The following is a 69,452-nucleotide window of genomic DNA, read 5'->3' on the forward strand; positions in this document are numbered from 1 at the left end:
GATCTTTATATATACAGAAATAAATATTTTTGCAAAAAAAGAAAAGAAAAACTAGGTCTGGTGCTGGCCAGTTTCTCTTCACAATACGTGTGGCACCAACCCCATGCCCAGTGCTCTGATCTCGGCACATATTTTGCTGCTGACAGCAAACGAAGCTCTCCGGAGGGCTGACTCTCCTCTACATGCGTGATGCTGGCATGCAGGGTGCAGGGAGCATGGTGTGTTTTCACATTTAAGGGATGAAGAATAGTTAGTGCCTGGGAGCTCAGGCAGGGCTGTTTCTGCAGGGAATGGTTGATGTCTGGCTTCCCTGCCCTTCACCTCTGGCACATTGCAGGGTTTCCTCTTCCCAGGTACATCAGGGGACATTGCCATGTTCTGTTTCTGCACAGCTGAGGAGGCTTCTGGCCCTGCTTGCACAGAGGATGCTGATCTCAGGAGGATGGACCTCTCCTCTGAGTCCTGAGCGGGATGTTGCCAGTGCTGGATGAAGATCAGCACTGCAGGAGTCGGAGATGGTGACGGGTGCAGGGGCAGACCCGGTGGGTCCAGGACGTGAGCGACTGGCATGTGGTGCAACTGGGGATAGCAGAGCAGATCCAGGTTTGATCTGGCCTCTGTATTCGCTGCAGTGGGGTTTGCATGACCAAAGCAGGATGAAAGCAATCTGGGAGACTCCCCTTCTGCATGGGGCTGAAGTCTTCTGAGCACCTGCCAAGGGCAGAGGCTGTGGCAACTGCATAGCAGGGGTGATGGTCACCCAGATGGGCTGGGCCAGCTTGGCTGGCCGCTCCCAGCTAGCAAAGAAAGAGAACCAGTCGACAGCACAGACAGCCGTTGCACCATCCCGGCTCTCCTGGGTATGGCAGACCATGCCATGATCCACTGTCCCACCCGCCTGGATTGTGGGGCCGCTCTGGAGTCCCAGAAGGAAAGCCGTTTGGGCTCTGCGCAGTGTAGTGGGCACTAGATGGATGGAGTGTGTAGCAGGAGGGGAGATAAATCCCAGGGCACGAGGGAAGGTGGTATTATGCAGAGCTGTTGAATTACTGAAAATTCAGATTCTTGCCGAGTTGGCCCCATTTATCACTCTGCAGCGTGTGGATAAGAATAAAGGCCCATAGGAAGCATTTGAGAAGCAAGATGTGCAAATTCTGCAGAGCCCTCCACCCCCTGCCGCTGCTGCTCACAAACTGCAGCCAAATTCACTTGACCATAATGAGCTCTCTCTGTCAAAGCAGAAGTTTTTGGAAGTGATTTCCCCCCACCCTTTATTTTTTTTTTCCCTGACAAAAGTAGTAAATCAGGATGAAACTCATCATTGCTCTGTGCTAGGCATCAATTACTGCTCCATGCAAGCAACTGAAGCCTGGGACTCGCGTGGTTTTGCTGCTCGTCTGGGTAGGCAGACATTTGCCTGGGCCCAAGATCTATAGGAGGCGGTTGGATGCCATTTTCACGCTAGAACAGCTAATCCTGTGTTTGCCTGCAATCAGTGCACTTCCAGCCTGATACAAACCTTTCTGCTTTGTAAACAATAATATACTGGAACTTTTTCTGCAGGGCTTTCTGCCCCAGGAGCGTCCCTGGACGCCTGCTCAGATCACAAGCAGAGCGTGCGTCGCACCAGAAGGCACCAGCCTGTCGCACCTCACTGAAGGCCGGGGGGAGAAGAGAAGGTTGCACTAAAATACCGGGGCAATCTGCGTTGTCGGAAATATCAGGTGGTCTCTTAGTATCCAACAGAGACGCCTTGGAAGAGCGGGAGGGGCCCACTGGACCGGTACCCTTCCTTAACACTGTTAAAATATAAATGCGCGGGATTGTTTTATTGCACAATGTCAGAACGTGGACAACAATCAGAGTTCGCCTGCAAGTAAGAGAGCGACACGAGGCTGCCCGTCTCTCCCGGCGTGAACCTGTCGCGACAGCGGGTGACACGGCGAGGCGCTGGGCGCGCCGTGAGTTTCTGCTTCTTGACCCAGCAGCTCTGGGAAGGTGAAGGGCCGGGGTTAGCGGGCGGGCCGCGTCCCTCGGCCCGGGGTTAGCGGGCAGGCCGCGTCCCTCGGCCGGTTTGGGGGTGAGCCTCCCCGTGCCGGTGCTTTATAAACCCAGAGCAAAGCTAGGAACGACCAGTCCCCGTCCCGCCGCGTGGGGATTAGACGGAGCTGGAGGCAGGGCAGGGCTCTCCGCCGGCGGGGGTCGCCGGGGGATAATACCGCGCCCGGGCAGGAAGGGGCAGGGCCCGGGGCGCGTTACCGCCGTGCAGCAGCGTCCTGGGGCTGTGGCCCCGCGGAGCCGCAGCAGGAAGCGGGGACCCGGCTGTCTCCGAGTTAAAAAAAGTAACAATAATCCTTAATTTTCGGTTTAAAAAAGGGACCTCCCAAACGCATGTTTTCCTATGATTTCAGTGAACCAGCGCTAATGTAGCTCCGCACGTCTCACCCGCATCGCGACACACGCACGTGTGTCCACAGCCCGCTCCTGAGCCCCCCCCCGCGCCGCTCCGGATTGGCGAGCCTCAGCCTCGCCCTGCGCGCCCATTGGCTGATCCCGTGACCTCCGCCCCTTCCGCCCTCCGGCTGCTTCCTGCCCCCTCCCCTCAGAGCCCCGCCCCTGCTCGGCCGCTATTGGCCGCGGGGTCGGACGGTGGCCGGGCGCGGCGGCGGGGCGTCGGTTGCCGTGGCGACCGCGGGCGTCGGTTGCCGTGGCGACCGCGGGGCGCGGCGCGGCCCGGCCATGCGGCGCGACGAGCGGCAGCTCCAGCGCTTCCTGCGCCGCGTGGATGACGTCAGTAAGCGCCCCCGGGCCCGATCCCGCCCCCCGGTGCCCCCGGCCCCGCGCGGTGCCCGTTTTGCTCCTCGGCCTGCTCCACGTTGGCCTGTTTGCGTTGCTGTTTTCAGCCCGTCTGGTGCAAGGCTTGAGCTCCGCAGACCCGGCCGCCTGGGAGGAGGCCGTTGCGGAGTCGGAGACACGACTCCAAGCCGAGGCGGTCGGAGACGAGGAGGAATGCGAGACGCGGTGGAACCGGACCGCGATCAGCGCCCGAGCCGCCGTAAGACCGCGCTCGCGAGCCGGGCGCCCCACACGTCCACGCCGGGGCTCTCGCGGACTTCGCCGTAGGAGCGTCACGCTGTGTGCCTGCATGCCGGAGCACGCTCCGGGTTCCTGATGCGCCCCCGCACCCTTACAAGTGGGAGCGCCGGTGGGATGGAGGGAGGTGGTGATCCCCCCTCGTCAGCCCCGGGGAGGCCGCATCTGGAGCCCGTGTCCCGCTGGGGGCCCCAGGACAGGAGGGACGTGAACACGCTGGAGAGAGGCCAGCTGAGGGCAGGCCGGTGAGGAGAGGCGGAGGGACCTGGGCTGACTGAGTCTGCCGAAGAGCGGCCGAGGGGGCTGGACAGCAGCCGTCACCTCCCCGCAGGGGGCTGCAGAGAGGACGGAGCCGGGGGGGCAGGTGATGAACAAGTTGCAATGGGCTCCAGCTGCAGCAAAGGGAGTTGAGGTTGGATATGAGGGAAAACTCTCACTAGGAGGGTGGTGAAGCACTGGGCCAGGCTCCCCAAAGAGGCAGGGGAGTCTCCATCCTTCAAGGTTTTTAAGGCCTGGCTCAAAAAAGCCTTGGTTGGATTGATGTTGTTGGGGCTGCCCCTGCTTTGGACTAGATGTGACCTCCGGAGGTCCCTTCCCACCCTCATTTTCTGTGATTCTATGTATAGACTCAGAGCAAATAAGCATAGCTAACATATAGCACAAACAAAGCCAAAGCCCATGTTTAATTTCCTTACATGGGAGCATATCTGAGAGTACCCCATGTCATGTTTTACATGGTGAGGCTTGTGGCTTTTCAAGCTACATGAGGTCAAAAGAAGGTGGCTTTGTGTTAATCATATAAGAAGTCAGGTGGAGGCATTGACATCCTGCAACACGTGGCTACTATAGTGCAAATTTTTCCACTGATCTCCGTAGGGTTTGATTCAGCCGTTAAGAGTGCAGTATTTCAGAGGTATTTGGGTACCTAAAAATGTAGGCAGATACTTAGTGGGAATGTCAAAGGGGTCCAAACGCTAGGCACCAATGGGAGAGAGGCACTTACCCTGTTTGGACACTTGAGAAAATTCCCACAAGGCATCTCTCTGTTTTTTTGGATGCATAAACATCTTTGCAAATCTGGTTGTAGATGCTGCTCCACCTGATCTCCTTAAATAAGTAAGCAATTATAATACAACTGCTATAATTAACAACGATCAATATTTAATGGCAATTAAACAATTAAAATGCATGTTTTGATTATGCAGTCTGCCTGAGTTCCTTGTTGTGGCAGTTGAAAGCATCAGGCTGCGGCAGTGAATTGGGGCATGTGAAGAGTCTGACAGAAATTCTTAGCCAAATTGATTTTTGAAAGAGGCGGCCTGAGCATTGACTTGTTTGTTTTCTCTGTTTCTGTGGTTTTAAATGTTCCTGATGGGATTAGCTCTGACAAGTTTAAAAATGCAGCTCGTGCTTTGAGAGACACATTGTCACAGAACTGCATTTTGATATACTTTCAGAAATATATGTGATCCACACTCCTGTACTTCAGAGTAATGTGGTTTCTTTCCAGTTCAAAACTTCCTTTGTTTTGTGCATGTGTTTGGGTGTGATTGTCACGCGTTCCTTGTTTTTCAGGACACCCACAATGTGAAGACAGAAAACCCAGGTAGGATGGCATTCTTCTCTTCAGTCATTAACCCGCTATGAGTTTTTTGTAGAGAGAAAACTAGAGCACATATTGCTGCTGTCTCATGCCAGGCCCAGCCCTACTCCCACAGAAGTCAGTAGGAATTTTTTTACTTAATGAAGGCTGGATCAAACCTGTAATTGCTTACATTAAAGAGTCCTATACGCTTGGCTGCATTTTGCATAGCAAGGAAGTTTTTCTAGGTGTTCCCCAGCTCTCACCGAAGAGCCTCATTATTCTGAATTAAAATACAGGCCCATCTCCTAGAGATGAGCTACTTAAAAAGCCAGGTATGCAAATCTTGAGCAGTACTACAGCCTTTATGTGTAATAGCTTATCACCTACGTTCCAATTAATATCAGAGTACTGAAATGTCCCCTTAAGATTTTCTTTGTGGAGAAATTGTAGCTCAGAAGTGACTTTTCTCTCATCCATGGTTTGCTTTTTTAATGAGGAAATCTCTCTCTCTTTTTTAACTGAAATGCCATCCTAACTTTTCTGCTCAAAGGTGATTTTTTGGCAGCCCTAGAGAAGGATGCAAGAGAGCGAGCTAGAAGAAGGAAGAAAAATGAAGGCTTAGCGAATGGTAATTGCTGAAGTTTTTAGATGTCTGATGTTGACTAAGCCCTGCCTAGAGGGAGCAGAGCTGAATTAAGAGGTAGCTGAGCCAGGCTGTTAACCACGCTTCTGTGCATGTTGATTTTGTTCATAGCACTGAGTGGAAGGGAACCCTGGCTGTTCACTTGAGTTGGTGCGGTCACTGGCTGTCCCCCGTCTGATAAGGATGCCCATGGCTGGGGGAGCAAGAGAAATTTGGGGGAAGGGGTGAGAAATTGGCCCTGAAGTGTAAATATAGAGAGCCTTCTTGATGCACATAGAGAGAAGCCTGTTACATGCCAGTGAAGACTGCTCCAACAGCGGAGAGGGAATGGGAGTTCTTAGCATAGGGGGCAGCAGAAGAACATGGCCTTTGTTTCCTGCGTTTACAGCTGGAAGAAATGACATTTAAAACCTGTGTCTCTTGTTGCTGCAGCCCTGAAAGAGAAGGGAAACCATGCGTTCAGTAAAGGAGACTATGGCACAGCTGTCCAGAGATACACGGAAGGGCTGGAGAAGCGGAAGGACATGCCAGAGCTGTACACGAACAGAGCTCAGGTCAGCTGCAGAGTGTTTGCTGCCATGTATTGCTTCAGGTGCAAAATAGCCCGCACTAACATGCTGATGGAACAAGGGATCACAGAGCTGGTGAACCCAAACCAGCTTTGGGGGGCCGGGTGTGTGGTAGATGTGCTGAAACAGGGATGAGGCACAGAAAATATGGTAGTTTGCCCTGGGCCTTCCTCTGTGTGTTGCCTTAGGTCTCCACATCACTCACAGGTGATGATCGGCTCCATCCTGCTGCTGTATTAGCCGGTGATGGGAATTTCAGCCAGGTGCTTATTCTTTCAGGCTTCATTTTATTATGAAAGATGAATAATGGTTTTCTTCATTGACTAAGGACCTGTCTCCTGTCTACCTCAGTTTGGCTCAGACCTGCGTGAATGTTGAGCTTGACTTGTTTTTAATTAATTTTGAAAAATGATGAACAGTTGCAGGGCGCCATCAGAAAGGTTAAGGAGTAGCGGTTAATTGCTTGCAAAAATCAATGTATCGGCACTCCCATGGGTTAAAACTTACTGCCTTAATTAATTAGTTCATGTTTATACACTGCTTTGAACATGGATAATGCTGTAGACATGCTAAGTATGTGACTTCTTGCTGATATGTCTGCTGTTTGTAACCTGTCCTGGTTTGGTTTCAGGCTTACATGAAGTTGCAGGAGTATGAGGAGGCCATTAATGACTGTGAATGGGCTTTAAAGGTAACTGTTTTGCAAGTTCGTCAGTCAGTTCCTAGGATGGAGACTGAAATGTGTCAGCGATGTGAGCTGCATGTCACTGGCAGCCAAAACCTGTTTACTGGCGGCATTTCAACAAAGTGCAATAAGCGCATTTACAGCAGAATTTGATTATAAGATTTTTCTCACGAATTGTGTGATCCTGCCATCAGCATCACTTCCATGGTGACAAGCTGTGGTGTTGTGGAGTGCTGCATCATTGCTGCCGATAGGATCTTTAACTCTTTTAAGTTGGCCACTCAGTTGTGAAGCTAGAGGTCCCCCTTGGCTTATATGTCCCCAGTTGATGCTTCCCCTGTAATGGGAGAGGCCCATGTCTAAGAATTCAGCACTTTGACATTGCAGCTAGTTACCCCAGAGGTGATTCTGATGACACCAGCAGACAGTCCTCAGGAATGACATTATAATCCAGCTTTACCCACAGCAAATGCACTTATTGTACAGAGGTGAAATTTATCACAGGTTAACAGGCTACAAAGGGCTACGAGCAATGCTCAAACCTTGCCAAGGTCTTTCCAAGTCTGCCCAAATCCTTGGAAGGGGGAGGAGGACGGTGCTTGTGTGCAGTGGTAGCTTCTTTGGAGATAAAATGATCCATCATCTCTCAGATTCCAGCAGTCCTTTAAGGGTTGAGATGAGCCACCGGTACTGAACTAACTTCTCGCCACAGGGTTATTGAACATGTTAAATGCTGTCTTGATGCAACAGATTTTTCAGGTTTAACACATGTAATTAAAAGTTTGAAATGATAAAGTACCTCCTAAGTGTTGGAAAAGAGGAGAAATCTAATGTATGTCAGCCAAAAGCAAAGGCAGTGGCTTTAAAACATTGATCCCTATAAAATTCCAGGTGACTTTGTCATATCATTAATACTATCAGCTCTGTCTTATGAGGAAATTAATATTCTTCTGCTAGACAGCTGATATGGAAAAGGCCAGCCAGTCCGTCAGCATTTGGAGTTGGCTGTTTGTTATCTGTGTAAGAAAATCATCAAAGCTAGAAACAATTAGAACTCATTTCATTTTTGGCAGGGCTACTCCAGAGAGATACGAAATTTTAAATTGCGAGTAATGCTAGTCTTATGTAATGCAACGTGCGGTTGGTGATTCTTAGAGCAAATTCAGGCAAGGGTGCTACAGAAATAGAGGATCATACACGTAATTCAGTAAGAGGACTTAGCCTTAGCTTACACAATAAAGACTGTCAGAAATGCATACCTGTACTAATTGCTCATGTAAATGGCTCTAGGAGCAGCAGTATTAAGTTCGTATTGAATTGGACCCATCTTTGTGCTTTTCAATTATTTGTTTTCCCTGTTGGCAAACAGGTAGTGAATGATTTTGGTTCAGGTTGTTCTCTAGCCAGCAGTTCTCAGGCTTCTGGTCTGATCATTTGAACATAAAGGCCAGTACCGCAAAGGTATTGAAGTTTTAAAAGTTTTTTTTCATCTTGTTTTTCTCCATCTCTCCTAATATTACCGTGCCAGTTGAGTCTAGAGCTCTCCTAATCATAGAGCAGGTGTCACACAGAAAATTACAACCCTTGCAGGAAGGCAGACGAGATTCAGTAGACAACAAGGGAAGATCTTGTCAGGTATAATTTAGTCTGTGCAGCAGAACAGTGTTTTAGATGCGTGTGCTGTGTCCTGATGTGAGGTATTTGTGAAATCTAACTTACTTACCCTGTTTATTTAACTCACAAATGCTAATGAATACATGGAAGTGAGCAGGTAGCGGAAAGCCATTGCAAACACTTTGTAGACAGTCCATCTAGATACACGCTATATATTCTAAAGTCCGAATTCCTGGACATTCATTGTCAGAAATGGGCCAGTCTTTTAGATCAAGCCAGCTCACGAGGCACGTACTGAGAAAGGACCGCGTGCCAGAAGTTGGTTTTGTCACAAAAGGAAGGCTGAGCATTACTCAAGGAAACAAAAGTCTGCCGGCCTCATGTGAAGTGCAGCCCATTCCATCTGAAGAGTTGGCTTGGTGTAGTTGCTATAATGTTACAAACCAGAGAGAGAGAAGTGTTTAATGATTCAACAGTGTAAAAGTTTTAATGAATAATTCTTTTTGACCCAGTGCAATGAAAAATGTATGAAAGCCTATTTCCACATGGGCAAAGCTCACCTGGCACTGAAGCACTACGGTGAGGTAAGTTGCATAGTCGTTGTAGGCACTAGGCCACAATCAGTTCTCAGTTACTTAGATGTAAACTCGGAGTAACCCTGTGTTTTAAGAAGTCAGTCCAGGTTTAACCTAATATATTAGCAAAATGCATGGCTGCCAGTTGGGTCTGGCACTAAAGGCACGCCAGACAAATTACTGGTCTTAATCTGACAAGCAGTAGCCCATCATGCTCATGCATATTGCCTTTGGCTTTGGTTTAGACATCATTGAGCTCTGCGATAAACCTTCCATCCCGTGTTAGTGTTACAGGCCATATGCATTACATATGTCTGCACAAAAACTTAGAGAACATGTCTACATGGTAATGACAACTTGTAATAGTTGTTTCTCTTTTAATAACTGCTCAGCTTTGTGTGGCTACAGATTGACAGAGTTCTCTGCACATTCCTAATTGCAGCGTGTGCTAAAAGCATGGATAGATTCCTGCCAAGGACATGCTGGTTACTGATAGGAGAAGGCATAGAATTTGCCTTGTAGTTAAAACAGCAAGTTGTACTGGGGCCCCAGTAGCTTTCCAAAGTTAAAGCAGCTCTCAGCTGTATTAATGTTTGGGAGACCTCTACGCAGTATATTGATAGAGATTCCAGAGGTGGCAACCTTTCCAATATGCTCCAACATTTCCAGTATTTTCCAATGCTCCAATATGTGGCGAGGAACGGACGCAGTGCTGCTGAAAGGGCTATAGCTCAGATGGGCTATAAAACTGTGGTATTTTCAATCCGCAGTAACTTTCCTAAGACAATAAGGTCCTTACCAGATTCCACCTCTGGCAGTTGCATTCTGCCAACGATATCTGTGTTTGCCCTGACCATGCTGTTGAACAAGAAAAGCTTTGCCTCTTTTTTGCCAAATGGCTTTCTGTGGCATGAGTTTTCTATTACAAAGCTGCCCTGTTTCACATGGGTGGCTGCATTTCATTTGTGTCTGAGGTGGTCCTTAACATATTTCAGGTTGAGAGATCTGTCAGAATGAAAAGTGCTCGTGAAGATCTCATTATTGTATTAGCATTAATCTTTCCAAGCCCCTAATGAAGTAAGCGTGGCATAAACCGTTTCATTCTGCTTTTCCTACCTATGGTGAACTTAATTGCTCGTAAAATGGTGCAACTTAATTACTCGTAAAATGTAATTTATTTAATTTTTCCCTGATCAGTAAAAATAAAGAGAAAGTTCTTAAATTGCTTGGAGTTTCATGCTAGCACTGGTAGAAAAATAATCTATAATGTTTAGTTGTCATGGCATGTGGAGCTGCGTTTTGCAGCTGTGCTTCTTTTAGTATTAACTTGAGGGCAAATATTGATTCATTTCTCACTGGGGATGCTCTGCCTCTTGTCTTTTGCTTATGGGCAGAGTTTTGGATAGCTGTCTCTAATTTTGAAGTAATAGCGATTCATGAGGGATTACATCCATCAGACATTTCATGCTAGATAATTTCAACAAGCATTGTTGCAGATGGATGTCACTCGCATCTTTATAAAACTTATTTTATAAGTTGCCTACTGCCCACTTTCCTACATTGCAAGTGTCAGTAGGAAGAGTCATCTGATTTTTTTTTCCCCCTCCCTCTGCTCAATTTTTAATGTGGAGATAGGGAAGAATTTTGGGGAGTAAAGATGGCAGCACTGTGGTCCAAACTCAAATGTTACTGAATTCCCCAGGACTCGTTCCATTAACTTCAGCAGTTTTAGATCAGGTCCTCTCATGTTAGTTGTCTGAGCTGCATGTTTCCCCTTCTTTTTTCAGCTCCCTTTAATGTCTTTTTATCCCCTTGTTAAGTCCAGGCAGTGCTATCAGAAGCTCTTAGAACTTGATCCCCAGAAGGAAAGCCTGTATAAAGGTAAGAAGACAAAACCCAGGTCCTTCCAGTACCTTTGTCCAACGCTAAAACTGGAATTTAAATTCTACCCCAGCTGCCACCTCTGCAAAGCACTCTGCAGAGGTTTCTCCCCAGCCTGCTGTTAGGGTGACTTCTTCCTTGTAACTAGTCTCCGCTCATCTGTCCACGTGGCTCATCTCAGTCAGGGTCATTTTCCTTCAACTACTCCACATGGAACACCAGACGCTTCCCAACCCACTAGGCCACACTCACTCCCCTTTGGTTGTAGCCTTGGGACATTTCCATCTAGCCCCCCAAGACTTTATGTGCTTTTCCCATATTTTCCTGGCCTTAGTCTGCTTCAAGAAATTGCCCTTTCACTGAATTCATTTTCAGCTTTTCTTTCTTTTGCTTCTCAAGGCTGCCTGAATGAAGTAGACTTACAGGAGAAGGCGGCAATGGAAGAAGAGAAAGCCTTGGAGGAATTTCAGTCTGGCAAGTTAACAGCTGTGTCTGTGAAAGAGTTGCTTCAGAAGCTCGACAGAGCTGACCAGAATGCCCTCTACTATGCAGGTGGCATTAGACTTTTGACTGAAGCAATAAGAGAGTGTGAGTACTTTATGCTATACCTGCTTGCATTGTATGGAAACATGAGGTGTGATCTCAGGCAGTGGAAGTCCTGAAGGGGAGTTGGGTCTGGTCCACGGGTCTGGTCTTCCTCTGTTAGAATAATTCACTGTTCCAAGGTTGGTGTTGTAGGCCAGTAAATGCTTGTGTAGAATATGCCAGTATTTCTTGGCACGTCAGTGGTGAGCACAGATGCTTGCCAACCAGGCACACACTGCTGAACAAAACGAAGGGCTTGCTTTGTCAACTTAACGTTGCAAGACAGCTCTCTCTTCCCTTGCAATACGTGAGCACAGGCCTCTCTTTAACGATGGTGAGAGTTATATGCTGCTTCATAGTAGAAGAGACCTCATTGCTTGTGTAATAAGGATAAGTGTTCAGTGGCTAAAGGCAGCTGGCAATTTTTTCTCATGATTTTATGTTTCCGTGTAAATCCATTTAGCACCCTCCAATCCTCCTTTCTTCTTAAACTAAGCACTGTAGTTCAGTCCTTGTCGCAGTGCAGTAATCCTTGGTAGTTTTATGCAAATGATCAGAGAAGACACCAGCATTTTGTATTTGGTAGCTAATACTGGGTTTGAAAAGCATTAGACAGACCCCGGCTGGAATGCTAGAGGCAAAGACACTCAGAATTTTGGGACATTCATCTCAGAGGTGAACATGACAACTTGAGCCCGTTGCTACTGAAATTTCAGAAAGTCCTGACATCAGGTGTTTTCTACTTCATTTGTTGGTAACATTGCTGAAATCTGCAGCCAAGAGGTTACATGGCTAAAATTGGCGGAGAATTACTGGCCATTGTGTCTGAAACTAAACCCAGAGCCCAGGCTTTAACAGATGAGTAAAGGAACAACCAACTCTTGCTGTTTAATTTGAGATGTATTGCCAGTTTTAGGTCACCTAAGCACAGCTGATGGCATATGAGGATCTGTTCTTACATGTATATTATTTTCTTTACGAGTTTTTGGTTAAGACTGTTCCAATATATGTTGAGTATGAGAGATCCTGTCTGAAGGCGCTTTTTTCTCCTGGGACAGGGGCCTGGACTCACTGAGCTAACTAGCCTTCTCCTTCTTTATCATCCTTCATCTCCTCTGGACTCCAGTATTGCTTTGATTCTTTAACAGTTGTTTAATTGATTTTAAAACACAGTTCACTATTAAAATCTGCTGGTTTGCAAGTCCTAGTCTGGCATTTCCATTTTGCTTGAAAACTCCTTTTAAATTAAAATCACAGTGTGCAGTTACAGATCCAAACAGAGTGCTGGCCCCTTAGCTTCACTGCTGTTTCTGCTCCAGATACTGTTTTGAGGATTGTTTTCATGTGGCGCAAACACTTCTTTTTCCCTTTTTGCCAAAGCTATTGCTTCTGTGACCTTGTCACTTAACGCTCCATGCCAGGAGAGCAAGAGTCTGCCTTCACGATGATACATCAGCCAGACGGATGGTGGGGCTGACTTGGTTATCTCTGAATTCATTCCAGGCACTGAACAAACTTTATTTAGAACAAACAATGGATTCAGTATCATCAATGACAACAAGGTCATAAGACGGTAAGGCCTCTCCGAAGGAGAACAGTGGAGTGTTACAGCATGAGGAAGTGAAAAGACATTTTGAAGAAACACAATCGCCTCTTATGAAATTCAGATGAAATGCTCAAGAGATAATGTGACAGAAAAGCTTAAGTATCCAAATGTGTTGACTTTGGTGCGACCTTTTGACAAACCATGCTTTTGGATGTGAGGGGAAAACCACTACAGTACATCAGGCCTGGTTTTTACTCTCCTTGGTACCCCTGTTGTATGTGGGGGGGAGAGGGGCTTTGTATTTTGTCAGCAAAGAAGGTGAGAGGGTTTGTAAAACTTGAGGTAAAAAAAACACAAATGCGTGAAGCCACGTCTTTTATATTCACCTGGCGTGAATTGGTGCAGGTCTGTTGCAGTCAGAGGTACACCTTTAGCTGTTGCCCTGTCGCTCTCTAACATGGCCTGTAAAACCATTTTCAGGTATTACTTTCAGCCCTGTAATCAAAAGAAAGAATCGTCCTTGAGGATTTGTACCTTCTGCTTCCTATAATTTGTTCTTCATAGCTGCCTATTACATTGTATGTTACTAATCGATCAGTGAATCTGGCAAACTTATTTGGCTTTAAGATCCCTCTGCTATCTGATCTTCCTCCTGGCTGGGAGGAGACACTTTCTGCAGGAGATCAAAAGACATTTTCTGAGTGTTGAGACCTGCTTTTTCCAAGTTGTTTTGGACAGAGACTTGCTTGAGGCATATTTAAGCAAGGCTGTGATTGGTATTGACAGTAAGAACAGAATGCTAGGCAGAAGGCATGGCGACCAGACATTTCTGCCAATTTGAGATGCTCCAGCATGGAAACAGTTGGTGTCCATAAGCTGAAGGGATGGGAGCAGTTCTTTGAATTTCTCCACAAGGCTGCCTTTTGGGGATTCCCTTAGCATCCATCAGTGTTACTTTCTGTGTTGCCCATAGGCAAGTAACACCTTCTCTGTTACCCAGACCCATCCCCAAAGAGCCCTGCATTTTCATCGTTTCTTTGCTGTTTTATAATTAATATTTCCATTTTAGGGGCTTCTGTGCAGAGAGGAAAAACACTGCTGAAGTGGATCTGTCTATTTCTCTACTTGTCCTCTGGCAAGCAGTCTGCACTGGGAATGGTAAAGCTGTGTAATCAACATTAATCATTGTTAATGTACTGCTAATATGGCACTTACTGTGTTTGAAATTATTGTTTTCAATGAACATCACTCCCCAGAGCACTTGGATGTAGACCTCACTGCACAGCAAAGATTTATAGGTCAAATGCAACTGCTGGAGGTATAGTTCTACCAGCAACCACAATTTTGGTTGTGTCCCCCAGGTAATGAAGTACCAATCTATTTCAGTGGATAGCTTAAAGAGATCGAGAGTAAACTCCTGCCCATCCTGGGATCATTGCTAGTTCCTGAGTTAATATTTTTAGCTTATGCTCTGCTGGGAACTGTATTGTCCTTTTGTTCCTTAACCAGGTAATATCGATGCAAGGCAGAACCCCCTATAAAGGCTGTTGGAGGATGAGAGGGTACACATCCTTTAACAACTGAGGAATCAGTATCCAGTGGGTTTTCAAGCAAGACCCCTCAGCATTTTGTTTTTTGTGGAGTTGTAGCTGTGGACTAATAGAATAGCAAGATTAAAAATGTTGAGAGGAAAACCCAGAGTATTTCGAAGTCCAGGGACCAAAATCTGCCTTGACGTGGATCATATATGACCTAGCCTATGTTCAAAGGACTGGGCTGTTGCTAATGCAGACTTTGGAGCATCACATGTATATGTTAAAGGCAACTGCCCTGTTCATTTTGGAATGTCTGAGTAGTTGCCTTGTGCTGCAGTAGTATCACATGGAAGAACCGATCAGTCACGTAATGAAAGAGCCTGTAAACGGGTGGAATGAAGGTGTTAAAAGCTGTGTAATGGTTTTCCTGCAGGTGCTGACTTTGTCAGTACAGAAGGGTTTGGATGACATAGTGTACCTCAATGAAACTTTTCTTTTTCAGAGGAGAATCAGCGAATGCTCTTAACCCACCCTGATGTGAATGTGCAGCTTCCCAAGCTTCTGTCCTCTGAGGTGCCTGAGATCCAGAAGGAGACACTGGCATTGCTATTTCTCTACTCTCAGACTGAAAACGGGAGGTGTCTGCTGCTCAGGCACCAGGACCTAACTCGGTAATGCAAGCCTTTCCCATCCAGAAAAAAGCAATGCCCTTACAGTCTTGCCACTGAATGAAAGATTGACAAGGAGCTCACACTTAACTTGCCGTGAGGAAGCGGAGACTTGCAGCTTGAGCCGTGCTCAACTTGCCGTGAGGAAGCGGAGACTTGCAACTTGAGCCGTGCTCAAATTGGATGAATTTCAGTCCTGGTTGGAATTTCTAACACTGTTCTCTATGGGCTACCCAGGTTCATATGGGTCCGCTGTAGTACCTGCTTCTAACTTAGGAGAGAAATACCAGAAGTTAAGTTCTCCTCCTTGCTCTTCTGTGGCTCCCTCTGCCATGTGATACTCATGCCCTTAATGGAAGAAATGCTAAATATGCAGTAGATCTCTGCACTGAGGGTTGGTGCGAATTTTATCCTGTAAATGAGGGAGAGCCTTTGGTAGGGCCGGCTGAGAGGTAAGAGCTTCTCTGGAATTGGAATCCAGGCCGGGCTGACGGTAGCTGAATGTCAGTGTCTGTTGGGTAGCTTATGTGAGATGACAGTGGCAGTCTTATTCCCTTCTCTGGTTTTTGGTACCCAAGACAGAAAACAGCACCACAGAGGGCAGAATTAGAGTCCAAGGACCAAATGAGTTATTTAGACTCCTCACACCACTCTTCTCTAAAGCTTGCTAGCAGTCAGGAGAGAAACACGGTATGGAAGTTCATGCTTTAGCTATCATGGGTGCCTTTATGATCCCCATCAGCACAGTGTCTGAGTGCCTTGAAATCTTTTAATCTACCCATCCCCACAACATCCTTGGGCAGTAAGGGGAGGGCAAATGTTCCATTTTGTAGATGGAGAACTGAGACACAGAGAGACTGTCACCTGCCTGAAGTCACACAGGACGCTTGTTGTTGAGCAAGCTGCTAAACCCAGGCCTCTGCAATCCCTGTGCCCGGTGTTCCCTAATCCAAGGGTTGTGGAGACCTTGGGCTCCTTTCACCAACACTAAATATTGATCATTCAGTACCAAATAACTTCAGTGACCCTGCAAGCCATGTCTGAGCCCTTCGCCTTGTTCCCAGAATTCCCTTGCACTGGATATTTTGTAACTCAGTGAAAGCCCTTAAACCACTGGCAATGTTGGAGACAAGAGCAGCACTGTGATGTGCTTGATTTCAAGGAACACAGGTGTGTGGGGGAAGATGTTCCTGTGTGCACTGTATGGCGACCTTCAGGCACAAACACGTTATGGCAACTGAATGCAAAGGGTTTCTGAGAAATGTTTTATAACCTTTGGCCATTTCTTATGCAAGTTACTCACTTTTGTTTAAGATAATGGAAGTACATATATTTGTATGGCTCTTCACCTAGTGCTTACGTTGCTGTCTTTGAGGGGCTTGAGCTTCAAGCTGAGTCTCTCTTCTAATTCAATAATTGGAATGTATGAGTACTGCAGCATTTCTGTGACTCACAAAAGGGAGAAAGAAACCACAGTCTATTAACTCTCTCCTACTGTACCGTCATCTCCTTGTACAATTACACAGGAAACAAATTTTAATGAACTAGCTTAAATGATTCAAAATAATTGATGAATAGAAAAAAAGGTTCTTGAACAGATGTACAAACTTAGTAATGTGTGTAAGGCATTAATCCCGAGACCTTTTCCATCAAAAGGAAGGTTAAAGAAATGAGCCATGTCTCAGGGGAAATTTGAATGCTTTGTTATATAGAACAGTTGATTAATACTGCTCTGGTCTAGAATATCATGGGTCTGGAAAACATTTCCATCACCCTTTGAGGAAAGATTGTGGGCCTGATTGTTAAAAAAGAGTTAGGATGGACAGAAGAAACGGGGGACTGATTCACAGAGATACATGAGTGCCCAAAAGTGCAACTGTGGTCATTGGAAACTTATAGCAGATAGTATTTGAGCCTGAAGACTAGATATTTGCCTGCATGAGTGAGAAGTTATACATTTAATTGCTCACTTGTGTGCAGGATTTGCTGGCACAGTCTTTGGAATGAGGTGCTCAAGTCGCCCCTTCTGTCTTTTGAATGTGAAGGAGGAAAAATGGAGATGCGACTCTTTGTACTGTGGAATGATCATTATGCTGAGCTCTAACATCTTTATAGTGGAAGCCTTTGGCATTTCTGTAGAAACACCGATCATTTTGCTGAGGTCGCAGTTGGAACTCCTGGAGATTGTGCTATTTTTGCAAGTGTATAGCACATAGCAGCACACATGCCTTTTGGAGAGTAGAAATGGTGACTGATGTATGTGATGCTCTCGCTGCTACCAGGTGGTGGATCAAAAGCCTTACCACTGCTCTGCAGTTCACTGGGAAGACTCAAAGGGACTGTTATGTTTGTTCGGCATACCATGTCAAACTTTTGCTCTTGGCCTCCCACGCCCGTTCCACTGAAACCATATTCACATTAATACATACCCAGGTTATATTCTTCAGCATGGCAGGCTCACTCTACCTTGATGTGCCATGACCAGTAGATACCTAGAAGGTGGTCAGCAGCCAGGCGGTTGAGAGACAGTGTACAATATACCATGGAGCTTTTGGAAATGATGACTGGTTGAGGATTTGCCCTCACAACTGGTGTAAATTAACCTAGCTTTATTGAAGTCAGTCCAGCTACATTGTTGTACAGAGCTAGGGACCTGATAAGGTTTAGATTCCCAAAGGGATTTAGGCATTTTCTTATTGTTGCCAAGGGAGTTCAGGTCATAAAAATTTTGGGGAAATGTAGGTTTAAGTCAACATGCCAAAATCCCACTGGAAGCGAAAGGGGTTTTGGCACCTAAAGCATTTAGGTACTCCTGAAAATACAACCATCACCAGTGTTTTTTCTGATGTCGTACAAAATTATTGTCTTTGAACAGGTGGCTGCAGCTGCTTATGGCATTTATCAAGGTTCCCGACACCAGGGCTATCTGTGCCATGAACTTGCTAACTGACCTAATGAAGGAGGAAAAGTAAGTAGCACTTTTTAAACCATTGACTTCTTCCGTGCTGTGTTTTGAGACTTATCACAGGTTCTCATAGCACTAGGTTAGAAAACATCAACTTCCTGAGCTTTTTGATGAACACACTTGCCATGTGCTGGATAGACAAAGAGCCATTTCATATGTTAACATAATAGATAAGATGAGAGGCTTTGGCAGAAATGGAAATAGTTTTATACCAAAGAGAATCATGTAATTATTAATTTATACTGCTCAGACCAAGGTCAGACTCTCATATTTGCATAGGAGTCAAAGAGGACAGAATTTGATTTGATTCTGTTTTACATCATCACAACAGCTTTAAGCAAAATAGTAAGAAACAGGATGTTGGCGAAAAATCCAGGGAATTTGCTCTCTTCCAGGGAATAAAATTTGCCCGGCTCTTTCTGCATTTGTCTGCATATGAATTTTGCCTTGATCCACAAGAATCTGTGTATTGTTTTGCCAACAGATTCAAAATCCAGTGTCGCATCAAACTTTCCACGGGGACTTTGCCATTATTCGTCCAGATGCTGGTAAGAAAGGGGCCAAGGGTTTTCCACCTCTTCTTTTCTTTGAAAATTTTGTATCGTTACTTTAGCAATAATCCCCTTTGGCTTGAGGCTAGATTCCTTGGGGGTGGGCTCAATGGCTCAGGAGGCCTCTCCACTTCTCTGTGTTTGTGTGAGGAATTAAATGACTCCTGTATTACAGAACAGTAGGAATTGCCAAGTGGAGTCACAGAAGGGCCTGTCTAGGCCAGTCAGTACACAAACCCCAGCAAATCCACTTCTTGCTAATGACCGCAATCTGGGTTTGAAGGCAATTTTAGATTACAGATTAAATGAACTTGGTGGGTTTGGTCCATTCTCCAGCTGTCATTCATTCACATCACAAACCCTGATCCTTTAAAGGACTATTTGCAAAGAGGCCTACCACTGGGATAGCAGGAGGGCAGATCAGCAGTACATTGCATTATGCGAGAACTGGAAAGAAAAAATTCTCCTCTCTCAACTGTCCAAAATAAGCCAGAGAAGATTGCAGCAGTAACAGTATGGATTCACCTCTGCCCTTCCCTCTGGAGCTGTCAGACTGTTTGTGCCCAGTGGGGTAGTGAGAGGATGTCAAGGTGCAGAGAGACAATTGCTAACACCACCGGAGTAAATGTTCAGAGCAACACACCGAGATTTGCTGTGTGGCTCTGACTGAGGTAACCTACAGCGTGCGGTGTGCCTGTGATTGAAAGTGGTGAGGAGCAAGTGGCTTTCCTGTTGCCACTTCCACCGCAGTAGGGCTAGGAGTAAGAAAAGAACATCCTAATTCTCCTCAAACATTCTTGCTCTTTTTCTTTTTTTTTTTTTTTTTTGAGAAAACTGTCAAGCTGGTGAACCGGGCAGCCCTAGCTCACGGCATCGCTGTCATGGGGGACCTGTGCAGTGATGCAGTCATCCGGGTGCAGATGGCAGAAAGTCAGGAATGCTGGCAGGCCTGCTTGCAGCTGATGGTAAGTCTAGCCAGGTCTCCACCCACAGCCGGAGTGGTGCTGGAACCACCCTCAAACCCTGCAGGTCCGAATCCACCCTTTGCCGTCTGCGTTGCATTCTTATGCCAGCCTCTCAGCTACTGCCCTTTGCTTCTTAATTCCTGAGCCCACTGCAGGATGTGCATCCCGTGCTCCTTTGCTCCACATGAAGCAAAGTCTATCTAGGAGTGGATGCATCAGCTGCATGTCTCTCCTCAGCAAACTGCACACATCCTGTTACAGTGTGAGCCATGGTGTACTGGAAATCACCCTGCCCCACTGCCTTCTGTGGTGTATGGAGCTATTCCAGACAGCATGGGGAGTTCTGCTCTCAGCCACTGCAAAACAACAGGCACGTGCTTTCAGGAGCAGAGAAGATGGTGCTGCTTCCAAATAGTTTGGATGCCAGTACTGGAAAGCTCATACATAGAACTGTGGCCTGTTGCGCAATGTCTGAGGTGAGGGTGAGCATGGTTGCAGGATAATACTGGAGTTGGAAGCTGATACCTGCCCCCTGGAAGTTCCTACATAAGCAGTACAGGTCCCCCCGGTCAGGGGGACTAGAGAAATTAGGGACATCATTTGTACTGGGATGGCTGGGACACATGATGACTAATTGCCTGTCAGTCTGTGGTGATGCAGGTTTGGGATTTGCATTAGGTGCCTCTTTGTCATTGCAGTTTGGGCATCTTGCTCTCCCCTGGGGTGGCTGTGATGCCTCTGCTCCTGGCCAAGAACTGCACTAAATAAATTCCTTTCTTCCCCATTGATTTCTTTGAGGTTGGGGAGAAGCATCAAGGTTCTTGCCATGTGCCTTTCTGTGCTGGGTTCAGGGAGCCATTAGATCTCACAGTGGACCTTAGGGATCAGGCAGAGAGAGGGCTGCTCAGTTGTGAGCCACTGAATACCAGTGAAGGTGGTTCCACTTTGACTCGGCAGGTCTCTTCCAGATGGGCGAGTCTTCTTGCTGTGGACCTTTCTGTGGCAGGTTCATAGGTCCTTGGGAGTCTGAGAAGGGGGATGCTGAGTGGTTGAATGAGGAAATGCATATTTTGAACCTTCCCATGATGAATTGGATACTGAATATTCTGTTCTCCCCTGTGTGTAGGAGGTGTGCTGCTCTGATGGTAGTGCTGCAGAGTACCAAGAATGTCTGTTTGCAGTGCTGGGCCTGATGATGAACTTATCCCTGGAATCGAATATGGTTATTCAGGTACGGGTTGTGAGGGCTGTGGGTGTCCCTCTGCAACCTCCTGTTTCCTTTCACTGTTTATCCAGAGCCTCAGAGTTCACAAACAGGTCCAAGCCCCCTCCCCTTTTTTTTACTGCTGTGCATGTGATCCAGTGTGCAGTGCAGGAACTGAGGAGTCTTTGCAGCTGCAGAGCATTTAAATAGGGAAGGAGGCTGGTGGGGGCTGAGGGAAGTTGCTACATTCATGCTATCATGGGATATTGAGAGTTTTGTGGTCTGCACTGGAGAGAGAGCTTACTCACACAGGGTCAGAAATCCATCTTGGATGGCTCTTGCAGTGCAGGCAGGAAGGTTTCTGAGCTTGGAGGCACGCTGGTACTTGGTCACTTGACACCCTCATCCCTTCAGGCTCTTACAAGCAACCCCTCACTAAAGTATGTGATAGCTTTACAGAGCCAAGAGGGTCAAAGGGAAGGGAACTCAGGAATCTTTTCTCCTTGTTTTCTTTTTTTTTAAGCATTTATGTGTAATGTGCCTTTTACCTGACTAGAGGAAATCCAAGTGGTGCATGTTCACCCCAGTCCATGAATGAAACAGTCTGTTTACTTCCTGATCTCAAATGTATTCATGATGGTAAGGGGAAAGCCTGATCTCAAACTCTCTGAAGCTAAACAAGACCTACAGATGAAAGAGAACATTTTTTTGGCTAGCTTCCTGCCATTTGTGCCTTTGAAAGTCTCCCTCAGAAGCTTTCCTGAAGTGCAGCTGTCTCTTTAACACCATTTTTAATGCAAGTTTAATTGTGTTCTCTTTGGACCTGAATGTCTACTACTGCTTTTCATTTCAGGGGTCTGCTGTGGATATTGGCAGGAAATGCTTGTCTCTGCTTAGCAGCAAAGCTGGAAGGATTGTGACAGTAAGTGGGTCCCTCTAAACTTTCAGATGCTTTACAAATGGGATAGTGACCTAGAGGAGGACAAAAGCATTCTGTCTGCAGAGCTCTGTTCCTGATTGCATGTTCAAATACAAGGGGCGCTTAGTGTTCATGAAGTTTTGTCACCAGGATGGTCTGTTAAAACTCTTCGGAAGACCAGGAACTGAATCCAGAAGCAAAGAAGCAGCAGCAGCAGCTGGAGAATTTCAGAGCTGGGGCCTTTTTCAGCTCTTCTCTGTAAATGATTCTGAAGGGGCTGTGTCATCATCTAGATGTGTGTCTAAATCCCATAGACATCAGCCCTTCCAAGACACGCTGGTAGGAGCAGATGTGGTCCCAGCTGGGAGTTATCTCTGCTCTGGCTGAGCCCCATTCAGTGATTTCATTCACTGCTCCTCTGAATCAGTGGTAGCTGTGCTTGGCTAGTTTTTACTGGAAATTTCTTCCCATAAGCTAAGCTGCAGGGAACTGTGCTGAGTAGCTGTCATCTTGGATTCGCTGCTCCCTAGGCTGAGACAATAAGGTCATGTTGAGCTGGGTCTCTCTTACATGTGAAAGAGAGTGCCATTCTAAAGCTATTATGCTGTAACTACACGTGTGTAAGGATATACATATTTTTTCCTGCCACTTTAATGACTACTTTCACCATATCTAGCCTCCTACTACAGCAGAAGAATGGAATTACAGTCAAAATAAAGGAACAGAGGGCAAGCAATGCAATCACTTCTCTCCAGGAGAAGAGCCATTACCTTGTTTTTTTTCTTTCTCTCTTCATTAAGAGAGCCACTGGAATTCTAAGTCGTGTCCTGTCCACCTGTCCATCAGCAGTTGATGAGGCAGTGAAAGGAGGCGTGGTGAAGAAAATGATGAAATTCCTGAAGGTAATCGACTTGCCTTATTCCCTGGTTTCAGGCTTTTCCCCAGGACTGTAATAGTCACACCCAGTTTTTCGCTACCTAATCCATCCTTTCTCTGCAAATTGAACAATGTGGGGGTTCCCAGTAAGTGAGCTTAACCGGGACATTGCTTTTTTATAATGTTATGTCTCCTGTTCAGCAGATGAGTTTAGATCATTAATTGAATTTCCACAAAGAAGCGTCTGAAATAACAGACTCTGCTTTTGCCAAAGCTATAGGTTTTTTGAAAACAAAATTTGTGAGGCTGTTAATCTCTTTCCTTTCAAGTCCTTTCCTTTAGATTCACTTTTATGGTGATACTGATGAATCGTGGCCAGCTGAGAAGGTTTAACAAGGGGCCACCTGGAGTTGCTGCTGGTCTGTTTAGTGCACGCAGTTAGTTCCTGCAAAAACATTTGTACTCTTTACATTCACGTTCCTTCTCTTTTTTCCCCGGTGTTTGACTTCCTCACCTGTTGTTTCATGTCTTTAGCTAAGGCTCCAGTCCTTCAACTGTTTCTTTGTATGTCAGGTGCCTGTGTTCACACGCAGCTCCTCTGCTTGCAGTGGGGCCGTCTGCAACCACAGGAGTCCACCGTGATAGATCAAGTTGCAGAACAGGCCCACAGTTAGGATCCTAATCTCAAACCCTGTGGCAGGGCAGTAAGAACCTGGTCATCAGCTCTTCAGTGGTTGTTGGATCAAGACATGGAGCAATTGAACATATAATGTTATATATCTATATAGATATATAGATATCCAGTTAATGTTCAGCACAGGAACATCCTGACCCAAGGGATGGATCAAATAATAATCGTGGTCCAGTGCAGTAACACCAGGCAGAGCTTTTTGTAATTTGTCCTGCAATGCTAGGAGGAATTCCATGGGGTTGAAATGAGTTTGATGCCAGAGCCTTGGTAGTTTGAAGTCTGTACATGTGTTCTGTCTAGGAGAGGATGATTGCTGCTAGTCTTGCAGATGTGTTCTCAGGTGCTGTTTAATGTTGTCCATGTGTTGTACAAGCCCAAAGCCCTTCATAGCATGCGTCAGTAGTGGGCTGGTGCCTCGGTGGCAGGTACATTAGTTTTTCACCTCTATAATGATTTAGTCTTGTAACGTGCACGGTTGAACAAGCCAGTTTTCTGCATGGAAGTGTGAAGGAAGTGGTCTATTCCATCCCTTCACTAGTAAATCTTGCCCTTTGATAGATTGATTCCCTCATCAGGTATTCAATTTTGATAATGTCCTTTTGATATAAACTTGCTTGGCAGATTTATTCCTGTGGCTGTCCTATTAAAGGTCAGAAGATTATAGCAGGAGGGTGTGAGTCATTGAAAGTCTGTGTCTGAGCACAGTTATGAGCTAATATGTTTAAAGAGAGCAGAGATCATATATTTCAGCACCCATTAGAAGAGTCTCAATTTGGTATTCATGCCCAGACATAAAACATCTGTAAACACCCTCTGGCACCTGAGAGATTCTCTCTGTTCTACTGAGAGTTGAGATATGTGAACTGTAAATTTATGTGCATGCTTGTTTATTTGTTTTAATCTTAACGAAAATCCAGGCTGGCGGACAGATCACATGCAGCTACGCTATAAAGACACTTGCAGTCTGTACCAAAAGCAGCAACCAGGCTCGGGAGGAAGTGATGAAGTCAGATAAAAGTAAGTGACAGCTTGGCTAACCTCCGGCTGAATGGAGAGGGTTAACCTAGTACTTACCTTTCCCAAACTGTCTCAGCCTCTCTAGAATGGAGCTGAACATTAATTCTGTCCAATTCCCCCAGGGATCCAGGCATGTTTACAGAACAATGTGCCATTTCACCTCCTGGCCTCATACTTAATTAGCCTTTTAGCTGTGTGCAGGTGGAAATATATGCATTAGATAATGAGCAGGGATTATGGAAGCTACATTTAGTAGAGGGACCACATTTGTTATGCAGATTTCCAGCCTTGGAGAAATTTGTTTAACATTATTTCATTACAATTAGTTGAGTTAGTGGGAAATCAGGAGCGGCTAAAGAGTCTCAAATAAGGCACGCATAACCAGTATTTAGACTTCTGAACAAGTGGTCTGACTTCCAGAGGAGCAAGCATCTGTAAATCTTTGCAACTTCATGTTGAAAGTTTGGCATGAATTAGAGAGTGAGCGGTGATATCGCCAGCTGGCAGTCCCTTTGCATGTGTGTGGCATGTCTTCATCCCTCGTCTTCTTTAGGTCATATGCACCTTGTCTAGATGTCTTTATTGTCCCTTGGCTACCTGTCAAGCTGAACGTCTCTTCTTCAAATATTACTGTAATATTTCCCTGCCCTGTTGCCTCTGCATGAGCTGAACTCCTGTCAGGTTTTTTCCTGAGAAGAATGCTGCTGGTTACATGCATGTACTAGTCATCATTCTTGCAGCTCCAAAGCACTGAGCGAAAGAAGACAGGCATTAGTTCTGAGAGATATATATATATAGATATATAGATATATATCTATATATAGAGAGAGAGAGAGACTGAAGTTGAAAGAGGAGGAGAGACTTGCCTGAGATCACAAACCCAATGAGTAGCAGATATGCAAATAGAACCTGAATCTCCCGGTGCTTTATCCACTGCACCTGACTGGAACCAGCAGCCGTTCTTAGTCTTGCAACCTCCGATCCAGAACTCAGTGAAATTTTCTTTGCTGGGCCCTGTGGTTTAAACAGCTTCCCCTAGACACTGTGCAGCCCTTGTCACAGGGCTGTGTTAGTCTTTGCTCAGGACAGGCTGAATGCAGATCTTACTGACTGTTTTATCCCCAAGTCGGTGCTGCTCTATTTCTTCTATTCAGCTGAGTAATAGGATACAGCAAGGTGCAGGGCAAGTGTGACATGATGAGACAAGAGGAAAGCATCATAATAAAGTTGGAGTTTATTTGGAAATGAATCCTACATCCCACAGGGCACAAGGTGATGAGCTGGCTACTAGTCTTGTCAGACCTTTCACTCAGAAAGTCTTGCTAGCCAGGTGTGATGCAGTCCAGGGGAGAATGCAGCAGAGTCCAAAGGAGCTTGAACCCAATGGACAGTAGCTCATTAAAAACCACTTGCAGCCTCTTCTTCCCTTTATACGCACCATGTGAGTGCTGCTAATTGGCGTTGTGCATAGATGGAGCCTTTGCTTCACTCTGTCGTTAACAGTCCTGTAATGTCGTTCTTTCCCACCAAGCTTTGGGTGTTCAGCTCCTGAAAAGTCGCTTTCTGATGCTGTCATCTCAGTTTGCTGGCTCAGACAGTGCTTCGCTGCTGAGAGCCCTTTTGGGTCAAGCTATGGTTCTCTGACATTAAGCTGCATTCCAACCGGGCCAGCAAGTTCAGGCTTTGAAACGATCGTTATCAGTGCCACTGCTGTGGTCTGCAGCAGCCCTGCTTCTCCGAAGCTACTGTGACAGCAGGAGGAAAGAAAGAGAGAGAGCATGATGTGATTAAGGGGAACAGAAGGGATGATGTGCAGAAATGAGAGCAGACATGTTCAGCCCCCAGGGGAAGGTTCTGCACATGCAAACATGATTGTTTTTAAAGCGGCCTTGCCAGCTACTTCTTGGTTGCTCTGGCTTGAGAGATGCTGCCACTATTTGCAATAACCATGCAATCCTTTGCAGGAGTGTGGGTCAAGCACTGTGCTCATGTGTGTTGGTGTAGCATCATTAAAGTCAGCCCTGCTGATTTATGCCAGCTGAGGATCTGACTCTGTTTCAATAGTCCTACCACTGTGGCATTTCCATCTTTACAGGGCTGCCTGCTCAATGCAGTACTTTGTGATCAGCAAGCTGCAAGAACGCAGTGAAAGCAGGATGCTCAGGGCACAGGATAGGGAAACTTCTTCCACAGTTTTCACGCGTCTCCTGCCATCCTGCTCAGCGGCATTCATTTTTGGCCTGGATGTGGCACCTGAGCTGGAGCTGGAGGAGTGGAGACTGATGAGTGCACCTGTTCCTCTGCCTTGTGGCCTTCCTGAGCTATGGTGGGAGAGCACACTCCTGTATGGTCTGGTGTTAGTAACATTCCCTGAAATGGGCATGGTGCGGGATTTGCTCAGTCTTCTCCCAGAGCCCAGGTACACATGGTTAGTCGCATGCATGCGGCCTGTAACCCCTCCCAACACTGACCTGGTTATGTTTAGCTTTCCCTTTAATTTCTCTTCTCTTCTCTCTGTTCTGAGAGCTGAATTGCTGCTGCTGTCCCCATGGGATTGGGGTGTCACCATCTGTCCTGACTTGCTGACAGGAAGCACTTTCTGTCAGCTGGCTGGGACCCATCCTTTTCTGACTTTCTGTAACAGCCTCTCTTATTTGTTCTTGTCGCTTCTCCCAGACTTCAGTGTGCTGTTGCAGCTGCTGGCATCAGAGAACGAGCTGATTGTGGGCAACGCTGCCTTCTGCCTCAGCCAGTGCCTCGACGTGCCTGGAGCTGCCTCGTCCTTGCTGAACTCCAACATCGTGTTGGTGTTATTGAAGCTTGCCGGTGGGGATGCCAGGAAAACCATGGTGCAAGAGAATGCTGCGGTGGCTCTCGGGAAGCTCTGTACTGCTGAGCCAAGGTATTTTGGGCTGCTCATTACTCCTGGGGCCCTTCCAACCTGTGCTGCATGGTACGAAACAGAATCACTGCGGCACCAGAGTTCATGAGCCTCCTACTTGTTGCTGAGGTTTAATTCTCTTAGCAAAGGCCACTGGGAAAGATAGGGGACCTGGAAGCATGGATCCAGAGTAAGCAAAGGTATGCTGCCCTCTCAGGGCCATGTAGGTGCTGTGGGAGGGACATGGTTTGTATGAATGCCCTCAAAAATATCCATGACCTTGCTCCAGCTGGGATTCTCATCAGGGATTGTCCCTGACCCATACTGGAGCATTCTCTGTCTCTGCCCAGAGGGTAGGCCACATCTTTCTCCTATGTCTCATTTTCCCATTTCTTAGGAGGGGAGGGGTTGTTTCTGTATTCCCCTGTTGTCTAGGTGCTGACCAACTCTCTGAAAGCTTTTCTGTTGTGGGGACTGTTCCCAGCTCTAGGATACCCTTCTTGCTAGCAGCCCATCTCATAAATCCAGTGGGGGAGTTGGGACCGCAGGTTCTGGGTCCTCACAAGCACAGGGAACCTGAAGGTTCAAGCTCCAGAGCTGCCTTGGTCCCAAGGAGCCCGAGAAAGTCCATGCACATTGCCAAACCAGGCGGCAGTGGCATTCTGCATTGTTCATTGTGGGTGTGCTCAGGCTGCTTTCCGGGAATCATTTTACATTGCTCTACCAAGTTGCTTGTGTTGAAAGAATGGAGGGAGGAATGAAAGAGCAAACCAAAGCATAGAGGTCACAGAAATGACCTGAAAGCACAACACCGATGTAAGTGTCCAGAAAGAACATCCCAGCTGCTGCCTGCTGAGAAGCTGATGGGTCCTAGCAGGCTGCCAACCAGCCATTAGTTACTGAAGGCACAGCAGCCTAGACACAGGAGAGAAGCACAGGCATTCTCCATGCCTGCTGGGCTGCTGAATAGGGAGTGTGAGGATAATATGCGGGCTTCAAAGGACTGAACACTTCACACCTACTGGTCAGACCGACTTCCCAAAGCAGTCGCTCACAGCAGGAAATGTTTATTGCAGGTCCCGCTGGAGTGGAGAAGGGAGAGAGCTCATTCTGCTCCTCTTGCTAATGTTAGACATCTGCCATGCTAGATTAAGCTGTTTGGACTTGGTGTGAAATACCTCTCTGCTTAGTGCTCTTCTCTCCCCTCTGCAAACCAAGGAGCTGTCATAACTGTGTGAGGCCTCTCTGCTTCCTCGTGCAGGGAATCTCCTGCATTTGACATCAGCTGTTTTTGATAGCTTGCAAGGGAAGCTTGGACTGTCCCATGCCATCACCCACATCACTTTTTGTTGTTGTTGTTATAGGCACATTCTTCAGCTGCGAGAGCTCAACGGGATGGCAGTCCTCAGCTCCTCCGTGAAACACGTGCAAGGGCTTTAGAAGTCCTGAGGTGGGCATGAATACAGGTCCTCGTTTTCATTTTCTAGTTCGTGTTGGTCTTTATTTCCTTAACAAAAAGTCATTCAAAGAGAGCAAGCAGACTCTCAGTCCCTCCCCAAACTGCTTGGTGAAACAGTAACAGATCCCCAGGAAGTGAAGATTTGCTAAAAACCTAGGTACCAACAGAAGAACAAAGCAGCTTTTTAGAGTTTGAGTTCTCTGGGGTCCTACAAATTACAGTGCTTTTTCCTATGGGTTAATTCCTTGCCACCACAGCAGCTGTCACACCAGATTTAGATGTGTGGTCCAGTCAGGGCAGTTTCCAGTCTGACAGTGGCCAATACTAGATGCTTCAAAAGAAAGGGCAAGAGCCCCCTTTGTGGACATCTATGGAAGAAGTTGCCCCTGAGGGAAACAGCTCCTCCGGGTGCTGTGAATTGATGGTTCAGCTATGCCCTGAAGCAGGAGGGATTATCTCCCTGTATCATTTATTTTAAACATACATAAACTAACTGTAAATGCTCTCACTAGCTGCCTAAATGTTGTCCTTTGTTTTAATTGTGCTAAGCTCTCCGTCTCACTGCATTTTGGCGGCAGTGAGGTTCACAGGTTAATTATCAGCTGTGCAGAAGTGTAGTTCTAGGTGCCAGTAGTTAAGCCTGCAGTCTTTCACTTTCATCAAATGTCACTTTGTTCTTGTCTTCTGAGACCGACTAAATAGGGGTACAGTTGACCTTCAGCATTCGCTATTTCATTTACTTCTCTCACATCCCCTTCTTATTCATCTCTTCTTTAAACCCCTCTGCCCTAATCATCTGCTTCAGATTTAAAATATAATAGTGCAAATGGCACATGCTGCTTTTGTGATTATTTCCTAGTGAGGCTGGCCTTGGATTAACACAATGCCAAGTGCTACCCTAGCAAACCAGCCACTGGCCTTGCCTCCATACTGAATCAAAGTACAGTGCCCAGCCATTTCTAAATCAGGGACTGAAGTGAGTCCTGTTTTGTAAAAGGCCATTAAAAACATGTTGCTAAGAAGTTTGTCTAAAGCAGTGGTGGGATCTGCCATAACCCTGCATGCTGCACTGCTGAAGTAGACTGGCAGCTGTAAAAGAAAAAAAAAAAAAAGAGAAGGAGAAGTTTTAGTGCCCAGAAGAGGCAGTGGGGATGCTAGTTGTGTGTGAGATGCTTTGGGAAAACTTTACCAGGGCAGATCACATTTGGCATCGGTGATGTCTGATTTAAAGGCAGCTGTAGCAGTGAAGACAAAGCAGTGAGAGACAAGCCCTCGGAGAAATGGATGTGAACATACACACAGCACTGCAGGGTGGAAGCTAGACAAGGGCAGAATCAGGCCATAGATTTGCCGCACAGTTAGCGTTCAGCTGGTGAAACAGAAAATGCCTAATGTATATGTAAAACAGCTCAGGACCCTCTTGCTTGATTTTTAAATAGACCCTTCTCTTTCTCCCTCCTTGACACTTAGAGATGGCTATTATGTATGTAATCTCTTCCTCTAAGAGTCATGGCTGTCAAATTACATATCATTATCTTCTCTTTGGAGTAGCAGCTGAGTACTCTAATCTTTTCCCATTTTAGAGGAAGGAAGTGCCTCTGCACCTGGGGTTTCTTCTTTTGTGGATGGCTATTGTATGGGCAATATTCTCGAGTTCTCTTTAATCCCCTACCCTCCAAATCGGGCTGCTGTTGACATGTGGGATATTCATTAAATAAACTTTTGATGCTCACTTGTGGTTTCTGTTCAGCGTCCAAGTGGCTTCCTGAAGAGCTCCCTCTGAATTCAATGAAGGAAAGAGCACGACGTTTTGGGTTTGCAGCAGCAACTGCCGGGGCAGGATGACATTCAGAGCTGAGTAATGGGTACACAGAGAGAGCGCCCTAAAATCTTGGGCTGGGATTTTAAAGGAGCCCCCCAGAAGTTTAGGTGGGTGCCCAAATCTCACTGAAAGTCAAATGGTTGGGTACCTAATTCCATTTAGCTCTTCTGCCCTTCCCATTCTTGACCTAGAGAAATATATCAGTAATGATTCCAGCTTATGGATCTGTTTCTACCTCCCCCCGTGGAGTAGGTGTAAGGAGGCTAGCGTGCCTTTATCACCTGAAGGAGCCACTGTGAAAAGTCTTATAACACTGTGCAAACAAGCAGAGAGAGCTGGCCTGCTCCCCACCCCAGCTTGCTGCCTTGAGATGAGGAATCTGCCTCTTGGCTCTTCCGCCACTTCTTTAGCAAGTGTACACAGCAAAGTGTCCCTGGCAAATGGAGCTGTCTGCTGTGGGATTTTTATATAGATATTAGATATTGGGGTCAGAAGGGACCTCAGTATGTCATCGAGTTTGACCCCCTGCCCTGGGCAGGACTTGTAAGAGCGCAGTGCCTTCCCCCCCCTCTGTGCTGGGGAGGGTCACATAACCTTTGTGTTCTGTGGTTTTCTAACCTCCCCGTCTCTGCATCCTACCATCTAGTGCCATAAAATGAACATGTTGCAGCCCTGCTTTTGCAGAGCTCTGAAGCTGGAGCAAGGAATCAGTGTATTGTCTGGGGCAGTGCTGACTCCAGCACATGCTCCACTGTGCATGTTCCAAGCTCTTTCGCACACCGAGCCCAAAGCTTCCCCTGTCATTTCTCCAGAGACCCTCCATGCTCTCCTGCCTTGCCCAGATCTGTTCTCTAGGCCACTTAGAGCTTGTTAAACTGATGGAAAGGACAGAGGTTAGTGAGACACTGCTTTTATCCAGCACCTTTTGTGGCCTGAGTAGTCCCTGGGAGTGCAGCAGCAGCTACTGATCTTGCTGTATGAAAGCCAAGAGACCGGAGAGCAAACCAGGGAGGTAGCTTAACTCGAGAGGCTGAGTGTGGCTTATGATAAGTTCCTATTTCTATCCTGAAATAGGAACCATCTGTGGGGAAGTTAACACAGATGGTTGCTGCGGCCTTCTCTGCTGCAGCAACTGTTCGTGGTCTCTGACCTGAACACAAGGCACTTGTTTCAGCACCTGTGTCATTGTGCCGGAGAGGTCAGCACTTCTGCGGGTGCTGAGATGCGTTTGTACTCCTTATACGCCAGCAGGGGCAGCTTGGCATAGATCATCCCAACTCCGGAGTTCCTGCATTGTTCACTACGGAAGGTGGTGCTAATGCTTTTAATCAGATGGTAGATGGCGAACGGCGCGTGTGTGGCAGGGCTGTCTGCACTGATAGATAGCAAGCATAGGTGAATGTTTCCTTTTGGGTAATGATTTGGGAGGTGAGGCCAGAAGTGAGAAGTGAAGAGGAACGAGTGATGTGAAATCAGGGCTGAGGCTGGAGTAACTTTGTGGATCTCTGCCGCTTTCTACCAGCTGAGGATCTCTGACCTGGCGACAGCAAGCACACATTATTGCTGTGTTGGTCCCCACTCACTTCCTCTCTGGTTGCCAAGAAGCTGAAAGTCAGCGTTCAAAGTGAGGCAGAAGAAGGAGCAGACACAGCTCGCTGGATGCCGTGATCACAGAGATGCATGGAGGGCATGGGATGTGCACAAACTCCATGTTCTCGAAAGCCCCCAAGTGACTTGGGCACCTGCATCCCTTTGGTCTGTCTGCCTGGGAGCTGATGGGGGGCCTGGCCCTGGGTTCCAGTGTGGTAATTCATGACTGTGTGTGGGAGCTGGCCCACAGGAAGGCTGCAGCCAGCAGCATATGGGGTTGCTCCTTTAGCTTGAGTGGCAGAGGAGCATGTGCTTTGTACTGGCACCTGAAGATTGTGTTGATAATTCTTGCCTGCCAAATTACAGCCTGGCACAGGTTCGATTACACCTCAGCTGATGCCATGCTGCAGCGTGGTCTCCCCTGTCCTGCACTGACCCCTAACACCTTCCACCTGGGTAACATTTTGCAGCACAGGCTAGGTGCCCAGGTAAGCTGTACACAAGGAAGACCAAGAAGTGCACTGGCTGGGGCAATATATGGAGCAGATCGTGGGGAGTCCAGAGCCTGCCAGAAGATTTTAATGGGGAAGTCACCTTGATGCATTTCTGCTTTTGGTGTTGCCTAGAGGTCCCAGCTGAGATAGGGTTTGCACTTGGTACAGCACTTGCTACAGCACAAGCAAAGAGGCAGTTTCCACTTCAAAGAGTTGACAGTGCTGGGCAGGGAGAGAAGCAAAGCGACAACCAATTTAAACATCAGGGGCATGGCCTGACTAAGCGCAGAACCCGGATCTCCAGACTGTCTTTCCACATGTTGCTGGCCTGTTCCTGGGCTTTTGATCTGTAACAGGGGGCTGCCAGACAACCGGATGTCTGTTCGCTGATCTCCAAAGCCCGAAGTTTTAGCACCAGAATAAAATACGAGAGTGAGGGACACGGGCTCTGGCAAGCAGCCGGAAAGCAATTTCCTTGCAAGCTGCACTATGTGGGCAGTGCAGGGGCAGAAAATGGCTTATTGTCACCCCCCTCCCCACGTCCCCCTTTTCTCCTGTGCCAGCAGCCACCTCCTTGATGTCTCCTTCCAGGACTCCTGAAGTTTCATGGCACATGACCTGCCCGTAGGGAAGCAGCGTCACAATCCCGATGCCTGTTGCTGCAACGTGCTGCTTCCCTGTGCTCAGCCCTCGGTCTTGTGCAGTTACGCTGGGGCTGGGACAATCTTTTGCACTCCAAAGTGCTCAGCCCCATGGGCTGCTCTGGTCCTGGCCAGACGCAGCTGCCACCATACAGGTAGTTTCGGGAGTACGGGGTTTGTCGACCCAGGATAGAGCACTTGGGGGAAAAGAGAGGCTTGCAGCTGTGACTGCTGCCCAACAAACAATCCTTTGGTGCCTACTCACACCGCTGGGGAATATAAGTGATTTCGGTGTCTAGCTCTGTGGCTTTCCTTCTTGTCCATCCCCATCTTGATCCTGTCATGGTGAAACATCAGTGCAGGCAGCTCCGAGCAGGGAGGAGTTAATTCATCTTTCCAGCAGCCTCCTTCGCACGGTGAGTCAGCACTACTCTCTGCCAGGTGAATTCAGCTCCGGTGAAGACTCCTGTTTGACAGGCCTGGAGCAAAGCCCTGCATTAACCCCAGGTTGCGATACAGGAGAGAGGACGGCACCGCTCAGGTGCCCTGAGCTGATGCTGCTGATATCATGGCAGCCTAAACCAGGCCAAAACAGCCATGGCCTGACCCTGGAAGCCATGTGTGCACAGCGTTGCTCTGTGGCACCCGCACCACTGATAAGCTTTGCCCTGAATTGCAAAGCAGAGGGCTGATCCCAGCCCCTTTAGTGTAGGCAGGCGACGATGGCGTGATTCCTCTGCAGGCACTTGTTAAAAGCCACGGTGAGACTGTGTGGGTTTTTTTGTTTTTTTTTAAACAAATACAACCTTTTCAGTTTTCATTAGGACACTCTCCTAATCCGCCTACATTCTGCTAGATAAGAGCTTAAACCCCTCTGCCCAAGAGGTTTATTTTTTTCCATCTGATATTTCGAATCATATTAAGCAAACATGTGTTGGGTGTAATCAAGCATTGCTTTGCAGTTTTCTTTTGCCGGCAGAAGACGGGTTGGCTACAGTTGTCGGCTGAGCAGCCGTCAGCTACTCAAGTGCTTCTGAAACAGAAGTGAATGCAATTGTTCTTTTGCATTTATATTTAACCGGATGAATTGTAACATCTAGTGCCATTCAGCCACAAAGCTTGAAAATGCCTGCCCAGCATTTGAATAATGGAGACCTGTAGCATCTGAGTGACGGGGGTTAAGCCTGACTCTTCCCCTTTCTCAGAGAAATTCAAGTGCTGAACAAGTCCTGCTGTAACCGTTAGAAATCCTTCCCTCCTAAGGGAGAAACTTACCCTCTATAGGTATCTCTTCTGTGTTGGGGTGGACAGAAATGATGACAGCTTGTCTCCCCTTAAACAACCTCTATCTTTCTGGCAGCTTCTGATTTCAATCGTAGTGGCAGGCAGGGGCTAAATCTGAGACGAGGCTCTGATTAAGATGTTAGCAGTAGTCAATGCTAACTAAGGCACATGCTGGAGGGATTAAAGCCGGGCTAACTGACAGACCTCAGAAGCGGGTAGTCCCTGGGGGTTGTCACCAATTCCTGATTCAGGGTGTTTCTGCCTGGCTGTAGCTAATGCTATTCACTGCTTTCTCCAATGATCTGGTAAGAACTAGAAAATCACCGCTGATAAAATTTGCACCTGGTCTTGGGGTGAATGATGAGGGTAAAGTAGTGCTGTGGGGGGATCCAGACCAGCCGGGGAGCCAGGCTCATTCCCGAATAGGCATTTCACTACAGCCACATGCAGTTGTCTGTTTAGGAGCCAGGGGGACGGGGCAAGGCTGGGGGGATAGCATCCTGGGCAGCCTACTTGTCTACTCCCAGTGGGAGCTCTTATTGAGCTGTGGCAAGAAGGGGCAGTGATTTTACCTTGGCATCGTGCACTGGGGAGGCCAGTGTGAGCGTCCTGCCGGCATTGAAAAATTAGGGTGTAGAAAAGAGGCCCAAAAACCAAGTGGAAGAGCCTTGTGCTTGCCTCTGAAGAAGCTCAGACAGAGGAAATGACAGGCTGCTTCTCCCCATTGACCTCCCCAGCTGTCTTCATTACCAATCAATATGTTCCAGTTGGTGCGGGCTGGACTGGGACAGGTTTTTGGCTGCTCCCTGGCCTGAGCGGTTATAAAGTAACCCAATACCCTGCCCTTTCAAAACAACTGCCCATCCCTAAGAGGCAGCGGGACTGTCTTAGCTGGCTGCTACCTCTCAGAGCAATTTGTCTCTACACCCAAGTCCACCAGCCTGTTTCAGAAGATGCAGGAGAAATTCCCCGTTTTCCTTCTGATTGCAGCTGGGCTGCTGGGTCTGTCAGGTGAGTGACTCCTTCGGATCTAGCTCCTCCTGCTCCCGTGGTAAAGCTTAGCCCTGGTAGATGGCCTGGCCTCATCTGGCAGCCCTGGGAAGGAAGGAGCAGCTCCACTTGCTCCCATGTTCCCAAAGGCTCAGTCTGTATTACATGCAAGGCTGACCTGTCATTAGCATGACACGGGAACTAACTTAACTGCCTGAGCTCATTGGAAGCACTGATGTGGGGACAGATAAGCACATGGGGATCCAGAAGATCTCCCACTCGGCCGCGTAACCGGGGGGAGGGCAGCTGCGTCGGGTGCCACCTTTGGGGGAGGTGGGTGCCCAGTCGCGGAGCCGCCCGGCTACCCCTCTGCTTCCACTGAATTTATAATTGTTGCATTTCCCTCCCTACCCGGAGCATTTCTCATGCCCATGAGTACCTGCGGCAAAGCTTCTGTTCAAATCCCCCGTTCAGCAAAGCACTGAGCGAAGTTTGATTGTTGCCATGTCCCCTTGAGCCCCAGTTGCACAGGGTGAAAGCAAAGTGCGTGCGTCAATGCCTTTGTCAGCTGGAGCTGAAGGGCGAAGGGGGCGTCCTCCCCATATTGCACAGCCACAGCCTAAAATGCACGCCGGTCCCCGTGACTGATTTGTCATGCACCAGTCTCTGATACAAGACTGCAGCATCTTCTGAAAACCCTCCCTCTTGCATTCCCTTAAACTCCCCGCGGCCGACAGCTGCAGTATCTATTCACCAAAGTCACTGCTGAGAGGTGAAGTCTTGCCTTGTCCCAGAGCATAATCAGAATGGGTTTGACCTCAAGTGCCAGCTTCGCTTTTTGTCCTGAAGCAAAGCAGGGCAGAGAGGACCGACTTGAAAACATTGCTGCCTGACCCCTGCCTTGCCTTTTGGAAGCTGGAGTTTAGTTGGTGCCGAAACACCTTTTAGCTTTACTCACCTGTGTTTGCTGCCAGGAGCCTACAGTAAAAGGCTTAATGTGTTTTCCTTCCAGCCAAGTTTCACATTTTAGTCACTGGCTTGGAAATTGCAATTGGGAATGTTCACTGCAGAGTGTGAGGAGGGGGAGAAGAGAAAACATGTTCAAAAGACAACGGCTCTTTCAACCCCAGGGCTCCTCCCGACACAATGAAGTGTCTATTCTTGGGTCCGAGAGGGGGTCCAGCATGCCCAGCCTGCTCTGTGCCCCTCTAGCAACACCAAACAACTTTCATCCTGTTTTGATCTGTCCTGAGCCACAAATTATACCTATGTAGCATGGGAGTGAGCAACCAGAGGGCACTGGTGAATCTAAACCTGATACAAGAACCAGGAGCTCGCCCTTCGGGAAGAAGGGGGGATGTATGTTTTAGATGCACCAGTACTCAGCACCTCTCTCATCTTGCAAACTGGGGACCTCCTTGCTAGAAAATGCTTGGTCCAGGCGGCTAAGTCAAGGGTGGAACCAACCTCCTTATGTCTTATTCCTTTGCTTGATGCAGGGATAGAGCCCTGCTGAGCTCACCAGCGGGATATGCCAGCCTGTAGGAAGTTTTGCGACCCTGGGACAGGAGAAGTTAGTGTCCAGTTCTCCCAAGTGGGTTTGCTCTTGCCCCCTTGTTTTTTCTTGTGCATGTTGTGGCCCTAAGCACATGTTGGGGGCCACAAACTAGTTCCTTGCCTATGTTGGTCGGGCCCAGTATCAGTGCACACAGCTGAGGCTGCAGTCGTCTATTAGCACCACTGGGAAGAGCTGAAGGCCCTTTCTGAACCCTCAGCCAAAGCACAGCTAGTCGGATGGGTACAGGTTATCCGATTGCCCCGCACCAGCCGCTCCTGGGCGTGAAGGCGGTGCCAGTGACCTGGCTGGGCAGGACCAGGGCAAGCCCCCTTTTGTGTGCATCATCTCGCTTTGCTGTAAGGGAGTTGTTGCATCTGTAGAAGCGGTAACCTCAGGCTGGACTCGCCAACGCCTTGCATTATCTGGTACTCCACATGCAAAATTGGTGCTAAAGGGTGAGCCGGCCTATTTCACACCCATGTTGCACTGCCCTGATAGATGACCGGAGGGGTAGGCAGTGGAGGCTGGCGCTTACTGCGGCAGTGGTAGCAGCCAGTAGAAGGGATGGCATCAGGCCATACCTGCCTGGAGTTGCTTGCTTTCACTGCCCGTGGCGAGCTACCCCTGCGAGCTGGTGAACGTGTGTTTACTAGAAAAGAAACAGGGCTTTTTCTGTTTATTAGGTGCCTCCAGAAATGAACTCCAGGTCAGTGAGCGATTAGGCCAGAGCTTTCTTGGAGGACTGCAGGCGAGAGCTCAGAGCAGCCCAGTGACCAGTGCAGTGTTTTCCGTTGCAGAAGACGACCCCGCGGAGGTGACCTTTCCATTTCAGACTCTCGCAGCTGACCCTGCCCGTGGAGCCGCAGCCAGCTTCGACGCTGCGCGTGCAGAGATGGCTGAGAAAGGCACCGACCAGCTCCTGGAAGAGTCGAGTAGAAACTCTGATGGGTCTGAACAGTTGCAGTCGGAAGGAGCCGTGTTAAATGCCCAGACCTCTGGCTTTTTCACCAGCGTGAGCACTCCTGTCCTAAGGCAGAAAACAGAGTCCTGGGTTGTGCAGGACACAGATGAGCCACTTCTAGGGAAAGCAGCAAGAAGGGAAAATGCTCCTGCATCCAGGCCCGGCACGGCAAGTGCAAGCACGGCGCAGTCCCGCCCCGGCGGGCCTCGGGCACCTCGGCCCCTCCGCTCTGCCGTTGCAGGCTCCGTGCCCCCCGAGGGGATCCGGGAGACAGCAGTGCCGAGTGCCAGGGCTTCCCCCGTGACTCGAGCTGTTGATTCCCGCGTGCCTATCCAAAGCCCCAAGGAGCTGTCAGTGCCTGCTGTCAATGCCACGCAGGCTCCCGCGGGGCCGGGGGGGGTTCGGTTCCCTGCACTGGGCCCTTCTAGCGACAGGCTGGGAGAGAGCAGTCCGCAGGTCCGGCTTGACCTGGCTAGTGCAACTCTGGGTCTGGGTGCCAGGGTCACGCCTGTGGCCTTCTTGCAAAAGCCAGTGTCTGGAGGACTTGCTGTGATCATTTCCAGGGCAAAGCAGCTGGCGCTTGTGGGGTTTTCCCCTCCAAAGAGAGCAATGACTGAGAGTCAGACCACCCTGCCCATCACATCTGAGCTGAGCACCCCAGGGAGCCCAGATGGCTTGTCTGCACTTCTGGCACCCCCGCCGGGGGATGCTCCCCCTTCTTTCATCCCAGGCCCCCCGGAAGTGCCAGCTCCGCAGGCCTCGTCGCAGTCCTTGCACAAGCTCCGGAGCAGAGCCGATGAGCCCCGGCTGACTTCGGTGACCCGGTCTGTCCCTCCTGGTGAATTAGGCCTTTCCACAGCAGGCAGGGAGAGGCGCGTAGAGCGCCCAACCTTGGCTCTGCCGTGTGGCATCGACCGTCAGGCAAGCGCCCGTGGCCCTGAACCAGCCAGGTCTCCCGAGAGCAGCGAGGCTGCAGCTGGTCGACCATCTCCATTAACCCAGCCACAGGCCCGTGCACTGCTATCCCAGCCAGCCGCCGCGGGACGAGCAGGGACGTCACCTGCATCCCCGGGCCAGGGGCAGCTGAGCTCCGCCACCCTTGTACCCACGGGGTCCCCGCCTCTGAATAGCGCTGATTCCCCTCGGCTGCCGGGCACGGCTGCTCCAGCTCGCACGGGGCTTCCTGCACCCCGCCTGTCTGCTTCCACAGCCCCTGGGCTCGTGCTGCTCAGAGATCCTGAAGAGACCGCGAAGCCCCCGGCGCAGGGGCTGCTCAATAGCTCCGGTGCCACCACCACCAGGAGCCTGAGTGCTTTCCGTGCCGAGCACCTGCTGCTCCCCGCGTCAGCTCAGTATCTGCCTTTCCTGGTCAGGAGCGCTGATGACGCGCTGTGTTTGCACCCCGTGCCGAACGCCCCTCCGTTGACAGCAGACCTCAGTGCCACCCTCCAGGAAGTCCTGCCGTCATCCACTGCGCTGTTGTCTTCCGCGTTAGACCCCGCCAGTTTAAAACGGCTGAGTCCTTCCAGCATCATTTTGGTGAAGCCTCTGTTTGTCCTTCTGCCTGCGGATAAGCCAGCACTGTCCATCCTACCTGCTTCTGCTGAAGGAGACAGGCTGGCGACTGCTTTTTCATTCACCAGCCAGCAAGACCGGGGATCGGCTACTCCCTCAAGCGGCCGTGGGATCCTGAACGAAGCCAGTTCCTCTTCCTCCATGAGTGAGGCTCCTGGAGCTGCGGCCGCCCTCTCCCCTGCTCCTGACCAGCTGCAGAGGCAAGCTGCTTCTCCAGCAGCACTTGCTGCTTTCTCAGCTTCAACAAGAGCCGTGAGCCTGTTTGGACCCCAAACCTCCACGTCCGAGCGTGTGCCATATCCACTGGGGGAGCTCGGCATGACAGCACCACCATCCCGGCCTGAGAACCAGGCCGAAGGGGCCGCATCACCTGCTGCCCCGACCCCAGAGGGGAATGAGACCAGCTCACTTGTACCAAGGGGAGCGTTTGCAGAGCACCTTAGTGTGGCCCCTCCAGCATTGAGCCTGCCCACCCTGCACAGCCCTCAAATGTCCACCGAAACGCTGCCTGTAGCTGAAAATCTGAGCTCTCCCACCATTATCTCTCTGCTGCCAGCAAAGGGATTCTCTGGTTCTCCAACATCTGCTCCCCATGCTGAATCCAGGGGCACAGGGTGGCTTCAGCTCATTTCAAAGCTAACGCTGCAAAGCAGACGCCCTCATCTCGGCTCGGTGACCACGTCCGCCCTTGATAAGCGACATTTGGCATCCTCGGTGGGGAGCACGAACTTCCTGGCCGAGGCGCGCACCAGCCTCACGCCTTTGCAGTCCACTGAGTCACTTGGAAAGCCTCTGTTGCAAACTGAATCCATACCCAGCCCTGCACTGGCATCCTCAGTGCCGTCTGCTGGAAGCAACCGCTCAGATTTAGCAGCGGGCAACAATACCCCGTCAGAAGAGGTCACTGCACGCCATGCAGCAACGCCAACCCCTGCAGCTTCCACGAACGCTGACCTCTCCAAGCCCACTGGATTTCTTCCCATCCCACCCAACCCATTCAGAACAACAGAGAAACCAGTCTTAGCATCAGGGCCTGCTTCATTTTCCACGGCGAGACAAACAGAAGCAACCGTTTCTGGGAAGCCCCTTGGGACCAGTACGCAGACACCGAGGCAGTCCAGGTCTTCTGCAGGGATGTCTGTATATGCGTCTACAAGCGTCCCCAGCTCCTCCACCCTGAAATCTAGCCTCACCAGCCTGGAGGCAGCTGGTGGTTTGTCCTCTCTAGTGAACTTAGGAGAAGAGGCCAAGCCCACAGAGAGCATTGCAGTAATAGGCAGTGCAAGAAGAGAAGGAAGCAAGGAGCTCTTGGGAACCACCATCTCTCTACCAGCTGCACCCAGCCCTGAGACACAGCTGTCAACCGCAGTCATCCTTGGTCTTAAGCCTGTCCCAGGGTCAGCCCGGCCACCTCTGTCTGCAGGACCAACAGCCCTTCAACAGGACGGTAAATTAGCATCAGGCAGTGTGCATCCTCGCTCCTCAAGGTCTCCATTTGCAGTTACTGATGATCAGGTGACTACTTTTCCGACGAGCAGGACAGCATCTCTCCCTGTGACTTCAAGCAGCAGGTCTGACCTGCTGCCTGCTGTTACCACCTCCAACGAGGCTACGACGGCATCGCCATCCCCTGGGGAGGCACGTGGCAGATCCGTCACGGAGGGTGGCGTGACAGCTGGCCAGCTGCCGGCTCAGGCCCCGGTGTCACTGTTGCCACAGCTGCCATCCGGCCGGCCAAGTCGCCTTCCAGAGAGGGCATCTTTGGAAGAGACTGGGAAGCTGCTTGGCCATTTTGATCTCAGCACTCGGCTCGCCCAGTCCACGGCTTCTGCTACCACAGTTGGGACCAGAGCTTCTGTTGCAACACAACCGGCTTTCACCTCCGACAGACTCATTGAGAAGACGGTGAGCCAGTTTTCTGTCTCAAATGCAGCGGCATCAGATAGCTTGGAGACTCTTCCAGCCACAGGCCTGTCCCAATTCCAGCCCACCTCCGAGAGCCTTTCTGATCCCTCTGAAGTCCCAATGGTCTTCACTTCAGAGAGGAGTCGTCTGCTGGATGTCACCGGCCCGGAGTCCTTTGAGAGGCCTGCCTTGCACACAGAGGCAGAGCAGGTGGCTAGAATAAGTGACGTGACTGAGGACACTGCGGGGGACTGGGGGACTGCTGCAGCGTGGCTGGAAGCTGAGCCCGTGGCACTGCAGAGCCGGGCACGGCAGCGGAGCGCGGGGCAGCTGGAGGATGCTCTTCTGGACGGGTGATTATCACGGGGAGTTGCTCTGACGTGTTCGTGCCTCATGCTCTCAGGGGTCTGACACCAAAGGCATTTACTTGGGGAAGCTGCAGGGTGCGTAGTCCCTGCCTACCTTCCCCCTTGAGCCCCTGAGCTGTTGCACCTGCATTTCAGGTTGCTTTTCAGAGCTCCTGTGTTATGTCCCATGTCTCGCTGTGAGAGCCCAGGGGACTAGCCGCTTGGGTGAGCCAGTGGAGAAAGCAGTGTCTGGTGCAGCATGACCCATCCCCGCCGCTGTGCTCCCCAGGGGCTGCTGGCTCAGGAGACGAGAGGCGACATTTTGGGAGCTGCAGGGATGTGGGTCACGGAGCAAAGTTAAAAGTGGCCGAGGCTCCCAACAGGATTAGGGAGGCTGCATGCCAGGCTCTTTGCTGCTTGTTCTGGCCAGGGGAGCCTGGGAGGGGTCCGAGTCTCCCTGTTCCCCCCTCTCCCCCTCCAGCTTTGCGGTCGTGTCCGACAACACCTGCGGCTCTGGGAACTACACTGCGCGGATGAGCCTGCGTCCCGCTGCAGAAGCCGCCCCGGGGGCCCACGCGCTGCTGTCTTCCCCGGAGACTTTCCTGGCTGTCATCGCTCTGCAGAGCAACGGCAGCCACCCTGTGCTGCGGATCCGGGCATGCTGCGTGACGCCCACCAGCAGGACCCCCGGCCCGGAGGCCGCGTGCTGTTTGTTCCCCGGGTCAGGCTCGGCTGGTGCTGGGAACGGGCTGGGGGGCTGCATGATTCCTCCGAAGTCCGCTTGCTGCTGCAGGGAGGCGACCCCGAGCTATGCCATGCCCTGGGAACTGGGGCTGTGCTCCTGGCTCTTGCTCTGGGCCCTTCCCAGTGCAGCTAATGGGATCCCCAGTGGCAGGGAGGACAAGCCCAAGGCAGCAGAGGAGCCTTCTCCCGTTGCTCTGCAGCGGTGAGAGATCCTCCCTCTTGCCCTGGCCTGGCTGTGTCTGCCTAAGCAAACAGACCCCTTTCCTTTCCGCTGTTTGCACACGATCAGGCTCCCAGCAAACTCTGCTCCTCCAGGTCTTGGGGAACAAGCAGAAGGGCTGGAGCCCGGCTCTGCTGCTGGCTGCCTGGGTGGCCTTGGATGCCTTACCCTGTTTGCGCCTTGGGGATTTAGGTGCCCTCATCTCTCGGCCTGTGACCTGGCCCGTATTGCATGGCGAGGGGCTGATGACGGACTGTGACAGCGCCCTTGTGCTGTGATCTGGACAGCGCGTGTCCTGCTAGCTGCCCACACCGGGGGCCTGCTAACGCCCCGGGGCTTTTGGCTTCCTTCTGTAGAGCCGGCTTCGAGGCTGGGAAACCCCATGGGCTGGCAGCGGCTGGGAGTGAAACCACCTTCCCCATCCCCACCAGGGTGCCGTTCGACTGCAGGCACATTCAGTCGCTCCACGGCGGCCAGTCCAGAGCTGCCAGCTTCACCATCCAGCTGTTCCAGATGCTGAACCACTCCGTGGCGTATCTACACTGCGAGCTTAACATCTGCCTGAGCAGCAGCCCTGGCTGTGAGCAGGTACGCGACTCCCCCACAGCACTGGGCAGGGGAGTGGCGGGCTGCAAAGGCGTGATATGGTTTCATAGTTTCATAGTTGGTGGGGTCGGAAGGGACCTGAGCAGATCATCGAGTCCAACCCCTGCCATGGCAGGAAAGGGTACTGGGGTCAAATGACCCTGGCAAGGTGTTTCTCCAGCCTTGTCTTAAAGCCCCCCAGGGTAGGAGCCAGCACCACTTCTCTTCAAAGTCGGTCCCAGACCCTAGCTGCCTTGACCGCGAAGTCGCGCCTCCTGATGTCTAGTCTGAATCTCCCCTCCACCAGCTTGTGACCGTCACTCCTGGTCACTCCTGCCGGTGCTCGGGGGAACAGGGACTCCCCCAGTGCCTGCTGGTCCCCCCTGACTAGTTTGTTTCAGGCCACGAGATCCCCCTCAGCCTTCTCTTGTGGAGGCTGAACAGGTTCAGGTCCCGTCGCCTCTCGCCGTAGGGCCTGCCCTGCTGCCCCTGACCATGCGAGTGGCCTCCTCCGGACCCTCTCCATGTTGTTCACATCCCTCCTGAAGCGCGGCGCCCAGACCTGGATGCAGTACTCCAGCTGCGGCCTGACCCGTGCCGCATGGAGGGGGAGGATCACCCCCCTGGACCTGCTCGAGATGCATCTGTGGATGCATGACAGGGTGCGGTTGGCCTTCCTGACCGCGTCCCCACACTGCCGGCCCATGTTCATCTTGGCATCAGTGATGACCCCCAGATCCCTTTCTGCCTCCGTGCTGACAAGAGGGGAGTTCCCCAACCTGTAGGTATGGTGCCGGTTGTTCCTCCCGAGGTGCAGCACCTTGCACTTGTCTGTGTTGAAGCCCATCCTATTCTCGTCCGCCCACCCCTGTAACCTGTCTAGGTCTGATTGTAGCCTGTTGCATCCTTCCAATGTACCCAAGCCCCCCCACATCTTAGTGTCATCTGCAAATTTGAACAGGCGCTTTTTCCCCCTCGTCCAAGTCACTGATGAAGATGTTGAACAGTGCGGGCCCGAGGACCGAGCCCTGGGGGACCCCACTGCCCACCTCCCTCCAGGTCGAACACGACCCGTCCACCATCACCCTCTGGGTGCGGCCCTCCAGCCAGTTGGTGACCCAATTGGCTGTGCGGGTGTTGACACCACAGCCCCCAGTGTCTTAATGGGAACGGGGTGAGAGACAGTGTCGAAGGCCTCCAAAAGTCTATGAAGACGATGTCCACTGCTCCCCCTGCGTCTAAGGATTTGGTGACCTGGTTGTAGGAGGCCACCAGGTTGGTTCAGTGCTCTCCCCCGTCCCTCGATAAGAGCAAAGGGCCCAGGGGAGAGTTGTGCTCCCAGGGTCCCTGCCTAATCATGCCCTGTCATGCCCCCAGGCCACAGCTGAATCTCCACTCTCAGTTCAGCTTCCCCAGCTCCCAGCACCTTATTTCCACCCCGCCGCCCCACGCTGGTTACTGTTGTAAGAGCCGTGTCAGCAAACGAGCACGCGGTAACCTCATGGCACCACCCCATGGACCGGCGCTGCCCCCCTCCTGCATGGCAGAGCTAGCGTGCCAGGGGACGTTGCCACGGGTTCGCACTACAGAGAGGTCTGGGTCTCCGCACCTCGGCCCCCAGAGTTTGGGAAGCTTCAGAGATTGGCATGGTTCTTCATTTTGGTCTTTGCTCATCATCTAGCAAATGGGGATGAGCAGCCTGGGAGTGAAACCTGGAGGAAAGGCAGAGAAATAATTGACTGCAGCCTGTACGGGCTCAGAAAGGCGTTAGAATAATGACAACTTGTGCAGGGGGAAGGGACAGGGGAGCACGGATTGAAACTGGGGCTGGCCAAACCCTGGAGACTACCGTAGGGAGCGACTCCGGGTTGGGTGGAAGGGAGTCATCTCCAGCACTGCTCTGGCCACCAAAGCTTGGCTTGTGCAGCAGAAACCCAGATCCCCCCTTCGTGTCTTTCCTAGGGCTGCCTTGGTGGCGCAGAGGCAGCTTCCCAGCCCAGCGGCAGGAGCAGCTCCGGCAGCCCGCACAACCTGGTGTCAGTCGGCCCCGTGAGGAAGGTGGAGGGCGCCTTTCCCTCGGAGCAGGTGGAAGGTGGGTCTCTCCCCCGCGCTCCTGACTCTGCTCCGAGTCACGTCTGCTTCTCCGTGTGCTCTGCGGCTCCAGCCCGGGTGGGATCGGGCAGGTGAGGAATCCACGGTGGGGTGTTTGCAGACATGGTCAGTGCCTCCTGTAGTCACTGCAGGGCTCAGTCCCCAGCACCTTTTGACTTGCGAGTCTCCCCAGGCTCTGAAGTCCTTGCAAATCCTGTCTGGCACAGGACAGGTCACGGCTGATCTCCGCAGGCGGCAGCCGTCTTCTGTATGAATTCGATGCCGGGCGAGTGCCAGTGACGGGGAGATTCAGCCTGGATTTCACCGGCTGGGTTTCCTGCCCCAATGCTGCCGCTTTGAGTGGCTCCTCCATTTGTATGGCATGAGCTGCCACTGGGCTCAGTGACTTTGCATACCTGCCCACAGCGCGGGCAGTGTCAGGGGAACAGTCGGGCAGGGCAATGGGGAGAGCGGGGCTGCAGCTTTGACTCTGCTGCTCACAGCTGGGCTCCTTTGCTTTTCCAGGCCCTGCCTCCATCGTGATTGTACCCGTCCTGCTGGGCTCACTGACTGGCCTGGCCGTCCTGGGGAGTGTTTTTGTCTGTCTCTGGCTGCATCATAGACGCAAGACCCTAAGCCCTGGCAACCCGTTTCTCAGAGCCAGGTCCGGCCTGTGAACTGCAAAGCCCTGGCTGCCCCCCCAGCCTCCAGGCTGCCTCCATTCGCATTCACATGGGGCTTGCAGTTCATTTTACTGTGCATAACGTGCTGCTTTTGTAGAGCTGCTGCTCCCCAGGCAGGGAGGGACTGGCCCCAGGCTGTTAAGTACTCCTTTCCTTTCTTTCCTTCAGCATGAGAGAGCCCCAGTCCTGCAGAGCAGGAGGGCAGGGAGCTGTAGGGGCCAAGCAAGAGAGCTCCCCACCCCTGAACCCCCAAAACTCTCCCTATGTCTCCAGCCCCATAGGATGCAGCTCTCCCACCCTTGGGAGCACGGTTTGTGTGGGTGGCATGGGGAGGCTGTCGCTTGCTTCCTATTTCAGACTCTGGGCTCTCCAAGTGGAGAAGCATTGGAGCAGGGTCAGCCTTGAGTGGCACCCTGAGCTTCTTCCCACCCAAAATGCTCCTCCAAAGCACCAGGCAGCCTGGGCCCAAGAAGGATGAATATAGGTATTAGGCCTAGGTATAGGTAAAGGTACTGGTATAGATAGTCTGTCATCCTGCCGGGAGCTGTACGCAGTGGGGCTCTGCATAGGGGTCCGGAGAGCTGCGCGAATGGAGGTACTTGCAGGACACTCCTAACTCTCTACAGCTCCAAGCAGACATACCCCATTATGAAAGCATTAGACACAGCCAATATTAGAGACAGTGATAGTGGGGTGGGGCTCCTCTAAGGGGTTCCTGAAATTTTCATCAATGGAAACGCGGAGGATGAACACAGCAGGCAGGTTAGACAGGCAGACGGGAACTGTTTCTCTTCCTTCTCAGCATTCGGTGCCTCTGTGAGTCAATATTGCTTTTTCCAGTTGTTGAAGTCTCTCCTGCTCTGTGATTTATTAATCAATGTTCTGCTTTCTTGCAAGATTGTTTTTTAAAGCAAGGCAGAAGAACTTGAGAGACTCGACATGCATGGGATTCATCAGAAACTCTGCTTCCCAAGGGATTTGGGATTTTACTTTTAAAGTAGATAAGCCATTGTGTCTGTTCCAAAAAACAGAAAACAGCCCCGAGCACTGCATTTACACTCTTACATTGGCCTTCATGCGGAGAGTCTCTCGGCTGAGCTTTGAATGCAGGAACCACCGAGATCGGTAAGGTAACGATTGCGTAAGTGCTAGTGCGAGACCCTAGAGCAGCCGTAGGGAAGAACAGGAAATCCCTGTATTGGCAAAATGCAAATACCCCCCTGTTCATTCCCTGCTGTTTTTTCCTTCCCGAAAACAAAAGAAACACAGAAGAATTCACCATCTCCCAAGACACAGGCAGCAGCAGTGAGGAGGGGACCTTTGCTCATAAAGCCTAGTGAGTCCAGAGAGCAAAAACGCCTGTTTCTCATCTTTCCCCCATGATCTGGTCTCCGTACACAGGAGCCCCCGTCGGGTGATTTTTCACTCCTGAATCTCCCCTTCTCTCCACGATGGAGCATGGAGGTCTCTGCCCACGCAGCAATGAGCTCCTGGGCTCTGATGTTTGTCCACGTAGCATCAAACCTGCAGCCTAGTGCTTGGGAAATCCTAAATTCCCACCACCCCTCCCAGCCCATGCTTGATGTGCCAGCAGATGAGCCCAAGTGCTAGTGGAAATACAGCAGTTGCTCCCTTGGATGAAAGAGTTGTAGGCTCCAGACAAGAGCAGCTTATGGGGCTGAAGAGACATGTCAAAGCCACTGCAGCTCCAGATGAAAGGTAGTTTACAGGTACATGGGACCCGATATCTCAGCTTCTCCTATAGCAGTGGTGTTGCTCTGAGTCTAGTTTGAGGCTTTCCCTGGTGCTGGGATGAAATCCCCTCTCTGTGAATACAGCTGAGCAAGGCAAGTAGCAGCCAGACCTGCCCTGTGACTGCCAGGCTTTGCAGGAGCCCGGGGTCTTGAACGGTGCCCTGTCCGTGGAGATGCCAGTCTCACCCATCCTCTCATTTGGGGTCTGTCTCCCGTGTGTGCCCCAGCCAGCTCCATGTTCCCCCCCACAGTATTTTGAGTCACTCAAGCTTCTCTTGCCTTCCTTTCTAGTGCCTGGTGATATATATTTTTTCTTTTTTCCTCTTTCAATGTGTCCTCTCCATTGCAGGCATCTCTCACAGAGACCACTGCCCCCCTTGGAACGGCCCCAAACTTTGCAAGTAAATAAATAAATGAAATGGTCCAAATACACCCAGCTTCAGCTGTTGGCCCCGGCGGGGAGTTTGACTCAAGCATGTTTCCTCCATCTTTCCTGCCCTGGGAAGTTCTCCAGAATTGCCTTACTTCTTTCTCATCTCCCTTCCCCTGCGGCCCTGCAGATGTGAGCGCTGTCATGGGATAACCCCACGCTTTGGTGCATGTCCTGTCCTCCCATTGAAGAGACCCAGCCTAGCCCCGGGCAGGGTAAACTCAAACTGCTGCCTTGTCCCCTGTGTAATCCCTCAGGGGGAATGCTGGAGTCTAGCCAGTGGCTCTCCTTTTTCTTGATGATGAAAGGAGTTCAGAAACTAGAGGGCATGGCCCGTTAAGGACCAGGTGGCTGGGGGGCTAGTAAATCCAGCGTAATTATCAGCCCCAGCTGGGAACTGGGCAGGTCTTGCCTAAGGGCTGAGAGAGCAGTAGGAGTCAGACCCGCTCTTGCAGCGGACTGAGAAACACGGGGAGTGGGGGCCAAAGGGACGGCACTGAGGGGTTTGCAGGCTGCACTCTTCTGGCTTGAGATTTTGGTTTAGTTTTATAGAAAAACAGAGCTGTGACATGGGCATGGCAGCGAGTCCTTCCAGGGCTAGGGGAGGAGGATGGCTGCTTTCCCAGCAGACAAGCAGCTGCTGCTGATACAGCCAGCATTGCTGTGGCTCACTCCTTCCCCAAGGGGTTAGACCAGTGATTATCAGCCCTGGGGTACGGCAGAAATCCATAGATTGGCAATCTGCAGGAACAAACCCACAGCTGTGGTCCGTCTGAGTTGTTTGCAGTAGGAAAACTCGTGGGGCAGGGAGAGGTTCTGTGGGCAAGGAAAGGGAGTGGAAACTAAGCATTGACACTTTTAAAGGGGTGCCTTGAGTTTTAAAACAGTTGAGACCCAGTGAATGAGACCGAGACCCCAGCAGCCACACTTCAGCCAGTCCTTGGATTTTAAGGCACATTGACACTGATGTGTAGACGAATGCCAGCTGCACTTCAACCGAGGAGCATTTGCAGCAAGTCAGCAGCCTCTCCCCTAATTGAAAATGCAGACTTCTCATATTTAAACAGCTCCAAAATCTCTTGCTGGGATTTCAGCTTAAGGACAGGTAAACAGCTGTCAAGGGAATAACATGAAAATGGTATTAGCTGCAGACAGACAGCCCAAACCAAGCCTGAGGTTCCTGCTCCAGGGTGGCTGGAGGAGGTGTTCTCTGGTAGCAGCGCTTGCAGATCTGCCCCAGAATGGGTGCGTCTGGAAACACGCGGACTTTCAAAACCCTGCAAACAGAGTCCTGCATTCTGCACAGAGCACCTCCTGTGCAAATCCCTGCTGCAGTCCTCAGGGTCCCTGAAAACAGATGATGCCACTGAGTGAAGCCAGGCTTGAAAGGGTGACCTGTCCCTGTCTAGCACAGTGCTGGGGGCTGCTGTTCCTGTGCACGGATCCTGACTGAGCCTCCCTATCACCCAGCTGCTGTGCTGGGTTCAGGGACAGGCTGTGTGGACTGGGTGCAGGCAGGGTAGAGTTGAATGCATGTCTGTAAAGAACAGGTTGGGATTCAGGCCTGGTACGAGTGGGTATGAAACTTCCAACTAGGAGTTGCATCTCTTTAAATTTAGCTCCAAGTTTGCAGGGAGAAGGACAGCCAGGGACTGATGCAGATCAGGGAGCCTATCCTCCCCTCTTGGCTGCAGGTGTCTCTGGTGATTGCATCCCGTATGAAAGTATTAGCCTGTAATTGCCTCTGGCTGTGATAGCTCCTGGAGCCCCAGGGCAGAGGTGTGTGGCGCTAGCAGCCCTGGCTCTGAAGGGTTCAATCAGGAGTTACAAGCTGCCAAAGCTGTAAGTGCAGTTTGGGGGTTGCTGGCATGTTAGAAGCAGTCCTAGGAGTGCAAATGCAGTTAAGGCATGGACCAGTTAAGGCAGGACTGTTCCTGTTTGCACCTTAGCCCTATTAGAAAGAAAGGTCAGGGGAGGGCCACACTGGACCCCTTCTTAATTAATACACAGTCTGCAAAGGGAGCATCACTGGAGCTGAGCTCCGGACCTTTTCTGTGCTCAAAGCCCAAGGCTCTGCTACTGTTGATGATGCGGTCCCATCACCTGGTGGTAATGGTGGGCTGTGGTCCTGTCTCCTGAGGTATACCTGAAAGGTGACAAGGGCATTAAATCGGTGTTTTATATAGCATGGGGCAAAGAGCGCGGGGCAAGGGAGGCAACAGCCTCCTGCTTCCTAGTGAGCACCACTCACGTGGCAACCTGTTTCCTCCCTGTGCTCCCTTCCTCCTGCAGCAGCACAGATGACTTTGCTCGCCTGCTCCGCATGTCCGCCTGGGAGAGCATTGCTGGGGGTGAAAAATAAAGAGGACTCAGGCAGCGGGAAAGTGCGCTCCCTGGGTCCGTAACATCAGGGTCTTTTCCAGGATCTGCACTCGACCTCAGAAAATGCGTCCCTTTCCTCCTTTCTCCCTTCCGCTCCCTGCAGTTACGGCTATGATCGCAGGGCATCTTCCACAACTGAGCCTCGAGTTTTCAGTAACACATCCCCCTGCAGCACTGAAGGGAGCTGGGCTCCAGCATCCGGATCTTTAACGATTCACCGCTCATTGTTTCTCCCTGGCTGTTAGTCCTGGTGCTCCTGCAGGGCCTGCGGCCAGCAAACACCCGAGTCAACAGAGAAAGGGTGGCCTCCTGGTTTAGGCCCGCTGGTGATCTGCATTTTTTTGTTTTTAAGGAAAATTTTTCATGTCCCATTAGCCAGATAAGGTCGCAATCCATTTGAATCATCCAAGAATCACGCATGGTCCTGCTGCAAGTATCTTCCACCCCTGCCTGGGCTTCAGATACTTCCAAATCCTATCTGAACTTGTGGTAGAAATGAGATCTTTTCTTAGACCAACGGGATTTTTGCAAAAAAAAAATCTTTATCCTATATCCTATCTATATTTTTTGTCCAAATCTTATCTGCATTCAGGTCTTGCTGCTGCCTCTGACCTTGGGCAAGCTGCTTAGGGCCAGGTTTTCAACACAGCCCAGTGGAAAATGTTGCCCAGAGGATTTGTCTTTGGCAGGGCTCAGCTCTTGGGAAAGGCGGCCTTGCCTCGGGGTGCTGGGGCTTTGTGGGGAGTCTGGCCTTGTTCTGCCCCTCTGCTCCCCATACGTACCCCTTCTCTCTCTAGCCTGCATGTGGTCCAGGCTAGTTATCTTGCAAGCTGTTTGGGGCTTAGCACAACAGGGCCCACACTTAGTTCAAGGCTATCCCACACTCCAGCAAATCAGAACAATGATGACAAGAGCTGCCCTTAAAAATAAGCTTTGTTTGCATGACCCAGGGCACTGGATACTGCCTGATGCTTTATTATCTGAAAACTCTATCATCTGCTAAGATCATCTCAGGGACCTGATTAATGGCAGGGAAGTTGGCAGGGGAATCAACCCACAGCACCAGCTCCAGGTTGAGCCCTGTCTGCAAATTGCTAATGCAGCGTTGCTTAGTAACTACTCAAGGATAAAAGGCAGAGGGTAGTTTGGACAAGCCCGGCTGGAGTAGTAATATCCAGTAATTATGGCCAAGGGCTTTGGAAGAGGCAGGTACAGTTGAGTGCAGTCCTGGCCTAATCCAAAGGGGATCTGAGAGCATTTGGCAGCGTGGGCCGGAGCCGTGGCTGCCTCCAATGCTATCTGCTTGATTTCCTCGAGCTGAGGACCGCGGTGCTGCTTTCAGGTGTCGTATTTGTTCAGAGAAAATCTGCTTCCCAGACCGTCTGCATGATGGCAGACACGGGCACTGCTGCTAGAGGAGGGTGGGACGGCTATCGCAATCCTTCCTGCATGTGCGGCGCCTTATTACGTACGTCTCATTCGCTCAGCTTGGCGCTGTATCGATTCAGCAGGGGGTAGGGGGAGTGGATGTCGCTGCTGTTTTCATATCCTGCAATACATTTAAGTAGCACAAAACCCCAAATCCAATTGCTGCATAATTCAGCAGTTCCATTTCCATCGCTGCTCTTACAGCAACCCAAGCTGAGCCCGTACGCTGCAGCATGCTCTCCACTAGCATGGCTTAATTAGATTCATAATGAAAATAACTGAGGGGGGCAAGAGGGGTTGAGAAGGCACGAGGGAAATCTGTTCCTCCTGCACAGCAGTGCCACGGTCGCAGAACGAAGCCAGGGAGAAAACTGCCTGCTTGCGGCCAGGTTCCCATAGGAGGCAAAGGGCCCTGGGCAGTGCCTGGAAAGGTCACTTCAGTACCTTCCTCATGACATGTGAACCTGAGTGCAAGGAGCCAGGTCTCAGATGGGCAAGGCCCTGCTGAGAGAGGCTCTGGGGAATAGGGCAGTGTCTTACTGGAGGAAGGCTCCTGCATCCGGGCCAGGATGGAGGAGAGCGTCTCTAGAGGGAAGCAGTAACTGGAGAGGCTGGCACCCTCCAAAGGGACCGGTCCTTTGCAGACACACATTTTAGAAGCTGCCAGCCCCTAAAAGCAATGGGCCTGGCACCGCTGGTCTGCCTGTTCCTCTGCACGCCTGCCTGGCAGCAAGTTTTGGTTCTGGGTCCTTGAGCTCTGAAACCATGAACCCCTTGAACTCTATCAGCTGGTACCAAAAAGTGCCGTTCAGTGGTGCCCTTTGGCTTCAGGGGGTTCAGATCCAGCTGTCTGTTGTCTGGCTCGAAGCACAGGACTGGTCTCATCGACATCAAGGTGCTTCAAGTTGCAGCCAACTGATGTGAATGCGGGAAAATGCAAGGTCAAGGCCAAGGCCCATCATCTATCTGTCAGCGCCTCCTGAGATCGGGAAGAAAAAAGGATTTTGCCTCTCTTGCAGAATGAGTAACTGTGCTAGAAGGGGAGGAAGCTTATTAAAAATTAAAGCCAGCAATTAAACCCACAGAGTGCTGACATTGGTCCTGCAAGAGCTGCGGGTGAAGGGCTGGACATGAACTACGGCACGGCCTCTTAGGGACTGCCAGCATTTAGATCTCCGCATCGCCAGATGTGCCATGGCCTATTCTTATATCCCACCCTGAATGGGGGTAGGAATCCCAGACCAAGCCTTGTCCTCCTCGCTGCTCCCTTCACGTGCTTTTTGAGATGAAAACTTTGCGCGTGGCTCTCTGTGCAGCTGAAACTCTGCATCCCGCATGGTGTCAAAAAGATTTGACTTGGCGCCCGTCCGTCAGCATCTGCTTTGAAACGACTTCACAGAAAAACCTGGCTGGCCCCAGCAAAGCTTTCAGTCTGGATGACTTCCCCCTGAGTTTTGTCAATAGTTAGTTCACTTTCCATCGTATTAACTTGCTGCTCTTGTGTCCTGACAGTCCAAGGCGAGATCTGCAGAGACTCCACGTTCAGTCTGTACAATCAGCAGAGCTTTGTGCTGGGTCCATTTAACATGTCTTTTGCCTCTCCCCACCTACCAAAAACCAAAATTAGGATAAAACCATATTCTCTGAAGAAAACGGTTCTTCACTGGAAAATTGTTGGCAGTGCTGGGAATGATGAGTCCAGCCCCCTGGACCTTTCTGGGATGACCCAGGGCTGGACGGTGCGGGCTTTGTCTGATACAGCCCGACACAGATTGCAGACACTTTGCAGATCAAGAATAGCACTTGCTACAGCCCCCAGCCTCTGAGAATATGAGGCTGTTTGCACGAGGCCTGGAAGAGCAGGGTCAGTTTTGCAGGTGTCATGAAACAGCTCGGTCTCATCGGGGTTGTCGCTGATCTGCAGAAAGCCGCAAGGGAGGGTTTGTTGCAGACAAGGGAAAGCCGTAGTGGTTTTGGTGAGGTGGGGAGGTCAAAAAACCTCCTGGTCCTCGCTAGGGAATTCCCTACAGAAGTTTCCCTGGCCCCTTGAATCCCTCCTTTACGCTCCCCTTTGCTGGAGGCTCCCAACAAGCCCCAGAGTGCTCTGGCAGACGGCACGCCGAGACCACTGGCCACCGTCTGAATCGAGAGCCTCCTGTGCTGTCAGATGTCACTCGTCCATCCCCCTGGGGCTCCTCGCCTCTGTCCCCTGTTTATTCACATCCTGCGTGGTTCCTGTCTCTTCCAGTCAAGGGAGGAGTTGGGGAGTCTGCATCTTTCCTCCTCTTTTGGCATCGCAGGAGCTCTGGCATCATTTTTATCACGTCCAAAATATGCCCCTCTTCTTCCCTGGCTGAGTGTGGAGAGAAGGGAGGGTTGAGTTTTGGTTACCGAGTCACTGCGTTCCCGGGGGCAGCTGGCTTTTCAAAGGGCAATGCACGGTCCAGCATGTAACCCCCCCTCGGCCCAGCAGCAGAGAACAGTTGAGTCTCCACGTCTTCTTGGCCACTCTTAGCCTTGCTTTGCACACTCCCCATTTCCAGGCTTTGTTAGTGCCAACATTCATAAGAAACAGAAGCCCTCCTCGTTGCGTGCTTCGATTGGAGCCGGGGGGTGAGTTCAGACTGGGGAACCCTCTCCTGCCACCGCAAAAGGGAGTGCTCCCTCCCTCCCTCTCCCTGCCTTTGAGGGGCCGTTAGATCGCACTCCAATTAATGTCATGTCTGCTGTCCCCAGGGGAGGAAAGACCGAGGGAAGGCTCCTCTCTCTGCCTGTCCAGCTGTGATGGGGCTGGGGCTCTATGCTTTTGGATACTGACTCTAACTGAAGCCTGTCAAAGGAGATAATGTAACTTAAATACAAACCAATTAAATTCCCACTGATTAGCTGGCTGTTGTTTCTGGGAGATCAAGGGCAAACACTTTTCCTGTGGATTATTTGCTCTTTAATGCCAGCCTGATAAGGAAGGGGGAGAGGGGAGGGGAGCGCTCCAGAGGCCTTTTGTGCTCAGCCAAGTGCTCTTCTGAGTCCCCAGCGCTGTCGGCCGCACTAGCACCTGGTGCCAAAGTCAGCCGGGGATTTCAGTCCGGGGGCGCAAGGTGGTTCTGATTCAGGGCGAGGGGTGACTCAGTGTCTGCAGGAAGCCCCTTCCATGAAAGCTGCTTCCTCCTATGAAAACACCTTCCTGGGTGGCGAGAATGAAAAGCTGTGGAGGTGAAACATCAGCAGAGCCTCCATGGGACTCACGGGGTGTTCTTGGTATGGGGCCAGAGAATCCAATGTCATAGGCCAAGCCTATGGGGCAGGTCTACTCCTGTCTCTGCCACTGACTGTCTGTGCAGCCTTGGTCAAGTCACTGTCCATCCCTGTTTCCCGCTTTGACTGGTTGGCTTATCGGCTCTTCAGGGCACAGAGTGTGTCAGAGCAGTGCTCAGCACAACACAGCCCCAATCCTGGTTTGGGTCCCTATAGCTACTATAAACAATCCAGGTCTCAAGTCTTCCAAAAGACCTGGGCCCTACATTAGAAGCACCAGGAAGCCGGGGAGGAGTGAGCTAACCCAGCTCACGGAGGGAAAGGAAAAGGGGTGGTAGGTAACAGGGATGAGGCCCCGCACAGAGCAGCAAGGGGAAGCTCCCCTCTCCCTCGGTGGCTTTGCCCTGGACTCCATTAGGTTGTGCTTCTCCAGGCGCAGAGAAGGGACTCCTTATTCTGCCCTCATCCTTTTCAGCATCTCCCAGTGCTTTCTGGCCACGGTCACCAACAGCTGGCCCAGGGCATGAGCTGGACGAGGATGAACATGGACTTGGGGGGCACTGGAATGATGGAGGATCATCCGGACCCAGTGTTTGGACTTTTATTACCTCCTCTAGTCTCTGAGGACAACCTGGTAGGACGGGCTTATTTTTTCTTGTATTTCTTGAAATCTATAAAAGCCTTTCCAGACTTCCTCCCACCTCCAGTTGCCACCAACTTAACACAGACACGGCCAAGCAACTTGGGAAAGAAAAGCAAGTTTGCAATCAGCATTGAGGTACACTGTTACTTGCCATATGAGAGGGAGAGATAAGCAGGGGATATTTTTTAAACATTTCCAGTTCATTAAGAGCCAGGGGTTGCCTAAGAAGTGTGAGCCCTGTCAGCAAAAAAAAAAACCCACAAAAAGAAAAGAAAGATACGGTGGGCTCAAATCGCTGCTTGGTAGCGTGTGTGTCGAGGGAAGACCCAGAAGAATATAGCACAATAAAAAGGCATGTATTTAAAGAATCAGGAAAGTTATTAAAGCAAAGTTGCTCTCTGCCTTCCAGGGTCTTTAAATCGCATTTGGATTTGTGTAACCTTTTGACAGCTTCATTCTGCTCTGGGCATTTCACGTCAGAGGAGTCCAACCGCCGGTTGATTCTTCTGCTCTTGATTAGTGAATGGACAGTGGCATCCATCAAAGAACCGCTCTGTCTCTCGCTGGAGCTCCAGATAGCCTGGGCAATTGGGATAGTTTCATCTCAATTTCCATCTTCCCATTGCTGAGAACTTTCTCAAAGAAATTGCTTTTGAAATGAAATCCCCTCTGGTGCCACGTAGCAGCAATCAGCTCAGGTCAGCTCTGGGAGCGGGGTTAGAGAGGACGTGAGCGTGGAAGTGGATGGAAAGCCCCGCGCATGTTGGGGCTGTGGAGCTTCGAACCAGCTAAACCCCGAGGGGCTGATTCCCCCCCCCCACACACACTTTGTGGACATGTGCTACTGTGCATCTCCAATGCATAACCCAGCCCCAAAATAGACACGAGGGTAACACGAGAGCTACAGGAGGGGGCTGGTGGGAGTCGGGGGGTGGTATTTTCATATATAACAATTATCCTTTTGTTTTTGTTTTTTTACTCCCTTCTTGCCAGTATCCCAAAAGGAGCCTTTCTGTGCCTAGAAGTAGAGCAGGCACCGGCTTCTCTATGCTGCCCTTTACGGTGTCTCTCACCGGGGCTGCTGTTGCCAGATGACATCTGAGTCCCCAGGTGCAAGCAGCAGACCCTGCCGCAGAGAGCTGGCAGTCTAAACCGGAAAGGGAGACAAAGCTCCAGAAGAAGTAAGTGTGATCGTCTCTGTGGGCTGGCCCAGTATCACCTTGCAGCAGCTCCAGCTCTTCTTACACACCTGCAGTAACTCAGCTTGACTCTCACCTGCAGGACCCGCTGCTTTATCATGTTCGTCGTTCGGTTGCTTAAAGTCTTGGTTCTGCCTCCCCTCGGCCTACTTGCGTCTCCTGCTCTTTTAGGTCTAAGAGCTCACAAACAGCTCCCACCAGGTGTTGTAGCCCTGCAGCCTGCTCTTCGAAGCGCCTTCCCGTGCGACTTGGGGTATGTCTGTACGGATGCTGAACCACAAGGCAGAAGGGCTCTGGGCTTCAGCATGAGTCAGCTGCTTGAAGGGACATGCGTGCACACGCTCTTAATGAAAGCTAAACCAAGGTAAACCTCTCTAGTGGGGGCAAATCTACCATGGGGCCCGAGTATGCGCATGGACCGCTACCAGAGCACTTTGGACTCATGGTAAAGCCCCATCTCCTAAGATCAAAGTAAATTGTTCACAGCTCCTAAGTACCGAGGTAGACAAGGTTCTTTGGGTCAATGCGATATCTTTTATTAGATCAAGTTGGAAAAACTGTTGTTCGCAAGCTTAAGTACCTATGCCGCTTTTGGGAAGGGGTCACTTAGGTGGGATTTGAATGTACCACTCATGGTCTGGCGACGCACGCCCCCAAGTTACGTCCTTCAGCTGATCCAAACTCTCCCAGCTTCGCTCTTCTCTCCCCCGCATGGTTCTCGGTTCCTGGGGACATGTTGCATCCCCTAAATCAGCACTGAAGGACGCTGTTGTGTGGAGGTGTCTGTGAGCGCAGGCACAGTGCACCAGGCTGGTGGGTCGGGGATAAGGACTCCTTGAACCCCGGAGGTGCTAGTGCTGTTCTGTGCATTTCCCTTGAGGTGTTGGTGGCGACTGCTTCTCAGCCCAGAATCTGGGAAATGTGGAAACCTTTTGAACTCCGGTCTCTCCCTGGGGCGTGTTTCGGTGCCTGCTCCTCTAAGTGGCCGTCTGTCGGCGGTGCGACTTCCCCGTGGGCTGCTCGCGCTGCATAGCCGCTGTGCTGCGTTCCACTTGCCTGCCACACAGGGGATTATAAGAAATTAAATTAAAACAAAAATGAAAATAGTTCCTCCCTGTGTTTGGCAAAACTGATTAGAATACGCAGGGCTGGAGGAGAGGATTATTTTTAGCCGAAATCACTTATTTTCTCGCCTGGCCCCTTAGGTACTGTGTTTCGAGGCGCCTTTGACAGCTGTGATATGACAGCAGCAGGAGGCTTGATTTTAATGCAAGGGGAAATGTTGGAGCCTGTGTTTTCTTTCTTTTTTCTATTGCAAGGAGAGTTTCTTTGTTTTTTCTATTGCAAGGAGAGGGCTGGGGGATTTGTACTGCAGGGGCTGTCGGCAGAGCACATGCTGTGCTCCCCGCACAGCCCTTCCACCGATGGACATCGTTAGTCCTGGGCCAGAATTTAAAGGGAGAGCAGGTGGCTCACAAGGTTGGATGGTTAGGGACGGTCATCGAAAGGAGGGCTTTGCACAGCAATTTCAGGGCTTGGTCGTTCATGTAGATGAGTTTAAGCAGAGAATGGAAACCTGGCATGACGCGCCATGTGATGCCAGGGGAGATTTCAAGTGCTGCCGAAGCAGCTAGCCGTGTCACATCTAGCCCAACCCCCTGCTCAAAGCAGGACCAGCCCCAGCTACATCATCCCAGCCAAGGCTTGGTCTAGCTGGGTCTTCAAAACCTCCAAGAAAGGAGATCCCACCACCTCCCTGGCTAACCTGTTCCAGTGCTTTACTGCCCTCCTAGGAAGACAATTTGTCCTAATATCCAACCTCAACCTCCCTTGCAGCCCATTGCTCCTTGTCCTGTCCTCTGCCCCCACTGAGACCAGCCCAGCTCCATCCTCTTTGGACCCCCCTGCAGGGAGCTGAAGGCTGCTGTTCAATCCCCCTCGGTCTTCTCTTCTTCAAACTAAGTAAGTCCAGTTCCCTCAGCCTCTCCTCACACGCCATGTGCCCCAGCCTCCAGACCATTTTTATTGCCCTCCGCTGGACTCTCTCCAATTTGCCCACATCCTTTCTGCAGCAAGGGGCCCAAAACTGGACCCAGGACTCCAGAGACAGCAGTGCGATGAGATCCTCAACAAGTGTAGTGGAGGTGGCAGAAAACGGATCCAGTCACCACCATCTCCCAGCCTGAAAGACTCGAGGTCACATATAAAACATGCATCTCAGCCCAATGCCTGGTGCCTTTCTTGGGCCCAAATGCTGTGGATGCTTATGCTTTAACTTTCTTTTCAGACTCTCAGCTGGGCATCTTTGCTCACACTGGGTGTAAGAAGACCGAGGGGAAGTATCACGGGCATTGCTGATGGAGGTGCATGGACAGAGCTGTGCCCATGGGAAGCCAAGGAAGGACCTGCAGGGCAGACCATAAACTGGGATTGTCAGGCACTGGGAGAGCTGGGATGGGTGGAGGGAGCCAGCACCGGGACTGTAGGGTGTCCTCCAGACAAGTGTTGAGGGACCACCCTATCTCCATGGATCCCAGCCTGTCTGCACTTTGCTCCAGGCAGAGTTTGGATCCTAGGCAGAGGATCCTGTTTGCTGCTGGAGCCAGGAAGCAGCAGGGGCAGGGAAGGGGATGGCTATTCAGACAGCGAAGTCCTGGCTTGAATTCCTGACTCACCTGGAGGAGCTCACCTTGTCCCTGGGCTGGGACAGGAGCCCAGGAAGGCAGAGGACTCATCTTTGGGACAGGATGAACTTGCCCTGCTCCAGCAGCCATTCAGGGAGCATTGCAGCGCTCAGGCCTGCTCCAAGTCCAGGCTGTTTCCCCTGGGATGCTCAGGGGCCCTGGGGAAGTGGAGAGCAGCTGGCAGAGCTACGTTGGTAGTGGAGGGGAATGAGGAACAAGGGGACTGAGGCTGTCTGGCTGCATCTGCGGCAGATGCCAAAATGCAAGGACAAAGCGTTTCCAGCCAGAGACCGTAGGCAGGAGGGAGCCCAATACTCTGGGTAAGGTGAGAGAAGAGCCTCTGAGCTTGGAGTCCTTACCAGAATGGGATGGCCAGACCTCCCACATCTGGGCCTGCTCCACCCACCAAGTCAGGGCAGGGTGAGGAGATACAGGGAGCAGTGCTGACAGCTTTGCCTATTAGTTTCACTGCTCTTCAAGGCAGAAAAAAGGACTCGGTTTTCTTAAGGAGCAGAAAAACGCTGGTAGCAGAACAGGCTGGCGCCCAGTCCCCTTGCCCTGCGCTTGTGCAAACGAAGGGCCCGATGCTACCACCTGGCCCCAACACCTCCTGTTCCTTTTCATCTTTCATCTCCAGTGTAAAATATTCATGATGAGCATCAACTCCTGAGTGGTGCCAGGGGGAATAACAAATGACAAGGCAGCTCCCAGCCAAATCCACACTATTAAATTAACGTCAGGATGAATATGTGAAGAAAGGCCCCCCGGGGATCAAGGGGGCGTGCGGGAAGCTGATTAGCAGTGGACCCTGCAGCCTGGTTCCCGGTTTCCCTTGGAGGGAAGCCTGGATGGAGGCAGGGGAGCACAGTGGCTTTGGAAAGGTGACTATGGGGGGGCGACTGGGGCAGGGACCTGGGCAGGGGCAGGAAAATCTGGTGGCCGTTGCAGCAATGCATCATGATTGAAGCGGTGGCACCCGATATTCGCCGCTGCCCTTGAGTGTTGGGAGTCTCTGGCCCACCCCCGGTATGGATCACTAGTGGGGCTGGATCCTGGGGGTTTCAGCTCTGCAGCACTGGGGTGAAGGAGAAGCATCGTTAGCTGGTCACTGTAGTAGGCTGTTAGACTCTGCTGCCTGTGACTGCACCCATAGGTGATAAGGGGCCAGTTACTCCTGAGCCGTTGAAGCTGCCTTATTTATGCTCTTTGCATGTTTAAACCTGGATTGGGTTCCCATCAGATGAAATGCTCAGCCTACCTTTTGGGAACTAATTAACTCCATCACTTCCGTGGTTCCTGCCCCAGACCCTCCCACCACTGAGAGCCATGGAGACTTTGGAGCTGGCGGGGGGCTCAGCAGCACAAAAAGGGGATAGTGCTAGGTCTGGGGGATGGACAAGGAAGAGCTGTAGATGGGCTGGAAACATTAGCGAAGACCATTGCTCCCCTAGGGTGCAAACCCAAAGGTGATGGGAACGCACCAGCCCAGCACCTGCCTGAGTCTGACCAAGCTCTGTGCCGCTGTAAATAGGGGCTTCAGTGCATCAGCACCCAGGGCCGGAGGCTAATTGCCCTGATCTCACCCCGGCAAAGCACAGCTTGCCTCTGGGGCAAAAAGCTGCAGATGGGAAATCAAGAGTGCAAAGCTAGGAAAGAAGAGTGCCCTCTTTGTGGCCCTGGACTGAAGTCAGTGCTGTTGCGCTGAGTGGATTTGGCTTTGGACCTGGACTTTCCCCTCCTGGATCCCGGCCCTGGTCCTGCTGCTGCTTAAGACGTGAACTGGAAGAGCCCTGTTTAATTCCAGCCCCTCGTGGGGCTATTTGACCTTGCATGGGGGACAACAGAAAAAGAAAAGGATCTTGGGGTCATCACTGACTCAAAGATGAACACGGGCCGGCAGTGTGGGGACGCGGTCAGGAAGGCCAGCCGCACCTTGGCATGCATCCACAGATGCATCTCGAGCAGGTCCAGGGAGGTGATCCTCCCCCTCTATGCGGCACCGGTCAGGCCGCAGCTGGAGGACTGCGTCCAGGTCTGGGCGCCGCACTGCAGGAGGGACGTGGACAGCATGGAGAGGGTCCAGAGGAGGCCACTCGCATGGTCGGGGGCAGCAGGGCAGGCCCTATGAGGAGAGGCGACGGGACCTGAACCTGTTCAGCCTCCACAAGAGAAGGCTGAGGGGGGATCTAGTGGCCTGTTACAAACTAGTCAGGGGGGACCAGCAGGCACTGGGGGAGTCCCTGTTCCCCCGAGCACCGCCAGGAGTGACCAGGAATAGCGATCACAAGCTGCCAGAGGGGACATTCAGACTAGATATCAGAAGGCGCGACTTCACGGTCAGGGCGGCTAGGGTCTGGGGCCAACTTCCAAGAGAAGTGGTGCTCCCTCCTACCCTGGGGGTCTTTAAGAGGAGGCTAGACAATCACCTTGCCGGGGGCGTTTGACCCCAGTACTCTTTTCTGCCGTGGCAGGGGGCCAGACTCGATGATTTGCTCAGGTCCTTTCCAACCCGACCATCTATGAAGCTATGAAACAGCAGGGCTTGCTTGAGGTGAGGACTGAAGGGAAGTAGCTCATCTGCAGATCTCCCGAGGGACCAATTGCTCAGTCGGAGGAGATGACTTGCGTGCCACAAAGGGAGAACTGGGCCTCACAGCTGGATGAGCCAGGGTGTTTCATCAGGGGCAGGAGGGAGAGTGACAGGCCTCCCTCCGTTGGCCTGGTCATGAGGCAGACTCGGTGTGGTATCTGCTCCATGCGCGTTTTGGGGACATTAATTTCCCCTGCCGGGTTTCATTTTCCACAGACAATAGCAGGTCCCACCGCTGGCCCTGATTAATGGGCAAATCTGAGGTCATTTCCACAGAGCTGCACATGGGTGGCTTGCTGAATTCCTCCCAGCATTGCATTCATCACCCATGAACTTCCCCAGCAAGAAGGGGATAAAAATTAGAATTGGTTTGAAACACACACTCAGTCTTAGAGCTAGAGCCTTTCCTGACGGTTTCCCCTTCCTCGCATGGTCACCGTCTCATTCTTGGACCTGCAAATGACTGGCACACATTGGCTCCTGAGCCAGAGAGGAGAGGTGACATGACTCAAGTGGAGTCCAGCCCAGAGGTGAGCCTTGGATATGGGATCTTGTGTTACCTGTGAGCCTTGGCAGACTGTAAGGCCTGTGAGAGAGGCAATGAGGAGACAGGCAGGACCTTAGAAGTGGCCTCTGATACCAGCTGTTGTTACATCTTTGTGCTGGAGGACTGGCGGGGGACCCCAGTGATGGACCAGGTCCCCATTGTGCAAGGCCTGATGCCCATGTGTGGTCCAAGGCCAGTTGCTGTCCTGGAGAGCTTCCAGTTGGCAAGGGTTCCCATCAAAGCTCAGTTCCTTGCTGGGCAACGCATGGGCAGCATCTCAATCTGTCTCCAATGAGTTTGTGAGGGTCCAAATGAAGATAATTCATTTCTGCCAAGGGAGAACCTGCCTCCATCTCAGACCATGCTGCTAAAGGAGCTACCAGCCTTGCAGGACCATCCGTCTGTATGCAAAGGGTTTCCTTCCATTTTTAGCAGGAAGGAAGCGGAGTAACAGAATGAGAAGAGATTGATCCTCATGACAGCTTCAGTGAGCTGAAGACTGGGCAAAATGAGCAGGGATGGCTGAGCATATAGGGAGTGATGGGGAAGGACATGCCATTTCATGCCACTTCAAAGAAACTCAGACCTTGCCTTGACTGCAGAGAAAGCTCGATTGTTCTTAGCTCCGGTTGTTCCTCGCCCTGCAGGTTCACTGGAACAGCATTCAGTCACCTTAAGCTCGGTGACTTCTGGGCAAAGCATCCCAAAATCCCCAGGCCATGCAGCTTTTGCATAACCTTGTAGCAGATCTTGTCTGCTCCCCTCTGGGCACTGCACACGTAAAGGTCACTTTGAAGGAAAACTCCCGCAAGCCGCCTCTTCGTTCAGCCCAGGACTCCGCATGGCTGAAAGGCTGCGCAGAGCTAGCTCGGGTGACCCTATCGTCCATGCTTCACTGATATTCAGGCTGGGTCATACCCATTCTCTGAAGGAGGTACTACACAATGCAGCCTTATTTTGGGAGGAAGGCTAGCTGACTGATCTGAGGAAGCTCTGGAACAACAAATGCACCGGAAAACATGGACAAGACCTAGCTGACGGATCATCCCAAGCCTCGAATATAACCTGGCAATGGCTGGCATATTCCTTACAGTCTTTTCCATGCTGCTGTGTCTGCTCCAGTCACAAATGACACAGGAACAGGGCACATGCCAGTCCCCTTGGGAGACAATTCTGTAGAAGGAGCAAACTCACGGCTGGAAAAATGAAGAAATAGCTCCCCATGGTTGGGGGAATTGTTCCTTTGCCGAGTTTTGAGCCAGCGCTCGAGCTCGAGCTTTCTCTGCATCCTGCCCCAGACAATTCCCTTCTGCTTTACAGCATGGGGATCTCGGCATGGTGACTGACTCGGAAGGAAATCACCGGCAATGGATGGATACGCTAGCAGGTGGCTGTTTGGGGGGGCTACCGACGTGAATAAAACAACAACATGCACCTCAGATATGTTAGGGCCAATCGGGGATTAAGCAGCACATCCTTATGGTCACTGTAACCCCAAGGAGCAATGGTCACAGACTTGTGCTGTGTGAACACAAAGCAAAGAGCTGGTCTGGGGTAAACGATGATAATGAATTAGTCACTAGTTCACCAAGACAGGTGCCCTCTGCACCTGTGTTGAAGAGCTGTGGTTGGATGGCTTCGGCAGAGGACTTGGTTTCTGTCTCGTATGTGCTGTTTCTTAAAAGGTTGTTTAGTGACTTGCTGTAGTCACAACAGTCGGAGGCCTTAGTTAGGTGAGAAGTGCTGGCCAGCTTACTCCCTTCAGTAAGGTGGCAGGATCAGACCCTTGTGGAAGGAAAGTAAGTTATTTAACCCAACAACCTTTCACTCAGCCGAGCGCGCCTCCAGTATTACCCCCTGTTTAGGATTTAGCAAGCAAAGCCCCTGTGGCAGAGCTCAGCAGTCCCAATCCTGCAGACATCCATACCCTGAAAGTCCAGCCTGAGTCTGTTTGCAACCCAGTGTGGACTCAATGAACTCTTTTTCCTCAGCTGAGGAGTGAGCTCTGCCTTGCTGTCTCCATTTCCATTCAGCCCCATGTTCCTTGCAAAGGGCAGGTGTGCATCCCTGGGATAAATATCCCCGGGCTTCTTTGCCCCATTGCCTGCATTATCGCTAAACCACACATGCCTGCTTATGATATGCCAAGTTGCATGAGCGCGATTTAGTTAACACAGGCAATTTGTGACTCACATAATTAATGCGCAGCTATAATGCATTGCCATTTCTTTAATGAGTGATCGCTTCACTGCGGCGCTACAAAATTGTTCCAGAAACACAGAATTGAGGTTAAAACGCGTCAAAACCATCCAGTGGACAGGACAGACATCTCAACCAGCCCCCATGAGTGTACAACTTACTTCTGTCCTGGAGAAATTACAGTAATTGAGTTTCTGAATTAAGAAGATCCTTCCTGACTACCAAATATTGCATCAGGGGGATCATCTCTCCGTAGAGCAATTATGGAGAAAAAGTTTAGGCCAGGGTCAATAGTAAAGAGGTATAGTAATTAGCTGCAATAAGGGATAAAATGAACTTCTGCTCCTTGTAGTAAGTCATTGAAGTCCAATGCTGTCCTCAAAAGAAAGAGGCAGCATCGATACCAACCAAATTTCATTTCCGTATAAAGTTTGGGATTTATCAGGCTTCCTTCCGTGCCATTTCACTGCTTTTCAGCTGAAGCAAAAGAACCAGATCATGTTTTTTGATATGGCAGAGAAGTGTTTTGCTTATCCCCATATGGAATTTATTGATATTCTTTGGACGACTGCAAAGACAGAAGCAGAGAAGGAAAAAAACAACCTGCAGAATTGCTTTGGAGAATGAATTTGTCTTTTGGTAGAAGAGGCAAGTTTGGAAAAAGTTACTTCAGAGTCTGAAGTGCCTCCTCTCTGCTTGTTGTACATGAGGAGGAGGGGGCAGGGGCCTTGTGCGTTTGCTGGCTGCTACGTCTGAACAAGGTTGTGTTGTTTCTGGTTCATCTCCTGACGCTCCAGCTAGAGCAGGGAAATATCCCAGGACATGAACCCACCGAGGTGCTTTAAAAAGGGGAGGATAAAAAAGCAAAAGCAACAGGCTGTAGGGGACTGGAGGGGATCTCAGCAGAGCGGTGCCTTTGAAATTATTCTCATTTTAACAAGATGTTCAGCTGCAAAAAGCCTGTGTTGCTGTAACAGTGCAGGGTTAAACAGGTCTTTCACAAGCCTAATTTGAGAAATGTTTCCACACAGTGGCAATGATGAGAACCCGCTGTAGCCTCTGCGCCTAGCAGAGGAGCCGCTATTAATTCAGAGCAGGGTGGGCACACATGCTGACACAAGCTGACAGTCCCTCCTCCCTGCTTGGCCTGCATCTGGCACAGCCAAGCCTCTGCAAAAGAGTTATAAGAGGCCAGGGTGTCCACAGTGGAAGGGAGCTGATACGGGCAGAGATGCCCAGATGATCTCCAGTACCACACAAGGCCACGTGCTGGGGCGGGGGCTCCTCTCCACCCCAAAAATCAAATGATGCGGGCCAAAATCAAGTGCTGCAGTAAGCGGGATCTCAACAGGTCTTCCAAACCTTGCTCTTGATGAATCTCCCAGCCCTTGGAAGCTAAGAGAGAAAAACGCAGCCATATGAGACCTAAGCCATCCTCCCACCGCAGCTTCATTTGCAGCGCTGACACTTTCTCTGTCAGACGCTTGCCTCCGAGCACCTTGGAGGTGACAGGGTAGCTCCAGCTTGCTAAGATTCATTCGGGGAGGCATTAGCTTCTGCAGTTCTCAGTCCGAGTCCATCATCCGGGTGGATGCACATGCCGGAGTGTTGACTCTGGGGACTCGTCAGCACATATTGGGGTAATTGCAGTAATTAATTCTTCCAGCTCCAATCAGTTGTCACGGGCCATGGCAGACAAGTGTGATTTATTAGCTGCTCCAAGTGTGTGGCAGTGGCTGAGGCTGGAGAAAAGGGAGCGAGGCAGCCAAACAAACAGGAGATGCTTAACACTGTCCTGCCTGTTACATGCGTCTTCCTTAAGGGAGTGGGTCTGAGCGTGCCGGGAGATTAGGGGAGTGCGCAGAAGGATGCTGGGATTAACTGGAGCTGTCGGGGAGTTCTCCACATGGCATTAGGGTCTAGCATTGGGGTCTGGTGAGTCTTTCCTGAGGACGGTGAAGGGAAGCATCTTCTGCTGCCATTACCAGAAGCCAGGCAAGCTGTCTGCAGATCCTGCATGAGCCAGTTCTCTGGTGGGACGCGTGCACACGTGCAGTCGTTCTGCTCTCGGTATGCCACTCTCAAGAGCACGGCTCTCCCTGCAGCCTGGTACCTGCCTCTCCACGGAGCAGCGGTGAACCCCTCCTCATCCGTCTGTCCTGTCCGACCCTCTGTTTGGGGCGAGGCCGCGGCTGGTGGGATGAGGGGACTCCATCTTTTCCATTGGGCTGGTGGCGGGGAGCGAGTTCCCTCTCTGGTCATTTCAGGGATGTATCTGGGAACTGTGTTGGTATGAGTCAAAAAGAAATGCAAAATTCTTGAGCTCTTGGTTCAGAGATGATACCTTTCATTAGACCAACTAAGAAACTGCAAAAAAAAAAAAAAAAAGGGGGTCTTTTTCTGCAAGCTTTTGAGCATGCACACCCTTCCTTAGGTTCAGGGAAAATTAAAGATGGTAAAAAGTCCCCATAGGTAGAAAATAAACTCTTTTTTGCACAGGGGAAGCTGAAGGTGGATGTCCTCTGCTAATCTGGAATTCACAGCTTCCTTTCTCTTCTCTCATTTGTTTCCCTCTTGCTTAATGGTCCAGCCAGCCCCAGATGAGAGGCTTTCTTCTGCTGTAATTGAAACACATAAAGAGGCAGGGAGATCTAGCACCATGTGTAATCTATGACCGGAGTGGATGCCACCCTTCCTGGCAGACAACTGGGAGCTGATGACAGCTTTCAAGCCTGAACTCCCTCCAATGCAGGCAACATCTCCAGGTGGCAGGCGATGGGCCTTTGTGCCAGGACTGGGGCTGTTCTGTGCTCGGTGGTTTGAAAACCAAGCAGCAAAGCAAACACTGGAAGCTCCTTGCTCAGGTCACCCAGCCCCTGAATGGAAGAAGGAAACAGGTGAAAGCAGCTGGGGGAGTGAGGGGCACCATTGTGGTACCTGTCATGAACCAGGTGTCTCTGTGCTAGGTGCTGTGCAAACAGGGGGTCTCAGGGGTATGGTTGGAGGGGTGCTGTCATCCTAGGCTGCTTGTGTGTCCTTCACAGTCTTGTCTAGTGCAGGGGCCTGCCTTGGTCCCACTGTGCTGGGTGCTGTACAAACACTGCTGGGCTCTACACCGGAGAGCTGGAAGTCCTCATCAGAGATACAGATGAGCGAAGGCTAACCCCCCACCCCTCTTGACCCCTGAAGAGGGGAGATGTAGTGAGGTAAATCAAGGGCTTCAAGTCAGACTGGGAGCCTGCAACAAGGCCAGCACTGTAGCTAAACTCCTGGCAAACTTTTAGTATCGGGTCCCCCTTTGCCAGAGATGATGATGATAATAATAATAATACCATTTGGGCCCCTTTCTGTGCAGGCCCTGGGTGGCCACCCAGTTCCCTCATGGAGCAGTAGTAATAAGCTGCTGGAGAATAGGTTTAGGTTAGAGATCAGGAGGCAATATTTTACAGTTAGGGTGGCCAAAATCTGGAACCAGCTTCCCAGGGAAGTGGTCCTTGCCCCTACCTTGGGCAAATTCAAGAGGAGGTTGGATGATCACCTGTCTGGGGTCTTGTGAGCCCAGCATTCACTCCTGCCTGTGGCAGGGGTCAGGCAAGATGATCTGATCAGGTCCCTCCTGACCCCAGCTGCTATGAAACTATGCCTGTGTCCGATCCTGAGCAAGGCTAGGAGCTGACCCCTGCAACTCCGTGCCACAAGCCAGGTCTTGAACACCAAGGGCAGGCTGCACGTCTGTCTGTCTGTCCTGCTCCTCTCATCCCCGGGCTTGTGCCAGGGACCGCTCCTTCATCCGTTCTTTTTCCTGTGGCCAGACAATACTTGCACAGCTGTGCAAAGGGCCTCTGGGGGCAGAGGGCGACAGGAAAAGAAAGGATCCAGATACCAGACAAGGACATAATTAAACCCTGCTGGGGAGGGTCAGTAATGAGATGCAGTCTCAAGCCGGCATTTACATACTGGCTCCAACCCAAACTTCTGCAGCTGTTTGTTTTCCTACAGGACCGGATGATAAGAGCAGGATTAGTGCACTGGCTTCAGCTGGGAACAGAGAGGGACCGAAGGGCAGGAACTTGTCTAGCTTGGAAGAATTTAAAAACTTGGGCCCAATTCTTGTTTTCCAGCAGCATAGCTCCATGTGCGAGCTACTGGTATCATGAGCCTAAGAAGAGATTTGTGTCCTAGAAATCCCTGCTGCATGCAGACTCCCGGACTGGGTCAGGAGGCTGCAGCCAGCAGGAGCTCTGTAACTGCAAGCCAAGGAGGCATGTGGGGTCCACCGCGGCGGCTGATTCAGGGAGGAAAAGGAGACGGTGAAATGTGTTGTAGGCATTAGGCTGGGGGCAG

The 69,452-nt window shown here is 50.8% G+C and overlaps 2 protein-coding genes across 4 annotated transcripts; both read left to right on the forward strand.

The window, feature by feature from the left end:
* Nucleotides 1–2,639: 2,639 nt before the first annotated feature.
* On the forward strand, nt 2,640–28,527 carry TTC12 (tetratricopeptide repeat domain 12). Of its 3 annotated transcripts, XM_090027502.1 has the most exons (21): nt 2,640–2,794; nt 2,904–3,055; nt 4,669–4,699; nt 5,229–5,306; nt 5,754–5,875; nt 6,522–6,581; nt 8,702–8,773; nt 10,585–10,645; nt 11,045–11,233; nt 12,734–12,803; nt 13,846–13,934; nt 14,814–14,982; nt 17,855–17,947; nt 18,429–18,492; nt 19,326–19,460; nt 20,587–20,691; nt 21,518–21,586; nt 22,384–22,485; nt 24,068–24,167; nt 26,844–27,069; nt 28,413–28,527. In XM_090027502.1, exons 1-21 carry the CDS (start codon nt 2,740–2,742, stop codon nt 28,486–28,488), a joined length of 2,118 nt encoding a protein of 705 aa, XP_089883628.1. In that variant the 5' UTR covers nt 2,640–2,739; the 3' UTR covers nt 28,489–28,527. The 3 variants fall into 3 exon arrangements, with proteins under 3 accessions (XP_089883628.1, XP_089883627.1, XP_089883629.1); XM_090027501.1 differs by having other exon boundaries at nt 2,700–3,055; XM_090027503.1 differs by lacking the exons at nt 2,640–2,794; nt 2,904–3,055 and adding an exon at nt 3,429–4,209.
* Nucleotides 28,528–35,291: 6,764 nt separating this feature from the next.
* LOC149853519 (uncharacterized) lies at nt 35,292–46,127 on the forward strand. Its single transcript, XM_090027469.1, has 6 exons — nt 35,292–35,349; nt 37,570–41,680; nt 42,156–42,395; nt 42,995–43,226; nt 45,186–45,315; nt 45,840–46,127. Exons 1-6 carry the CDS (start codon nt 35,292–35,294, stop codon nt 45,989–45,991), a joined length of 4,923 nt encoding a protein of 1,640 aa, XP_089883595.1. The 3' UTR covers nt 45,992–46,127.
* Nucleotides 46,128–69,452: the final 23,325 nt, after the last annotated feature.

Source organism: Crocodylus siamensis, chromosome 14, assembly GCF_052110815.1.
Source record: "Crocodylus siamensis isolate JL-2025a chromosome 14, ASM5211081v1, whole genome shotgun sequence".
Taxonomy (NCBI): domain Eukaryota; kingdom Metazoa; phylum Chordata; order Crocodylia; family Crocodylidae; genus Crocodylus; species Crocodylus siamensis.

Bases quoted from the DNA above. Each gene is read 5' to 3' on its own strand.
- TTC12 (XM_090027501.1), top strand. From the start codon at position 2,786: ATGACGTCAGTAAGCGCCCCCGGGCCCGATCCCGCCCCCCGGTGCCCC. The intron at 6,582-8,701 runs GTAACTGTTTTG...TTTTTGACCCAG, and splicing joins ACTGTGAATGGGCTTTAAAG to TGCAATGAAAAATGTATGAA. The intron at 22,486-24,067 runs GTAATCGACTTG...ACGAAAATCCAG, and splicing joins AAATGATGAAATTCCTGAAG to GCTGGCGGACAGATCACATG.
- LOC149853519 (XM_090027469.1), top strand. From the start codon at position 35,292: ATGCAGGAGAAATTCCCCGTTTTCCTTCTGATTGCAGCTGGGCTGCTG. The intron at 41,681-42,155 runs GTGATTATCACG...CTCCCCCTCCAG, and splicing joins GAGGATGCTCTTCTGGACGG to CTTTGCGGTCGTGTCCGACA. The intron at 42,396-42,994 runs GTCAGGCTCGGC...TTCCTTCTGTAG, and splicing joins GCGTGCTGTTTGTTCCCCGG to AGCCGGCTTCGAGGCTGGGA.